The 72,089-nt window shown below is 36.4% G+C and overlaps 1 protein-coding gene and 1 long non-coding RNA gene across 2 annotated transcripts; one reads left to right on the forward strand and one right to left on the reverse strand.

The window, feature by feature from the left end:
* The first annotated feature begins 18,795 nt into the window (after positions 1-18,795).
* LOC142229564 (uncharacterized) lies at positions 18,796-24,806 on the forward strand. Its single transcript, XM_075300133.1, has 4 exons — positions 18,796-21,165; positions 21,229-23,431; positions 23,578-23,859; positions 24,070-24,806. The coding sequence occupies exons 1-4, from the start codon at positions 18,796-18,798 to the stop codon at positions 24,804-24,806; spliced, it is 5,592 nt and encodes a 1,863-aa protein (XP_075156248.1).
* A 22,819-nt stretch (positions 24,807-47,625) lies between these two features.
* Positions 47,626-48,513, reverse strand: LOC142240691 (uncharacterized). Its single transcript, XR_012723355.1, has 3 exons — positions 48,202-48,513; positions 48,027-48,137; positions 47,626-47,961 (listed from the first exon to the last, which is right to left on the reverse strand). It is a non-coding gene; the product is annotated as an uncharacterized LOC142240691 (long non-coding RNA).
* Positions 48,514-72,089: the final 23,576 nt, after the last annotated feature.

A 72,089-nucleotide genomic window follows, 5' to 3' on the forward strand; every position in this document is an offset into this window, starting at 1 on the left:
AGGTAAAATGTAAAAAAAAATATAAAATTTAATAATTTCTTCTACAATGTTTGTATTACAGAAAAAGGTGCTATGAACTAAAAAACTCGTGGAAGTTAGAAAAATGTGAGGGAATATACTACAATTAGGCAAAAAAAAATTTTGGAGCACAATCTTCTTTGGGAGAAAATTCTTCTAAGCATATAATATTTTTGGGTTCAAAATGTTTCCAAACATATTATATGTTCACATAATAACATATAGTTTTTTGGAAGACAACATTATTGAATTTGGATGGAAAAATACATAATGTTTGCAACTTAGACTACCCAAACATATTATATGCTTTCAAACTTATTATATATTGGAAGAAATCAAATATATAAATGTTTGGGCAATACCCAAAAATGTATATGCATGGAGCAAAATGTGTTTGGGAGTATATGTTACAGAAGCGATTTTTTTTTTGAGGGTGTAGTTTGCAGCGCCCACGAGCCCATGCAAACATAACATTATTTAACAGAAACATACATTTGTGGGCCACGTAGAGCAGTGGTTAGCATGTCTGTCTTGCATGCAAAGGGACGTGGGTTAAATCCCTGCTCAGACCGAACACCAATTTTTTTTATTTACACATTTATAGAAGACGTGGAGTCGAGTATATAAACATACATAAATAATTTTATAATATACACATACATTTATTTAGGCGTGAACTGTTTTTTACTATCACTTAACGCCATTTTAAATGCATTTAAAGGTACACCCTCAAAAAAAATCGCTTCTCTAACATATGTTCCAAACATATTTTGCAGGAAGCACATATATTATTGGATACTGCCGAAACATTAATATGTTTGTTTTATGTGAACATATTATATGTTTGGAAGCATTTTGAGCCCAAAAATATTATATGCTTGGAAGAATTTTCCCCAAAGAAGACTGTGCTCATTCCCTAACATAATTTTCACTTCCACGAAATTTTTAGTTCTTGGTACCTTTTTCCGTAATACAAATAATGTTGAAGAAATTATTCAATTTTATAATTTTTTTTTTTTAAATTTTACCTTTCGCCTGGACGGAGAATCGAACCGAGGACCATACAGATTGTAAGCCAACACACTATCCACTGGGCTACGTAGCAGTTATAGTCACCAGTAGACAATTATCGTTATAAGTTACATTTATATAGCATAGTTTGCAGCGCCCACGAGCCCATGCAAACATAACATTATTTAAAAGAAACATATAATTATTGGCCACGTGGAGCAGTGGTTAGCATGTCTGCCTTGCATGCAAAGGGTCGTGGGTTCAATTCCTGCTCCGATCGAACCAATGTTTTTTTTTTGTAATTTAGATATTTATACTATATTAAATTTTTATAATGAAACTTCGAAATGTGGGTTATTAAAGATTTACAGTCAGAAACAGTGCTTGATATAAACGAAATGGCTTTTGAATAAAATATTATTATTTTTTTACAAAAATAACAATTTTATAACAAAAAACTGTTTTTGGTATAAAAGTTTGAAATTTTGGAAGAAAATCAAAAACTCTAAAAGAAGTGTATAAACATACATAAATAATTTTATAATGTACACATAAATTTATTTAGGCGTGAACAGTTTTTTACAAGAATTTAATACTATTTTAAATGCCTTTAAAACTTTTCGTGTTTTGTACTCAATTTCACTTTTGCCTTTAAGGCCGTTAAAAATGTGTATCCATAATGCCAAAATGATAAACAAAACACTTGTCCACACATACATAAAATTCTCCTCTTAAGGCGAAAACACATGCTGTTTGTTTCAAATCTCTATGCTCTTGGTTCCGAATGTCTATTCTCTTTACTCCGAATACTCATTCTAATATTCAAATTAAATAATATTTAGACTTAAGCATATCAAATTTTTGGCCTTATCATAAAGCAGTTTTCGGATACAACATACAACTGTTTCACAGAAATTGTAAACATATATATGTTTACTCGAAATTTGTAAATTTATATATGTTTACATTCACACATATTATTTTTATGAAGCATTCATGCCCCAAACATAATATATTTTAACATATTAACATATGTGTCCCAAACATTTAGTGTTAGTTTAGAAACATTACATGTTGACACTTAAATATATTTTGTTTAAAAATTGTGCCCGAAACACATTTTGTTTATATCGGAACATATGAAAAACATATTTTTCTAACAGTGTATATAAGGTTTTTATATACAAAGTTTTTGTATACAAGTTACCTTTACCTTTAAGGCCGGTATTAAGTTGGCATTATCGCTCTAAAATGACCTTTGCCTTTTACTTTTCATTAATAATTCATTTTAAAGGAAATACAATTTTTCAATTGTTTTAGCTGCATTCGAACTTAATGCCCGATTTTATATTTTAAGGTGTCCGTCAACTCCTCTGGGACTACTTATTAATAAAGAGGAACTAAACTTTGTTTTATACATTTTACTGTTTAATTTTTCACTATTTCCTCCTTTTTTCATTTTACTGTCCCAACTCTAAAAAGAGTATAGTGCCCCCTTTCGTTATTTTTATGAAGATCCCTTTGTAATTTTTGTATATTTTCCACCGTTTTTTTTTTAATTTCCTTTGCCTGAATATTTTGACTTACTCCTCGTACGTTCCAATTTTTTTTAACGAACCAAGAAAACAATGTTGCCCATAATGCCAAAATGATAAACAAAACACATACATAAAATGCTGCTCTCAAGGCGAATGTCTATTCTCCTTACTCCGAACACTCATTCTAATATTCAAATTAAATAATATTTAGACTTAAGCATATCAATTTTTTGGCCTTATCATAAAACAGTTTTCCGAAACAACATACAAGCGGTTTCACAGAAATTGCTCTCTTTTGATTCCCTCGCTGTGTTATGTTGATATCTTTCGTCAACCCTCCCGGTTTCCATCTCTATTTCATTCTCTATACTCTCTCTCTCTCTCTCTCTCTGTCGCTCTCTGAATAAAATATCACAACATATATATGTTTACTCGAAATTTGTAAATTTATATATGTTTACATTCACACATATTATTTTTATGAAACATTCATACCCCAAACATATATTCTAACATATTAACATATGTGTCCCAAAGATTTATTGTTAGTTTGGGAACATTACATGTTTGCACTTAGATATATTGTGTTTAAAAATTGTGCCCGAAACACATTTTGTTTATATCGGAACATATGAAAAACATATTTTTCTAACAGTGTACAAACTCCTTTAAATGAGAGACCTTAAGATAGTTTTCTGGAATGCCAATGGCTTATCTCAACACACTTTGGAAATTACAGAATTTCTTCGATTAAACCAAATAGACATTTTATTGATTTCAGAGACTCACTTCACCCAAAAGAGTTATTTCAGTATCCCTGATTACGATTTCTACCACGTGATGCATCCTAGCGGAAAGGCACGCGGAGGTTCTGGAATTCTTATTAGGAAAAAAATAAAGCACTATCCAGGAAACCACTACTGTTCTGAAGAAATACAAGCGACAAATGTCATTGTGGAGGACTGGCAAGGTTCTCTAATCATATCGTCTGTATATAGTCCGCCAAGGCACAATATCAAAAAAGAATTCTACATAAATTTCTTCAAAACACTAGGGGACAAGTTCATAGCATGTGGGGACTATAACGCCAAACATACTAATTGGGGATCTTGTTTAACAACTCCAAAAGGTAGACAATTAAACTGGGCCATTAAAGAACTTCGTCTTCATGTAATCTCACCACACACACCAACTTATTGGCCGACTGATACCCAAAAAATACCAGATCTGATCGATTTTTGTGTATGCAAAGGCATATCTCCTGGCTCACAAAAATGCACTACAAGTCTAGAACTATCTTCGGATCATTCGCCAGTCATTTTAACACTAAATTCTCAGCATATACCCCAAGAAACAATATGTAAGCTTCATAGTAAAAAGACCAATTGGCACTATTTTCGATATTTAATTAAAACCACCTTAAATACAAAAATTAGCTTGAAAACGGAACAGGAAATTATAGAAAGTGTAGAATATTTAACTCGGACCATACAACAAGCTTCGTGGAATTCAACGCCGAAAAATAGTCTTGTGTGTCCTCCAAAATGCTCTAAAGATATATTGGAAAAAATTTCTGAAAAACGAAAGGCCAAAAAACGATGGCAAATAAGTAAATCACCTGAAGATAAAAGGCTGTTAAATAAGGCTACAAAAACGCTGCAAAAACTGTTACAAGATATTCGACACTCAAAAATTGAAAGAGAAATACGAAACCTTGGTCCAGATGCTTCAACTGATTACTCTGTGGAAAATGTCAAAGACATTAAACCAAAATCCAAAAACAAACCACCCAATCAGAAGGGCCGATAACTCATGGACCAAAACCAACCTCGAAAAAGCAAAAGAGTTTGCAAACTATTTACATAGTGTGTTCACACCAAATGCTGATGAAAGTTTGCCAAACCTTATTTATGACTTCCTGAATGAAACCCATCAATTGGATTTACCAATTAAGAAATTCACAAAATCTGAAGTAAAAAAAGTTATTAAAGACTTAAACTTAAAGAAGTCACCTGGTTATGACCTTATTACTCCGAAGATTCTAAAAGAATTACCTAAAGAAGGAATTGACCTCATTACATTTATATTCAATGCGTGTTTGGTACATTGCTTTGTTCCCCCTCAATGGAAAATAGCACAAATTACAATGATTCTTAAACCTGGTAAGCCAGCGGACCAAGCAAAATCTTACAGACCAATAAGTCTCTTGCCTGTACTTTCAAAAGTTCTTGAACGATTATTTCTGCAACGATTAATGCCGCTCATTGACCAAAACGAAATTATTCCACATAATCAGTTTGGATTTAGAAAACGCCATGGCACAATAGAACAAATACATCGTCTTGTTGAAACAATAAACACAGCATTTGAGTCAAAGCAGTACTGTACTGCAGCATTCTTGGATATATCCCAAGCCTTTGATAAAGTTTGGCATGATGGACTTCTTTACAAAATCAAAAAACTTTTACCAATAAACTTTTACTTGTTCATTAAGTCATATATATCAGGACGAAATTTCTTCGTCCAAGAAAATGGTGAAATGAGCCAATTGAAAAACATACGTGCAGGTGTACCTCAAGGAAGCGTACTTGGCCCTTTATTATATGTTCTTTTTACCGCAGACTCCCAGTACCTCAAACAGTTTTGATAGGTACTTTCGCTGATGATACAGCAGTAATGGCTGTAAATAAAACTGTAAATGGAGCTAGTGATATCCTTCAAAACTATTTAAATTCGTTATCATCATGGCTTTTGAAGTGGCGTATAAGATCTAACGAAACAAAATCAATTCAAGTGACTTTCAGTCTCAAGAAAGGTACATGTCCGCCGGTGTACATGAATCAAATCCAAATTCCTCAGCAAAATGAAGCAAAGTATCTAGGAATTTATCTTGACAGAAAGTTGACTTGGAAAAAACATATTGAGACTAAAAGAAAAGCACTAAGCATCCAGTCAAACAGAATGAAATTTCTAATTGGCCGCCAGTCGAAACTTTCTCTAGAGAATAAGCTTCTAATCTACAAATGTATTATAAGGCCTATATGGACGTATGGAATTCAGTTATGGGGGACTGCATCAAACACAAATATAAAACTTTTGCAACAATTTCAATCAAAAACATTGCGACAAATCGCCACTGCTCCAACCTATATAACTAACCAACGACTACACAAGGATCTAAATATTCCAACAATAAAAGAGGAGATTACGGCTCAAATAACAGCATACAAATCCAGAATTGAAGCCCATCCAAATCCATTAGCGTCAATTATAATGACCAACACTGAAACCTTTAGAAGACTCAAACGCAGAGCACCGCAAGATTTAATATAATTATTAATAATTATCAATATTACATAAACTCCACTAAGTCATTAAATGTTTGAAAATTGTTTACAATATGGATTTGCCAATGGGTAAATGCCATTAATTATTTAGAATAATGCCTTAAATAATGTAAATATCTAGATAAGATAAATAGCATTAATAAATAATAATTAAAAAAAAAAAACAGTGTACATATAGAGATTTTTTATTTGTTTATTTCATTTTGTATCATTCAAACACAAACACTCTCTTAAAAATGTACTCTCTTAACTATCTCTTTGATTTCATTATGGTTTGGTAAACTGTTAGGTCTGTTTAGCTGGTCAGCTGTCCCATGACGATGATGATATAAACAAAATGTTGTTTTGAGTGAATTAGGGCGATCTATAATATTAAAGAAGATGATCGGAAGGTAGGGAGGGTAGTGGATATTGTGTTGTACTCAATAAACCTGGAGTACATAGTCTCGGTCGTTGAGCATTGTACAAACCTATTTCTTGTTCCATGAACAAAATAAACATTTTTATTTATTCTTTTATAATTGCTTTATTTGTAAGACCGTCTCTATGCTGTCATACATATATCAGAACTAACTATCACAATCGATCAGCTGTTTCTCCACCGCTCTCTTTGTTATCTTGCGTTTTCTTCGTGACGGGTCTCCACAAGCATTATTATTTACCGGAGTCTTTCATTCCGTCCGTTTGTTTATATATGGATGATATTTCCCCTAAAAACTTGACCAGTTGTTTGTTTGTTTACTTTATTTTACGCTTTTCGTTTATTTTACATAGTGCACCTAATAGAATATTATGTTTGGTGGATAGAGTTTTGGCTAGAAATGAAAAGAACCCATTAGGACGACGAGCGAGCAAGAGCAACGCTAGGGGTGCACAATCTCATTTCTAGGTCTGATACAAAAAGGTATTTCCAAATTTTATTTAAAGCACCATCGAATATATTTCACGCTACACCACCACAAAAATGGCGCCCAGCAACATAGGGCTTGAAACTAAGAATTTTTCAATTTTTCACGAAATATAATTGAATTATTTTTAGGTTTCCCTTTCCTGCAGGAAGCTCTTTAACAAAGCAAAGTCCACAAGAACTCCGGACGATTGGGACACTTACAAGATGAATCTGAGAGCATATAAACGAGAACTGAGAAGGTCTCAACAAAACTCTTGGGATGATTACTGTAGCAGTATTGAGAATACGTCCGAGGCTTCCAGACTACGGAAGGTACTAGCATCCACTAACACCGCTCCAGGTTTCATTAAAACATCGGTGGGAAATTGGACAACGTCCAGTGTGGAGACGTTGGAGGAAATCAGACGGTTGAACCATGTTCTGGTGGTGTAACAAAGGCTCAGCGGTCATTTCCTATCGAGGAAATTGTGTCGGAATCTAGAATAAAATGGGCTTTAAATAGCTTTGGACCATTCAAATCCCCCGGACATGATGGAATTACTCCGGCGGAATTACAAGCAGTGGCTGAAAGAATTATCCCCTGGTTGACGGTGATATATAAACGATGTGTACACTTAGCATATATTCCAGAAAAGTGGAGGGAAACAAAAGTCGTCTTCATACCTAAAGCAGGAAAAGCCTCTCACTCGAGTGCGAAAGATTTCCGACCAATCAGCTTATCCTCATTCCTACTTAAGACCCTGGAGAGGACGATAGACATGTATCTTAGAACTAGCGTGGATTCAAGTTTGCTCTCGAAACGACAGCATGCATACTCGAAGGGCAGGTCTACTGAGACCGCATTGCATGAACTAGTCAACTTTATTGAAAGCTCGCTATCTGTCAAAGAATACACAATCGTGGCGTTTCTAAACATCGAAGGGGCGTTCAATAATGTCCATCCGAGCTCGATATTAAATGGACTGACAACTTTGAATGTTGATCCAGGTATACTTAGGCTGTTAGACGAACTTCTAATAAAGAGACGTATTTAAGCCACACTAGGGCAAGCAAACATACAAAGGTATGTGAACAGAGACACTCCCCAAGGAGGAGTTCTATCACCTCTTCTTTGGAATGTTGCATAAACAACCTTCTGGTTTCCCTAGAAAAAGAAAGAAAAAAAATTCCCATCCACAATCAGAGATATTATACAGAGAACTCTCCGGATGACTGAGAAATGGGCGAAAGATAATGGTCTTGGTGTAAATCCAGCAAAGACAGAACTAGTCATGTACTGCAAAGATCGCAAAACTCCCACGCGTAGGCCAATTTTCTCAGGGGGTACTGAAATTCCCTTTGGTGAGTGTGCAAAATACCTTGGCGTTATTTTGGACAGCAAGCTGAATTTTAGGCTTAATAGTGAAGAGAGGGCGAGAAAAGCCACGGTAGCTTTGTACTCGTGCAAAAAGGCAATAGGGAAAAAGTGGGGACTAAAACCAAAAAATTGTGCATTGGATATACACGGCAGTAGTTAGACCTATAATGCTATATGGTGTTGTAGTCTGGTGGCCGGCACTTCAGAAACCGACTTGTTTAGATAAAGTTCAGCGTATGGCGAGCTTATGTATCTCAGGCGCATTTAGTAAGACAGGAACAGACTCCCTTAATGTCATGCTACATCTATTGCCTTTAGACATTTTGGCCCAGCTGCAACAACGGCTGTGCGGTTGCGCGAGCTATCGCTGTGGTCGGAAAAAATGTACGGTCATAGTTCGGTCCTCAAAGTAATGCCAGATGTGCCTAACGTAGTGGATTACACCCTGGCAAAACCACTTTTCGACAAAAAGTTTGAAACTCTAATTCCCAACAGTGAGGCGTGGTGTACACAGACCCCGGGGAATAAAATATGTATAGATTTCTATACTGATGGCTCCAAATTGAATGGACAAGTGGGGTTCGGAGTATATTCTAAAGATCTGGAAATTCGAATAGCGAAAAGATTACTTAATCACTGTAGTGTTTTTCAGGCTGAAATATGCCCCTGGCTACCTGCAAGCTCATGCTGCGTGAGAAGGCTGTTATGATGGCAAATGTTCGATGGGAGAATTGCAAGGGCTGTAACAACACCAAGCAAATATGGCCCCATTTAAACTTAAACCGCACACTAGATTTGCTAGTGTTCTCGAGACGTCAGATATCACTCCTGATATCTGCTATAACGGATCGCTGCCTGATAGGCGATTTTGCAAAAACTATAGGCGCGAAGTATAATGACTATTGTATGAGCTGTCATGATGTGGAGGAAAAGGAATCAATTAAACATCTCTTGTGTGAGTGTCCTGCATTTTGTGTAAAGCGCAAGCAACTTTTAGGAGCATATAGCTTAAGATTACTGGCGGATCTGGAAAACGATAACTTAAGCAGTCCGATAATGTTTTTGGAACAATCTGGTTGGTTCAACAAAGAAAAATAATCAAGAAGGTTCAGCGGTTAAAACTAGAAGTGCCCATATGTAATAAGTACTTTTAGTGGTATCACAATGGACTGAATAGTCTAAGTGAGCCTGAATCTTAATCGGGCTGCCACTTTAACCTAATCTAACCTAGGGTTTCCCTTACGGTGTGTTGACAAAACATCATCACATTTATTTTTGTTTCTTCATTCATTGGATAGATTTTAGTACTGGGAATTGTTGGCGTATATCTATAAAAATCTTTGCTTGGATCTAGCGATTACAATTCGGTATCGGATTGGTGGACCAGAAGAATTTTTTGTGGAAGTGTATTAACATACCTAGACTAATTTATCTCTCGACTAATATATCTTTCTAGACTAATATATCTTTCGATATTAATTTAAAAAGCTTTGTTCGGATTTATCAGAATAATAATATTTATTTAATATCCCAGCAAAAAAGTGGTGCAAAATTGACGCAGAAGCGATGAATTTAACATGGGCTTGTCATAGGACGGAAGTCCTCCATTTCAACAGCCGTTGTACTGAATTTGCATCACTTCTTTAGATGTGATCCGAATTCAATGTTTTGGATGTAAATTAAAAAATTCTGTGATATTCTGTCAAATAAATAATTTTTATAAATTTTTTATAGTTTTTATAGGATTCTAACGCTTGTCGGAAATGTTTGACCTCAAATATTTTCAAAAATTCACAATTTTTCAGATTGGATTTAGCATTTTTGTCGACAAAATTTAAATGATTTGTATCATTTTATGAATTCTTACTCTGTTCTTAACCTATTTGAATCGAAAAAAGTTAAAATTATCCAGTAAATGTTTGAAAAAAAAAAACAAGATAAAAAATTGAATTAAAAGAACTTCCTGGGTAGTTAAAATAAAGAACATCATTGGGAGTGCATCTTCTGGAAGTGCTTTTAAAGTTGTGCCTTTGGAAGAACTTCCAAATTTTTTTGCTGGGATTCTGACCACAATTCAATTTAGAATACTATCAAAAATCTGTATTTATTGACATTAAATGCGATATAAAAGATCAACGCCGGATTTCTTTTAAGAATATATCAAATTTCAACATTGTTTTGTTTGTTTTTATGATTATAGTGAATTCTATTTAACATGTCCGTAAGACATAGCAATGAAGATTTGTCTAATATAGGCAGCGGAGCAACAACTGTTTGTGCCGTTTGTAAGGAGTTATTAGGTAATGACAGGTCTTTGGCTGTGACTCATTGCAAACATACTTTGCACAGAAATTTTGCTCGAATTTGGCTTAATGACACCCCCACTTGTCGACTTGTAAGACTTCGTGTATGATATCGCAGTTGTCTTTCCCAAACGAGTCAGGAGATGTGTTAATTAATTTGTTATCCCCTGAAAATAACAATAATGATATGGGAATTGAAATTAATAATAAAAATAAGAATACAGGAACTAAACCTAAATCCAAAAGTAATAGAGGAAAGACCACTTTTCGCCGTCCTGTCACACGTTCTATGAATTTTTTGCGGAATTCTGTAGAGAAGGTTATGAGGAATTCTGACGTGAGTCCTCGAGTGACATTTACTGATGATGATAATGAACCAGATCTCAAAAGATTAGCAATAGTTCGACTGTCGATTATGATTACATTGGAAGTATGGTGCAAGGGGAACAGGAGAAAAGTTTTAGAGATATTGCCGCGTCACTTAGTATCGCAATTGAGCGACAGATTAAGGAATGTTTTAGCAATATGAATATTTCGGGACAGGCTCGTCGGTCTAATATTTCGGAGTACGACTGGCCTAGAGAGTACTGGCCCATATGAGTACAAACATTCGAAGTAATTCATCCAATAGGAATAATAATATCAATAGAGATAGAAGAAATACACAGAGAAGTAATAGGATACAAGGTTCAGTTGGTCTTGAGAAAGTAGCGTCGTTGATTCAGAATTGGCATCTTAAATTTGATGGCTCCAAAGAAGGAATTTCAACAAATGAATTTATCTATAGAGTTGAGTCATTGACAATACAGAATCAACAGGGTAATTTTGAACTCTTGAGCGACAACCTGAATGTTTTCTTGATAAGTGGTTTTGGAAATTCCACAGAAGGAATCCTGGGTTCGATTGGAATACTTACATCATAAATTTGATGAAAATTTGCCAGATCTTGATACATGGGAAAGAATAAGGAAAGGAAAATGAATCATTCGAGGATTATCAAACAGCGATCGAAGATCTTTGTGAGAAACTCTCCTCTAATGTAGGTGAACAAGACTTGGTCGAGATTCTTCTAAGAAACTGCAAACCAGGGCTTCGATACAAATTGCTTCATTTGCAGATAAATTCTTTAGCTCGACTTTGTGAGGAAGTGAGTCGTCATGAGACATTATTTTCCGAAACATATATCAAAAAAAAATCGTGTTAGGAATTTTCGAGGTAATATTTCTGCTGTCAAAGATTCCGATAACGAAGATATTTTGGATGACGGTATTGTTTCTGACATCCAGCCAAGGAACGGAAATATTATATGCTGGAATTGCGATTCCAAAGGTCATCGTTACGATGATTGTCTCGAGCAATGGAGGATATTTTGCTATGGTGCGGGGTAAAAGAAGTGTTCAAACCGCGTTGTCGAAAATGCAACCCTTCGGAAAACCGGAAGAGGGATGTGGCCATGTAGCGGTGCAGACGAGAGAAATCTCAAAAGTTTTGCCTGTCACTATTTAAACTTTATTACCGTACCATGAGAGGCTCAAGAATTACTTAGAAGCTAGGAAGCGAATTTTTCACAGTCCCCTCAGACACCATCAAAAAAAGCACCGAAACGTTCGACAAAACGACTACTGCGCAATATAAGCGCAGCCAACGGATCTTCCAATGAAGTCGCCGGAAAATTTTTGCACCAATATAGAATACCGGAATATTTCTAAGGAAATCGATTTTTTATAGTACCATCATTGAAGCAGGATGTATATTAGGCGCAAATTTTTGGAAGACATTCGGCTTATTTGAGACTGTGACTAATATTAATGTTCACACCTGTAACATTCGTATTCAACTATTATTTTCCTACAGGGTAACTTACAATTTAGAAATATTGGCAACGCAATTTTATTCTTTTGTTTCCACTTTCTATCGTGTATTGTTCTTTGCTTTGTTATTGATTTATATGAAAATGTGTCACTCGCTACTCAATGAGCGAGTACAAAATCAAAAAGTAGGTCACTTGCATTTTAACCAACGAACGATTGTTGTTCAACCGTCGAACTGAACAGACGTGTTTTTTAATAGCGGAGTATTTCATCGTAATAAGTACTTATTACGAATTTCACGTGTGGTGGAAATAATAAACCACCATGCAGCGAAATTCAAAGTCATCCACTGGGTTGCTAACTTCAGGGCCCAGTGGACGGGTAACGACTGAAGTTATAAATTTGGGCATCGACCAAGAGTCAGGCCCAATTAGTCGACCTGTAGACGGGTCGACTGGCGGTGACACTTTGGCAAGTCGAACCTTTTCTAAGGTGACGACATCAAAAGGAGGCAATCCCTCTCGAAAGAGATTCAAGGAACGAAGAAATGCTTTGTTTATCCTAAAGAAATTAGGATCAGTCGACCCAAGCACGTTGTCGGCTAAGCAAAGCGATTCCTTAAAATGGGCTCAAGGAATTCTTGAAGCTGGAAAAAGGGAAAGATCACCGGATGAGCTGCCATCCTCTAAACGGGATCAAAGATCGTTTGCCTCAGTTGCAAAAGACAGCCTTGTGATGGCTATTATTAATAAAGGAGCATTGGACGGTATGATTCCAAGGCAAAAATGGGGGGAAATTGAGAACGCGATGTCTGGTGTCTACTCAGAGGTGCGAAAAAAGTTTCCCGGACCAAGTCCTCGACGGCAAGATGCTGTATGGTATCAAGGACGATATAAGTTAATAGCTTTTGCAGACCAGAGGTCTATGGATTGCTTTAAAGCTGCATTGATGCTAATTGGTGAAGTTTGGGAAGGAGCCGCTTTGGAGTTAGTCGATAAAAAAGACATACCGGCTAAACCTAGAGCACATGCATGGATACCGGCAAACCCTCCTGATCCTGAGTCAATACTAGAGAGACTAAAAGAATGTAACCCAGATCTTCCAACCGCCGATTGGAAGGTTGGTCGTTTGGATGAGGTGGATGGACCAAGACGACATGCGGTGTTTATATTAAACATAGAGTCGCTGCCACATCTAGCCCAGACCCAAGGACGCGTAAGTTATGGCGTCCATGACATCCATATGAAGGTATACAAAAGCGATCAGCCAAAGGATTCCGAAACGGACAAGCCTCCGGTAGAGTCAGCAGTGGAAAAATCTCCTAGCGAAGCCGAAGGAGACATAAAACGTGCAGACTATGGCGAAAATCATATGCGGGAAGTTTCTACAGGCTCAAGCCTCACCAAAACTGAACCGCGGATTGTTGCGAGAGTCACCGAGATCTGTGAAGAGGAAGCCCTTGATGACTCAATTGAAGCGGCTGATGTGACGGTGGTTGAAAATTTGGATGGTTCTACGGTTCCTCCAGATAAATCTTCACCATTGTAAGGCCGCTTGTGCTGCCTTAAAAGTTCTCCTGATGAAAGGAGACATAGATATAGTTCTTATTCAAGAACCATACATATATAAGAATAAGATCTGTGAATTAAGCACTCCGGGTTTCAAACTTTTGCATAATACCGGTACCGATATAAATCGAGCATGTATAATTGCTAAAAACGAACTAAACTTGTTTCTGCTTCCTTCATTGAGCAATGCAGACACTGTCGTAGCCAGTCTAGAGATATCCACATGCAAATATTGGGTATCTTCGGTCTACATGGGACATGATAGGGAGATGCCACCCTGTGCCGTTAAGACCTTAGTTGAGGAGTCACTAAAAACAAAGACAAAACTCATTATGGGATGCGATGCAAATGCACATCATAGTATTTGGGGAAGTAGTGATACTAATGCAAGGGGAGAGTCGCTAATAGAGTTTATTTTGCGTACTAACCTGGTAGTTTGCAATAAGGGAGATGCACCAACCTTCGTTACCAGGAACAGACAAGAGGTTTTGGACGTCACGTTGACCTCTCCGGAACTGAATGATAAGATATCGGAGTGGCAAGTTTTGAGGGAACATAGCTTCTCAGATCATCGCTACATCAGTTTCAGATTGGCTGTTCGTACTTCAAAGACCATATTTCCGCCAAATGTTAGGAAAGCTGATTGGAATAGGTATAGGGAATCGTTCAATTCGATGATACCGGAAATGCCGGAGACAAATATGAGCACTGTGCAAGATATCGAACACGCAGTGGAGCGGATTACTAAGGCCTTCAACATTTCACTGAAAGCTGCTTGCCCTAGAGGAAAGCCAAGGGGAAAAAATCGTCCGCCATGGTGGACTACGGAGTTAAGTAATATGAGGAAATCCTGCAGGAAGCTCTTTAACAAAGCAAAGTCCACAAGAGCTCCGGAGGATTGGGACACTTACAAGATGAATCTGAGAGAATATAAACGAGAACTGAGAAGGTCTCAACAAAACTCTTGGGATGATTACTGTAGCAGTATTGAGAATACGTCAGAGGCTTCCAGACTACGGAGGGTACTAGCATCCACTAACACCGCTCCAGGTTTCATTTAAATATCGGAGGGAAATTGGACAACGTCCAGTGAGGAGACGTTGGAGGTACTTTTGGACACACACTTCCCTGGAAATCAGACGGTTGAACCATGTTCCGGCGGTGTAACAGAGGCTCAGCGATCATTTCCTATCGAGGAAATTGTGTCGGAATCTAGAATAAAATGGGCTTTAAATAGCTTTGGACCATTCAAATCCCCCGGACCTGATGGAATTACTCCGGCGGAGTTACAGGCAGTGGCTGAAAGAGTTATCCCCTGGTTGACGGTGATATATAAACGATGTGTAAACTTTGCATATATTCCAGAAAAGTGGAGGGAAACAAAAGTCGTCTTCATACCTAAAGCAGGAAAAGCCTCTCACTCGAGTGCGAAGGATTTCCGACCAATCAGCTTATCCTCATTCCTACTTAAGACCCTGGAGAGGATGATAGACATGTATCTTAGAACTAGCGTGGATTCAAGTTTGCTCTCGAAACGACAGCATGCATACTCGAAGGGCAGGTCTACTGAGACCGGATTGCATGAACTAGTCAGCTTTATTGAAAGCTCACTATCTGTCAAAGAATACACAATCGTGGCGTTTCTAGACATCGAAGGGGCGTTCAATAATGTCCATCCGAGCTCGATATTAAATGGACTGACAACTCTGAATGTTGATCCAGGTATACTTAGGCTGTTAGACGAACTTCTAATAAAGAGACGTATTTCGGCCACACTAGGGCAAGCAAACATACAAAGGTATGTGAACAGAGGCACTCCCCAAGGAGGAGTTCTATCACCTCTTCTTTGGAATGTTGCTATAAACAACCTTCTGGTTTCCCTAGAAAAAGAAAGGATAAAAGTGGTGGCATACGCAGATGATGTGGCGCTAGCAGTCAGGGGAAAATTCCCATCCACAATCAGAGATATTATACAGAGAGCTCTCCGGATGACTGAGAAATGGGCGAAAGATAATGATCTTGGTGTAAATCCAGCAAAGACAGAACTAGTCATGTACTGCAAAGATCGTAAAACTCCCACGGTTAGGCCCATTTCCTTAGGGGGTACTGAAATTCCCTTTGGTGAGTGTGCAAAATACCTTGGCGTTATTTTGGACAGGAAGCTGAATTTTAGGCTTAATATTGAAGAGAGGGCGAGAAAAGCCACGGTAGCTTTGTACTCGTGCAAAAAGGCAATAGGGAAAAAGTGGGGACTAAAACCAAAAATTGTGCATTGGCTATACACTGCAGTAGTTAGACCTATAATGCTATATGGTGTTGTAGTCTGGTGGCCGGCACTTCAGAAACCGACTTGTTTAGATAAAGTTCAGCGTATGGCGAGCTTATGTATCTCAGGCGCATTTAGTAAGACAGGAACAGACTCCCTTAATGTCATGCTACATCTATTGCCTTTAGACATTTTGGCCAAACAGTCAGCTGCAACAACGGCTGTGCGGTTGCGCGAGCTATCGCTGTGGTCGGAAAAAATGTACGGTCATAGTTCGGTCCTCAAAATAATGCCAGATGTGCCTAACGTAGTGGATTATACCCTGGCAAAACCACTTTTCGACAAAAAGTTTGAAACTCTAATTCCCAACAGTGAGGCGTGGTGTACACAGACCCCGGGGAATAAAAGATATATAGATTTCTATACTGATGGCTCCAAATTGAATGGACAAGTGGGGTTCGGAGTATATTCTAAAGATCTGGAAATTCGAATAGCGAAAAGATTACCTAATCACTGTAGTGTTTTTCAGGCTGAAATATTAGCAATAAGAGAGGTGGCGAATTGGCTGAGAAGTAATGTTCCAACAAATATTGGCATTAATATATACTCAGACAGTCAACCTGCAATAAAATCCTTGGACTCTGTGTTCCTCAACTCGAAAACGGCCATCGACTGCCGCAAATCTCTCAATGAGATGGCTGAGCAGTACAATATTCACCTAATATGGGTGCCTGGCCATAGGAACATACCGGGGAACTGCGAAGCGGATGAGTTGGCAAGGCTAGGGACTACCTTACATATTCCAGGGGAACTGGAATTTGTTGGTATGCCCCTAGCTACTTGCAAGCTCATGCTGCGTGAGAAGGCTGTTAGGATGGCAAATGTTCGATGGGAGAATTGCAAGGGTTGTAACGACACCAAGCAAATATGGCCCCATTTCAACTTAAACCGCACACTAGATATGCTAATGTTCTCGAGACGTCAGATATCACTCCTGATATCTGCTATAACGGGTCGCTGCCTGATAGGCGATTTTGCAAAAACTATTGGCGCGAAGTATAATGACTATTGTATGAGCTGTCATGATGCGGAGGAAAAAGAATCAATTAAACACCTCTTGTGTGAGTGTCCTGCATTTTGTGTAAAGCGCAAGCAACTTTTAGGAGCATATAGCTTCAGATTACTGGCGGATCTGGAAAACGTTAACTTAAGCAGTCTGCTAATGTTTTTGGAACAATCTGGTTGGTTCAACAAAGAAAAATAATCAAGAAGGTTCAGCGGTTAAAACTAGAAGTGCCCATATGTAATAGGTACTTTTAGTTAATGTGGTATCACAATGGACTGAATAGTCTAAGTGAGCCTGAATCTTAATCGGTCTGCCACTTTAACCTAACCTAACCTAACCTAACGAACGAAGAGGAGTGGAAACAAAAGCTTAACATTACGCCGCGTGCATAATTAATTTTGTTTCGTTTGTAATAGAAAACAAAATTTGTGAAATAAACCAAAAGAAAAATAAGGTCCACGGAAAATAGACTCCTCCTGTGATTTATTTAAAAAGGAAAATCAATCAACCTTCGTGTTTATTGTGTGGTGTTACCGGTTTGCTACTAGAGAGACGAGTAAGCGCAAAGGCAAAGGTTACTGACCTATAACAATAAAATTGAAAGTGAAATCAACCAACCAAATATACTGGTACGTTCCTGTCACGTTGATATGCACATCAACATATGGTCCTTGAAAGCCGTTTTTTAAATTAAGCCAACCGTTGAAAATTAAAAGGTACGTAAAGTGTATTTGGATTTGATAATTTGGTGTTACGAGAGAGATACTGGCACACGAAAGGTTGAATTTGACTCAATATTGAAAAGTGTCTTGAATCTCTGTATGTCGTGTCGTGTATAATTACATAATTTGTAGATTGCAGAAATATCAAATTGTCCAACATACAGAAGATCGCCGTTACTCGTTACTTTGCCTCTAGAACATTCTAGCAGTCGAAATATTTCTGTCTCACTTCAAGCATAGAGAAATAATTGTTGTGCTTAAAACCGGTACATTTTCTTGATTTTCCTTTGTGCAGTTTTTTCCCTTTGATTTGCGTTGTGCATTTGTCCCTATGATATGGAAAGCTTTTCTTTGCTGAATACCGCACAGTGGGTTGGCAAGATAAATTTGTGAAATCTTCAATTGTGGAAAGAAAATTTTGCGTTTGGTTCTTATTACATATCATTGGATAAAATTCGACAACAAAAAATAGAAAATATTCATCTTGAGCAAATGACACTGGGGTTCAAACCTATTTTGTAAAATTCAAACAAAGTGGTTTTGATTTAGAAAATTCGTCGTCGTTTGCTAAATGCATGCCGTTAAATGATATTGTCTCCCAAATTAATCTAACAACTAATCGAAAAACAAACTAATCATTCGGCTGTTGGTTTTCGTTATTGCTACCATTGGCAACGGACAAATCAATCAAAAGTAATTAGAGTGTAAAAAGGGATTTTCTTGTCCAGATTTCTAATAGGAATTAATAGGCTAACAAGATATACTTCCCTGCAGAACAGTATAAGCTGGTTTGTGAGCAATTTCATTTTATACAATTTGTCAACGGGTATTTTATTGATCAGATAAAATTCAAATTTGTTAACTGAATTGTAGTCACAATGGGATTGCTAGAGGAGCTATTGGTTCATTGCGAAGAAATTATCTCATATGAGAAACAGCTAAGGGAATCCGATGAAAAAATATATAATGAAATGGCTTTAGAAGCGGAGAAGGAGGAAATTCAGAACTTATGGGCAGAATGGAAAAATTTATATAAAAAATGTAGCAATGATACAGATCTCACCAAGGAGAATAAAGTAACAATGAAAAAATGTAAGGCGGATGCCCATAACGGCTATATAAAATGTATGTCTATAATCGGTAGCTGGAAAGATGGGTTAAAGCCAGGTGTCCCGTCAAATCAAAAATCTAATAATTCGATTTCTGTCCCTCCGTGTGATACTCCAGTTTTTCATGGAGATTATCAGTCTTGGCCCAGTTTTAGGGATTTGTTTACGGCAATTTATGTGAACAACAAAAAATTGAGTCCCGTTGAGAAATTATATCATTTGTTTCAAAAGACAAGTGGAGAGGCGAGAGATATAAACAAAAACATCCCTTTAACAGCAGAGAGGTTTGATATTGCATGGGGAAATTTAAAAACACAATATGAAAACAAAAGAATTCTTATAAACTCCCAGCTTCGAACATTATTTAATTTGACTCAGTGTACTCATGAAAATTCCTGCAGTCTGAAAAATTTACAAAGGGAAATAAAAAATTGCATGTCCGTATTAAAAGAGTTCAATATTGATATTAGCTCATGGGACTCCATTTTTGTTTACCAGTGTTGTTCCAAACTACCAAGATTGACTTTGTCCCTTTGGGAACAATCGATTGCTAAAAATAATGAGGTTCCGAAATGGGAAGACTTAGATACATTTTTGACAGAGCGGTTTCACGCACTTGAGAGCGTGTCTGATATTATGGGAAGTAATGAAAGCGGCTCTCGCCAAAGAAACGCAAATAATGAAAAGTCGAGACAATATAAAGTTCATCACACGAAGGTGAATAATCAAAAGTGTTTCTTATGCAAAGCTAATCATAATTTAAAATCTTGTGCCAAATTTCTCCACATGAACTTTAAGGATAGGCTTTCAACTGTAAAGAGAGCTAGTTGCTGTCTTAATTGTTTGAATAAAGGGCACATAGCATCTGCATGTCAAACAAAACACTCTTGCTTAAAATGCAATATGAAACATCACACACTCTTGCATAAGAATAGCACTGTTCAACACGGAGATAGTAATAATGTGAATGAGACTAATACTGTGGCTCAGATGCAACAAACTCAAAATATACAGTCCACTGATACTTCCTCGAGTTCAGAAAATGTAAGGGCGTTTCACACTTCCGTTGCAAATAGGACTATGTTAGCCACAGCATGGGTAAAAATAGTAAAAGATCACCAATCATTTAGTGTTCGAGCACTAATTGACCCTTGTTCGGATGACAGTTTTATATCTGCCAAAATTCAAAAACTTCTCAGACTACCTACTAAACCGATATCAGCGGAAATAACAGGTTTAGGAAATCAGGAACTGACAAAATGTACGCGAATAGCCACATTTACTCTAAGTTCTATGGAGGAGTCAAAGTTCTCTGTAGAAATGGATGCGTTAGTTGTCTCGGACGTTACGGGAAATGTCCCAACCCACACCTTTGAAAATATTTGTATTTCTCAACTACCAAAGTTGAAATTTGCTGACCCCGGTTTTTTCAAAAGTGGTCCTATTGATGTCCTCATTGGAGGAAATTTGTATCCATTAATTCTACTTAAAGGTGTAGAAAATGGAATTCTCGGTTCGCTTGTGGCCCAGGAAACCTTGTTTGGCTGGATGCTAACTGGCCCAACTAGCAGTAGGACATCGGGGAGAATTGTTCGCGTCTCTCACTGCACAAGAGTTTGTATCAACGAGTTGATGGCTAAATTTTGGGAGATTGAAGAAATCCCAAAGACGAAAATTTTGTCTGAAGATGATAAAAGATGTGAAGAAATTTACAAACGAACAACAATTAGAATGCCAGATGGAAGATACATAGTAGATTTGCCCTTTCGATTAGATCCACCTTTGAATGCAACTGGTAATTCCTCCAGATATGTAGCTCTATGCCAGTTTCTCAGAAATGAAAAAACGCTTTCCCGAAAGCCAGAATTTAAGTCAATGTATGATGAAGTCATTACGGAATATTTGACCCTTGGTCATATGAAAAGAATTGAGGCCCCATCTAAAGAAATGAAGGAATATTATTATCTTCCACATCATGGCATTTTCAAGCCAGAAAGATCAACGACAAAGTTAAGGGTTGTATTTAATGCCTCTTGTCCTTCGTTTGGTGGGAAAAGTTTAAATGACTACTTAATGGTTAGGCCTGTGCTTCAGAAGGATATCGTGACACTTTTACTGAATTGGCGATTGTACAAATTTGTATTTAATGCCGATATAACCAAGATGTATATGTGATTTTCATGCTGTATATGTGATTTTCAGCTCAATACTGTCACATTTGGTGTTAATTGTGCACCATATCTGGCGCTGCGCACTCTTTTGCAGCTAGCAGATGACGAAAGTAGACGTTTTCCAATTGGTTCCAAAATCTTGAAAGAATGCATGTATGTTGATGATGCATTAGTCGGATCACATTCAATCGCTGAGGCTATAACAGCTAGGGAGCAATTGGTTCAAATTTTAGAATCAGGAGGGTTTGAGATTCGAAAATGGACTTCCAACTGTAAGACGATTCTTGAAAATTTACCTCGGGAACACCTTTTGAATTCTGAGTTTCTGGATTTTGACGAAAAGAGTGTGGCTAAGACTTTGGGTATCACATGGGATGCCGTTTCTGACTCATTCTATTTTGTGTCTGAAAAACTGGAGGAAAAACCATTTTTCACTAAGCGTGAAGTTTTATCAATAATAGCTAGGTTATTTGACCCGTTAGGATGGTTGGCTCCAGTTGTGATAACAGCCAAAGTGCTAATGCAGCAACTTTGGCTAGATGAAATTGAGTGGGATGATCATCTTAAACCTTTGACTTTGATAAAATGGAAGACATTTGTCAAAAAATATAAGGATATTGACACAATTCGTATACCCCGATGGATTAAATATTCTCCTGCATGTAAAATTGAATTGCATGGATTTTGTGACTCGTCTGAAATGGCATACGCTGCCGTATTGTTTGCTAGAGTTGAGATTGATGGTAAAATTTTCTCCAATTTGTTGGTATCTAAAACAAGAGTAGCTCCAATCAAGAAACTCTCTTTACCTAGACTTGAGTTGTGTGGAGCTTTATTATTGTCGGAACTAATACATTGCATATTGCCTCAGTTAAAACTCCCAAAATGTTCTTTGTTCTTGTGGTCTGACTCAACAATCGTATTGGCGTGGTTAAAGAAACCATCTTATACTTGGGTGACGTTCGTTGCAAACCGGGTAGCAAAAATACACGATAGAGTTGGAAACTGTTGGAGGCACATTTCAACTCATGAAAACCCTGCTGATCTAGCAACGCGGGGGATGGCTCCTTTAGAATTAAAGGAAAATCGTCTATGGTGGTATGGCCCTGAGTGGCTGCAACAAGATTCCTCTTTCTGGCCCTCAAATTCAATAATTCCTGACACGAACATTGAGTCCAAATCTATAAAAGTTCATTTAGCTAGATCAGCTGAAAATGAGGACATAATTTGCCGGTTTTCTTGCTTGTCTCGGGCTATACATGTGATTGGATACATACTTCGCTTTATGGCAATGACTCATCCGAAATTAAAGCAAATTAAAACATTCACAAGCCCAAAACTTTCCAGTAAAGAACTAGTTGAAACCCGTTTTCGTTTGATAATTTTATCTCAAAAAATGTATTTTCCGGAGGAGTATGATTGTCTCATTAATAAAAGATCCCTACATTCAAAAAGCTCTCTTCTCAGTTTAAGCCCATTTTTGGACACAAACCATGTTATGCGTGCTAATGGACGTCTTGGCTCCACTCTATCTTTGTCTTATAACGAAAGACACCCTGTGATACTTTCGCAGAAAAGCCATTTTGCAAAGTTATATATTGATTTCATACATAAATTGACCTTACACGGCGGTATACGATTAATGCTTGCCACTGTCCGTTTAGAGTGTTGGATCGTTAAAGCAAAAAACTTAATAAAAACTCACGTTCACAACTGCCAAGAATGTGTCGTTGCTCGTAAGAATATGCAAAAGCAAGTTATGGCTACGTTGCCTCCAGAAAGGACAACATTGACTCGTCCGTTTACGAATACCGGCGTCGACTATGCTGGCCCATTCGATATTAAGACATATTCAGGTCGAGGATGTCGTATCACAAAGGGTTACATATGCCTTTTTGTTTGTTTTTGTACACGAGCTATACATTTAGAAGCGGTAAGCGAGTTATCTACCCCCGCGTTTTTGGCTGCACTGACTCGGTTTGTATCCCGTCGCGGTTGTCCCAACATAATATATTCCGATAACGTTAGGAACTTTGTTGGTGCTGCTAGAGAGATAAGAGAGAGCCTTTCTAAAACGCTAACAGAGGTTAAGGATGCAGTTTTGACTCGATACTCTTTCCAGAAAATAGAATGGCATTTTATCCCAGCTTCTGCCCCTCATATGGGAGGGTTGTGGGAGGCTGGGGTCAAAAGTTGTAAGACGCATTTGAAAAAAGTTGCTGGACAAGTAAAATGTACGTTTGAAGAATTTAGTACAATTTTGTCCGCAATTGAATCTTGTCTAAATTCCCGGCCATTAACTCCATTGTCCGAAAATATTGATGACCTTGGCGTCTTGACCCCGGACATTTCTTGATCGGGTCCTCTTTGCTAACTCCAGCTGAACCAGAAATAGTTCCATCAACCACAGCTTTATTAAATCGATGGCATAGACTTAAAGTCATTCAACAAGAATTCTGTCGGCGTTGGAAGTCCGACTACTTAAAGGAATTACATAAAAGATGTAAATGGAAGCAACCTCACGACGATTTGAGGGAAAATGATCTTGTCATATTACGACATGAAACGGGTGGTCAAAATGATTGGCGCATGGGTCGTGTCATTAAGATACACCGTGGAGTCGATAACCATGTGCGAGTCGTAGATTTGAAAACTCAATTTGGTAACATTACACGACCTGTTCACAAGTTAGTATTATTACCTCGATCTCTTTGATATCACTATTTGCCTTTAACTCGTGAGTATTTGTCTCTCAACATCAATTGATATCACTATTTGCCTTTGACTCGTCGGTATTTGTCTCTCAACATCAATTATTATGTCCCTGTATTCGAACCTGCATTATTTGATGTATATATCTATATCTTCGCAGGAATGGATTATCAGGAAGAATTTTGTTGCCCCTTGTGCACCTCTCGTCACTCATTTCGTAAATGTAGGCGTTTCTTAGTCATGCACCCCTCGGAGAAAAGGACTACTATCAACCGGTATAAAGCGTGTGAAAATTGTTTGGGTTTGTCGCACCAAAAAAGCCGTTGTCCTAGTGCCTATCGCTGCAAGAATTGTGGTGAACGCCATCACACCCTCCTACATCCGCTTGACACCACACAATTTGAGTGGCTCACAATGACTGCCTTAGCTCAACTGCGACGCATAACTGTAAAGGAAAAGTACCAGCCAGTTCTTGTCGAACTTGATCCAAATCGTCCTAGCATGGCATATCGTTCAAGCGAATGTTGTCCATTAAACCTACCAGAACACCAGGGGTATGTGAAGTTCCAGTTTACAGATGCCATTTACCAAACCCGAACATTGACAACTTGTATCGAAGATTTTGATGGCAATGTACCATGGTCACCACCGAGACCAGGAGGGAATCCCCGTCCGTTACAAAAAAGGTATGCCAATGTCGATATGGCTAATCCATTTTTTGCTCAATGTGTTGGTGCATCCATAGTCTTGGGTGAAGATGTATCGTCCAAAATCTATTTGGGTTTGCCCCATGAACAAGAAGGACTTCCATACGCTCAAAACACAATTTTTGGGTGGGCATTCTTTGGCCCTCTACCGCTGATAAAGAAGTGGCACAAGCTCCGACGAGATGACTAATTCCATTTGTTACGCTTTTGAAAATTACGCACATTATGCCTTTGTGTTTACTTACTATTATTCCTTTTGTACTTGAACATATTGCATTGTATTAGGTTTATATACAACATTTTAATTTTACCTTTATTCACCTTTTTCTTTCTTTAGCTACTTACTAATTGCCCTTACGAAATATCAACTTGAATTCCTATCTGATTGTATCCAATTAAATTTCTCGAAGGGCACGTGGTAAATAGTTTTCATTATCCCATTTAAAATTTACTTGTTAAGTTAAAAAAAATATATATTGGAATTGATTTCATTAAAATTTGCATAATTATGCAAGGGGTGGCGGTATGTTCACACCTGTAACATTCGTATTCAACTATTATTTTCCTACAGGGTAACTTACAATTTAGAAATATTGGCAACGCAATGTTATTCTTTTGTTTCCACTTTCTATCATGTATTGTTCTTTGCTTTGTTATTGATTTATATGAAAATGTGTCACTCGCTACTCAATGAGCGAGTACAAAATCAAAAAGTAGGTCACTAGCATTTTAACCAACGAACGAAGAGGAGTGGAAACAAAAGCTTAACATTACGCCGCGTGCATAATTAATTTTGTTTAGTTTGTAATAGAAAACAAAATTTGTGAAATAAACCAAAAGAAAAATAAAGTCCACGGAAAATAGACTCCTCCTGTGATTTATTTAAAAAGGAAAATCAATCAACCTTCGTGTTTATTGTGTGGTGTTACCGGTTTGCTACTAGAGAGACGAGTAAGCGCAAAGGCAAAGGTTACTGACCTATAACAATAAAATTGAAAGTGAAATCAACCAACCAAATATACTGGTACGTTCCTGTCACGTTGATATGCACATCAACAATTAATGATCAGATCATTATATCGGAACTGGATATAGGTAAAAAAACGACTTAGGCGATCCACAAATGATACATCAACTTACAACAGAACAAATGGAAAGACTTTACAGAGATATAGCTACATTTCCGTCGTACGAAAAAGATGGACTTGGAAAACCCAGTCTTATAATGCACACCATCGATGTGGGCGAAACTAGGCCAATAAAGCAAAGGCATTGGCCAGTTTCACCCGCAGTCGAGAAATTAATGTTCGAGGAAATTGACCATATGTTGGACTTAGGGGTCATTGAAGAGTCAACGAGCACTTGGAGCAGCGTGGTGAAGAGAAAAGGCTATGATTGGACTCACGTGAGATAAATAAACATACCTTAAAAAAAAGCCTACCCTTAACCCCATATAGACGGGATATTGAGTAGACTTCCTCCAGCTAAATTCATAACCGGACTAGACATGAAACACGCATTCTGGCAAATACAATTGGATGAGAAATCTCGCCAGATCACTACATTCACAATCCCGAATAGGCCTCTGTATCAATATACAGTTATGCCATTCGGATTGTGCAATGCGCCACAGACTCTATGACGACTAATGGATCATGTTATACCGCCTCATTTGCCAACTCGAGTTTCGTTTATTTAGACGATTTACTCGTTTTGTCCGAGGACTTCGATTCTCACCTTATTTTGTTGCGGGAGGTGGAATTGAGTTTGTGTAAAGCAAATCTCACCATAAATATTTCTAAATCTAAATTTTGTATGACCGAAATTAAATACTTGGGATTTATTGTCGGGAATGGGGAATTAAGGACAGATCCTGAGAAGATAACGGCAATTTTCGACTTTCCTGTACCTTCCTCTGTGAAACAGCTAAGGAGTTTCCTAGGACTCTCAGGTTTGTACAGGAGGTTTATTGACAACTTTGCTTCCATATCTTTTAACCTGACGGAATTATTGAAGGCCAAAAAGACATTCGCTTGGAATGAAGCGGCTCAGTCGACATTTGAAAAGTTAAAGTCAATGCAGACTTCTGCACCCGTTTTGTCCACACCCGATTTCAAGGAGAGATTCATATTGCAGTGTGACGCAAGCTCAACTGGTTCGCGCATATATATTTAGGGCCAAGATTTCTGTGTTATAACAGATCACGCGAGCTTAAAATTGCTAATGCGACAACGTGATCCTTCTGGTCGGTTAGCGAGTTGGGCACATAATCTCAGAGGATTTAGATTTACCATACAGCTCCGAAAAGGGTCCGACAACGTCGTGGCGGACCCTTTTTTTTGTGGTCCGATTATAGATTTGACATCCGATGAGTTTAACTCAAAGGAATATGATCAACTTAAGCAAAGGGTGCTGCAAGAGGATTCTAAATACCCTGATTTGAAAATTGTTGATAACTTTCTATATAAGAAGACTCAATTTTCGCGGAGTGCAAGAAAAGAATTGCTGGAGGCTATGGTTCCCGGAAGGCTTGGTTCCAGATGTGCATCATCGAGCTCATAATCCTCCTTCTGCCGGTCATTGTGGAATCGCTAAAACTGTTGAAAACTGAAAGAAGATAAAATGGCTTCGCAAATACGGAATTACATTTCTAGGTGTGAGACGTGTAGGTGTACGACACGGGGACATATCGGACTGCTGATAATTGTTTACCATTGTACCAAATTTATGTTCTTGCAGCTTTTACGGAAATTTACATCAGAACTAATATGTGACTATATTCGTAATTATATTTTTACTGTTATTGGTGTGCATGAAACGGTTTAGACGAATAATGGCAATCAATTCCGATCTGAAGTTTTTGACAAGATTTGGGGTATTGCATATTTGCACTGCAATATACTCTCCCCAATCAAACTCGTCGGAACGAGTCAACAGATCAGTCTTGACCTCCATTAGAGCCTATATTGGAAATGATCATAAACATTGGGATGATAATCTTCCTGAAATCTGTGCAGCTCTTCGCTCAACAGTACATAGAAATACACTATACTCCGCATACAGTTTGGTTTTTGGGCAAGAGATGATCCTTAATGGTAAGGATTACGAGATGTTGCATAAGCTAGGACTATTTTCTGAGGATACGCGAATGAAATATCCCGATTATCTCCAATTCATGAGGGAAAATGCAAAACAAAAGATTTCTGATTCCCAAAAGGAAAATGCATTCAAGTATAATTTGCGTAGTCTATTCAATATAAAGAGGGTGAAACCGTCTTGTCTCGGAATTTCGTTCAAAGCAATGCTGCAAAGAATTTTAGTTCTAAACTTGCCCTGACATTTCGAAAAAGCATTGTTAAGCGGAAAATAGGCAATTCATACTATGAGCTGATGGATGATACGGGTAAAGACCTTGGTGTATATCATGCCAAAGATCTTCAGAAGTTGATAAAATAAGACAAATTCCTTTTTCCAGCTAAGTCTTCTTCTGATAGGCCATCGAATACTTATCTGTTTTGGAGTGGAAATTTTCGGAATATTTTTGGATATAAATATTTAAAAAAAAGAAGAAATGAATAAATTAATGATAATAGTAATAAATAAAAATAGTTAAATTATTCGGTATAACAAATTAAGTTTTTGAATATAACGGATTTTTAGCAGAACCAACAGCGATTTGAGATATCTGGCATCTTATCGTACTACCGTACTAGATATTGATTCGCCGATTACATATTAGGATTTATTGATTATTGTTAATCGGTTGCATACTACTGAACCTAGCAGTTTTGTTGTTGTTTACGGGTACCTCATTGATAAACGTTTAGGTGGTTAAAACAAGTTTTTTGGCAAAGTTTGGCGTCATTTGCGATTTTGAAGGCGATAGACATATCAGAAATAGATCGAAAAAATATAAACTGTGTACAGTAAAACAACGTGCTTCTAGTAAAATCCAAAAAAATAATTAATTCACCATACAAATACACGAAGTAATTCATTTATACTTTTATAAATCCGCTAGAAGTTTTTTGGGTGAGTTCACAGAAATTACGAAATTTACACAGTTTTGCTAAAATAAATGAAATTATAGGAGTTGGGCTAATTTATCGCAAGGGCCACGTATACCATGTGAATTGGTCATGTATACCAGCCTCCCCAAATATTCTAAAAAGTTTTTCGTTACTACAAATACAACCAAATAAATTTGGAATACTTTCTTTGGATTGGAAAAGTGGAAAAAGCACCTGCGAAATCATAGCCCCTTATCAATCTTCAATTTCTGTCAATAGCGCCAATTTCACTTTATAGTTTAGGCAAAGTAGCCTAACCTAAGCCAGTTAACCATGGTTAGGTTAGGTTAGGTTAAAGTGGCAGCCCGATTAAATTTCAGGCTCACTTAGACTATTCAGTACCTTTAGGTACTTTTAGTTAAATGTGATACCACATTTAACTAAAAGTACCTATTACATATGGGCACTTCTAGTCTTAACCACTGAACCTTCCTTATTATTAACTTTTGTGGAACCAACCAGATTGCTCCAAAAACATTAACAAACTGCTCAAGTTAACGTTTTCCAGGTCAGCCAGTAATCTAAAGCTATATGCCCCTAAAATTCGCTTACGCCTAACACAAAAAGCAGGACACTCACACAAGAGGTGTTTAATTGATTCCTTTTCCTCCACATCATGACAGCTTACACAATAGTCATTATACTTCGCACCTATAGTTTTAGCAAATTCGCCTATCAGGCAGCGACCCGTTATAGCAGATATCAGGAGTGCTATCTGACGCCTTGAGAACACTAGCATATCTAGTGTGCGGTTTAAGTTTAAATGGGGCCATATTTGTTTGGTGTCGTTACAACCCTCGCAATTTTCCCATCATAACAGCCTTCTCACGCAGTAGGAGCTTGCAGGTAGCCAGAGGCATACCAACAGATTCTAGTTCCCCTGGAATATGTAAGGTAGTTCCTAACCTTGCTAACACATCTGCTTCGCAGTTCCCCGGAATGTTCCTATGGCCAGGCCATATTAGGTGAATATTGTACTGCTCAGCCATCTCGTTGAGAGATTTGCGGCAGTCTATGGCCGTTTTTGAGTTAAGGAACACAGAGTCCAAGGATTTTATTACAGGTTGACTGTCTGAGTATATATTAATGCCAATATTTGTTGGAACATTACTTCTCAGCCTAAAAAACACTACAGTGATTAGGTAATCTTTTCGCTATTCGAATTTCCAGATCTTTAGAATATACTCCGAACCCCACTTGTCCATTCAATTTGGAGCCATCAGTATAGAAATCTGTATAACGTCTATTCCCAGGGGTTTGTGTGCTCCACGCCGCACTGTTGGGAATTAGAGTTTCAAACTTTTTGTCGAAAAGTGGTTTTGATAGGGTGTAATCCACTACGTTAGGCACATCTGGCATTACTTTGAGGACCGAACTATGACCGCACATTTTTTCCAACCACAGCGATAGCTCGCGCAACCACACAGCCGTTGTTGCAGCTGACTGTTGGGCCAAAATGTCTAAAGGCAATAGATGTAGCATGACATTAAGGGAGTCTGTTCCTGTCTTACTAAATGCGCCTGAGATACATAAGCTCGCCATACGCTGAACTTTATCTAAACAAGTCGGTTTCTGAAGTGCCGGCCACCAGACTACAACACCATATAGCATTATAGGTCTAACTACTGCAGTGTATAGCCAATGCACAATTTTTGGTTTTAGTCCCCACTTTTTCCCTATTGCCTTTTTGCACGAGTACAAAGCTACCGTGGCTTTTCTCGCCCTCTCTTCAATATTAAGCCTAAAATTCAGCTTCCTGTCCAAAATAACGCCAAGGTATTTTGCACACTCACCAAAGGGAATTTCAGTACCCCCTAAGGAAATGGGCCTAACCGTGGGAGTTTTACGATCTTTGCAGTACATGACTAGTTCTGTCTTTGCTGGATTTACACCAAGATCATTATCTTTCGCCCATTTCTCAGTCATCCGGAGAGCTCTCTGTATAATATCTCTGATTGTGGATGGGAATTTTCCCCTGACTGCTAGCGCCACATCATCTGCGTATGCCACCACTTTTATCCTTTCTTTTTCTAGGGAAACCAGAAGGTTGTTTATAACAACATTCCAAAGAAGAGGTGATAGAACTCCTCCTTGGGGAGTGCCTCTGTTCACATACCTTTGTATGTTTGCTTGCCCTAGTGTGGCCGAAATACGTCTCTTTATTAGAAGTTCGTCTAACAGCCTAAGTATACCTGGATCAACATTCAGAGTTGTCAGTCCATTTAATATCGAGCTCGGATGGACATTATTGAACGCCCCTTCGATGTCTAGAAACGCCACGATTGTGTATTCTTTGACAGATAGTGAGCTTTCAATAAAGCTGACTAGTTCATGCAATGCGGTCTCAGTAGACCTGCCCTTCGAGTATGCATGCTGTCGTTTCGAGAGCAAACTTGAATCCACGCTAGTTCTAAGATACATGTCTATCATCCTCTCCAGGGTCTTAAGTAGGAATGAGGATAAGCTGATTGGTCGGAAATCCTTCGCACTCGAGTGAGAGGCTTTTCCTGCTTTAGGTATGAAGACGACTTTTGTTTCCCTCCACTTTTCTGGAATATATGCTAAGTTTACACATCGTTTATATATCACCGTCAACCAGGGGATAACTCTTTCAGCCACTGCCTGTAACTCCGCCGGAGTAATTCCATCAGGTCCGGGGGATTTGAATGGTCCAAAGCTATTTAAAGCCCATTTTATTCTAGATTCCGACACAATTTCCTCGATAGGAAATGATCGCTGAGCCTCTGTTACACCGCCGGAACATGGTTCAACCGTCTGATTTCCAGGGAAGTGTGTGTCCAAAAGTACCTCCAACGTCTCCTCACTGGACGTTGTCCAATTTCCCTCCGATATTTAAATGAAACCTGGAGCGGTGTTAGTGGATGCTAGTACCCTCCGTAGTCTGGAAGCCTCTGACGTATTCTCAATACTGCTACAGTAATCATCCCAAGAGTTTTGTTGAGACCTTCTCAGTTCTCGTTTATATTCTCTCAGATTCATCTTGTAAGTGTCCCAATCCTCCGGAGCTCTTGTGGACTTTGCTTTGTTAAAGAGCTTCCTGCAGGATTTCCTCATATTACTTAACTCCGTAGTCCACCATGGCGGCCGATTTTTTCCCCTTGGCTTTCCTCTAGGGCAAGCAGCTTTCAGTGAAATGTTGAAGGCCTTAGTAATCCGCTCCACTGCGTGTTCGATATCTTGCACAGTGCTCATATTTGTCTCCGGCATTTCCGGTATCATCGAATTGAACGATTCCCTATACCTATTCCAATCAGCTTTCCTAACATTTGGCGGAAATATGGTCTTTGAAGTACGAACAGCCAATCTGAAACTGATGTAGCGATGATCTGAAAAGCTATGTTCCCTCAAAACTTGCCACTCAGATATCTTATCATTCAGTTCCGGAGAGGTCAACGTTACGTCCAAAACCTCTTGTCTGTTCCTGGTGACGAAGGTTGGTGCATCTCCCTTATTGCAAACTACCAGGTTAGTACGCAAAATAAACTCTATTAGCGACTCTCCCCTTGCATTAGTATCACTACTTCCCCAAATACTATGATGTGCATTTGCATCGCATCCCATAATGAGTTTTGTCTTTGTTTTTAGTGACTCCTCAACTAAGGTCTTAACGGCACAGGGTGGCATCTCCCTATCATGTCCCATGTAGACCGAAGATACCCAATATTTGCATGTGGATATCTCTAGACTGGCTACGACAGTGTCTGCATTGCTCAATGAAGGAAGCAGAAACAAGTTTAGTTCGTTTTTAGCAATTATACATGCTCGATTTATATCGGTACCGGTATTATGCAAAAGTTTGAAACCCGGAGTGCTTAATTCACAGATCTTATTCTTATATATGTATGGTTCTTGAATAAGAACTATATCTATGTCTCCTTTCATCAGGAGAACTTTTAAGGCAGCACAAGCGGCCTTACAATGGTGAAGATTTATCTGGAGGAACCGTAGAACCATCCAAATTTTCAACCACCGTCACATCAGCCGCTTCAATTGAGTCATCAAGGGCTTCCTCTTCACAGATCTCGGTGACTCTCGCAACAATCCGCGGTTCAGTTTTGGTGAGGCTTGAGCCTGTAGAAACTTCCCGCATATGATTTTCGCCATAGTCTGCACGTTTTATGTCTCCTTCGGCTTCGCTAGGAGATTTTTCCACTGCTGACTCTACCGGAGGCTTGTCCGTTTCGGAATCCTTTGGCTGATCGCTTTTGTATACCTTCATATGGATGTCATGAACGCCATAACTTACGCGTCCTTGGGTCTGGGCTAGATGTGGCAGCGACTCTATGTTTAATATAAACACCGCATGTCGTCTTGGTCCATCCACCTCATCCAAACGACCAACCTTCCAATCGGCGGTTGGAAGATCTGGGTTACATTCTTTTAGTCTCTCTAGTATTGACTCAGGATCAGGAGGGTTTGCCGGTATCCATGCATGTGCTCTAGGTTTAGCCGGTATGTCTTTTTTATCGACTAACTCCAAAGCGGCTCCTTCCCAAACTTCACCAATTAGCATCAATGCAGCTTTAAAGCAATCCATAGACCTCTGGTCTGCAAAAGCTATTAACTTATATCGTCCTTGATACCATACAGCATCTTGCCGTCGAGGACTTGGTCCGGGAAACTTTTTTCGCACCTCTGAGTAGACACCAGACATCGCGTTCTCAATTTCCCCCCATTTTTGCCTTGGAATCATACCGTCCAATGCTCCTTTATTAATAATAGCCATCACAAGGCTGTCTTTTGCAACTGAGGCAAACGATCTTTGATCCCGTTTAGAGGATGGCAGCTCATCCGGTGATCTTTCCCTTTTTCCAGCTTCAAGAATTCCTTGAGCCCATTTTAAGGAATCGCTTTGCTTAGCCGACAACGTGCTTGGGTCGACTGATCCTAATTTCTTTAGGATAAACAAAGCATTTCTTCGTTCCTTGAATCTCTTTCGAGAGGGATTGCCTCCTTTTGATGTCGTCACCTTAGAAAAGGTTCGACTTGCCAAAGTGTCACCGCCAGTCGACCCGTCTACAGGTCGACTAATTGGGCCTGACTCTTGGTCGATGCCCAAATTTATAACTTCAGTCGTTACCCGTCCACTGGGCCCTGAAGTTAGCAACCCAGTGGATGACTTTGAATTTCGCTGCATGGTGGTTTATTATTTCCACCACACGTGAAATTCGTAATAAGTACTTATTACGATGAAATACTCCGCTATTAGAAAACACGTCCGTTCAGTTCGACGGTGATGGTGGTTTCACCTTAACCATACTTTAAAGGAAAATTAATATTGGAGTTTTTAATTCGGAGCCGTGAAAGCTAACCTAAATTTAGAGCATGGGATATAAAATTAATTAGAATTAAGTACATCAATTAAAAAACATATCCGCTCTTACTACAAAATTGACTTATATTGATGAATATTTTATATCAAATTTGTGAACGGTTTACATCATATTAATGAATCGGTTACATCATATTGATGAATGGATTACGTCAAATTTAGGAAAAGCATTAATCGCTGTGACAATCGCGTTTGTAGCGACGACGAAGGAGAATCATACTTTTGAAGAATTTCATCATCGCATGGATGAAAGAGAATAATCGCAGATACGAAAAATATAATCGCATAGATGAAATACTTTCATCACTTGGAAGTAATACACACAAAGAAAATTTCATTAAAATTGAGCCAACGAAAATTTTTCATTGATATAACGAAACATTTTCATTAAGACAATGAAAATGTTCGTTAATAGTACGAAACGTTTCGTTGACTAACAGAAAATTCGTTATAATAACGAAAATTTTCGTTATATCAATGAATTTGTTTCATTGGCTCAATTTTAATGACACATTTCATTAATATAACGAAACTTTTTCCACCAGTGTATAGTGATCTATGGGATGTCAATATGTTCACCACAGCGGTGAATGACAATTCATCGCCATGACGAAAAATTCGTCACCGGGACGTAAAAATTCGTTGTCATGACGTACATTTTCCTCTCAGTGTATACATATAGAGATTTTTTGTTTATTTCGTTTTGTATCATTCAAACACAATAAATATCATAGCTCTCTTAAAAATGTACTCTCTTAACTATCTTTTTGATTTCATTATGGTTTGGTAAACTGTTAGAAGGTCTGTTTAGGTGGTCAGCTGTGCCATGACAATGATGATATAAGCAATATGTTGTTTTGAGTGAATTAGGACGATCTATGATATTAAAGAAGATGATCGGAAGGTAGGGAGGGTAGTGGATATTGTGTTGTACTCAATAAACCTGGAGTACATAGTCTCGGTCGTTGAGCATTATTATTTAGTTTACCGGTGTCTTTCATTCCGTCCGTTTGTTTATATATGGATGATTTTTCGCCTAAAAACTTGACCAGTTGTTTGTTTTTTTTTTTTTTTTTTTTTAATTTATTTTACGCTTTTCGTTTGTTTTACATAGTGCATCTAATAGAATATTATGTTTGGTGGATAGAGTTTTGGCTAGAAATGAAAAGAGCCCATTAGGACGACGAGCTAGCAAGAGCAACGCTAGGGGTGCACAATCTCATTTCTAGGTCTGAGACAAAAAGGTATTTTCAAATTTTATTTAAAGCACCATAGAATATATTAATTTGGATATATTTCCCGCTACACCACCACAGGTAATATCAAAGATGCAGGCATTATGCGACATATATACGGTTGGCATTTGTTGTTTTCCGTTCTCTTGTATTTTTATTCTCTCTATGTGTATCTCAGGTAGGCTTGCCAGATGGCCGGGATTCGCCTGGAATTTCGTCTCCAGGAAGTGTCCCGAATCTTTCACAAAATTATCCAAAAATCCCGGATTTTAAATTACTCAAGGTATATGTTTTAATTCCATTTCTTAGTATAGAAAACGATTTGAAATTAAATCGATTTCAAAAATACTTTTGGTTTAGGATTTTCATACTGTACATTTGTCTGTCAGATTTTGTACCATTGCATTCAAGCTCATCACTATGAGGAACAAATCAAATCACTGTCTTTCGAATCATCAGCTGTCACTTGAGCAGTATATGTAAGAAATATACGCAAATATCTAATTTTATTTCAAATTCACGTTTTTCTGCGAAATGTCCACTTTTCAAAGTTCGATTTTATCCCAATCACTGCCATAGACTCTTTAGTGATACTATAACAATCCCCATCTCTGATGCGAAATATACCTACCCAAAACATGTCCATGGCGATATCCAAATTCCCAGTATCGAAAGGCACTACAAAAGAAGCAGCGATTGTCCTCTCAGACCTTAATTTTGTTTGTAAGGTAATTTTAGTGTTACAAAAACAAAAAAGTCAGTCGCCTTATTGATACTTTGTCAGTCAAATTGAATTAAATTTATAATTATAAGTTTATAATTTATTGGATATATAAATAGAGAAAATCTGGAAATGTATCGATGTATGCTTCGAAATATGAGGAAATGTGTTACGGTACGCAAGAATAATTGAAGAAATTCTTACCAACAATTATGAAGACCATTTATTTCGATACTTTTTTGTCATAAATTTAAAACAAATTAAATATTTCAAAATTTTTGATATAAAATAATTTTATTTTGAGTTTTATTTTATTTGTCACAATTGTCAATTAAACATTGGCGAAGGTTAGGTTAGGTTAGGTTATGTGGCAGCCCGATGTATCAAGCTCACTTAGACTGTTCAGTCCATTGTGATACCACAGTGGTGAACTTCTCTCTTATCACTGAGTGCTGCCCGATTCCATGTTAAGCTCAATGACAAGGGACCTCCTTTTTATAGCCGAGTCCGAACGGCGTTCCACATTCCAGTGAAACCACTTAGAGAAGCTTTGAAACCCTCAGAAATGTCACCAGCATTACTGACGTTGGATAATCCACCGCTGAAAAACTTTTTGGTGTTCGGTCGTAGCTTGAATCGAACCCACGACCTTGTGTATGCAAGGCGGGCATGCTAACCATTGCACCACGGTGGCTCCCACAAACATTGGCGAAGCTAGCAACATCCTCGTAAGGGACAAAAGCTAAAATGTGTGCTCATTGTGGAGATACCTCAAAAAGAGAAAAAATAAATTCTTGTAGATGGGAAGAAACCAGACTATTCAATTTAATGATATATAATCATAGTTTGAAGAAATACTGCATGGAATTTGGTAGTGAGAGCTGGCATACCCATAAATCCCCTTTACTATAGCTACGCCTATTCTATTATGCAAATACCGACGAAATAATTGTAATCACCTGATAGCAGGAAACTACTTGCTATGAGGTTTCCGTTAAAAAAAATCATCGCAGCCATCTTGGAAGAAAGTTTCAGAGGCTCCGACATATTTGGGAAAGTCTACAGACAATAACGACCACGTCATGGCGTTTATGCAAATTTACCAAGTGATAAAATATGGGCAACTATTTTGGAAAATTGTGATTGTTTTGGCTTGTCCCGACAAATCCCGAAATGTACGGCGCAATGTCCCGGATTTCTGCAACCAAAATCTGGCAACCCTAATCTCAGGTGCATTCTGTAAGACAAGATTCCCTTAATGTCATGCTGCATCTATTACCTTTAGACATATTAGCCTAACGCACGGTCACAGTTCGGTCCTCAAAGTAATGGCAGATGTGCCAAGCGTAGTGGATTACTCTCTGGCGAAAACGCTTTTGGACAAAAAGTTTGAAACTCTAATTCCCAACAGTACGGCGTGGAGCACACAAACCCCTGGGAATAAACGTTATACAGATTTCTACACCAATGGCTCCAAAGAATGGACAAGTGGGTTTCGGAGTATATTCTAAAGACCTGGAACTTCGAATAGCGAAACGATTACCTAATCACTGTAGTGTTTTTCAGGCTGAAATATTAGCTATAAAAGAGGTGCCAAATTGACTGAGAATTAATGTTCCAACAATTGTTGGCATTAATATATACTCAGATAGACAACCTGCAATAAAATCCCTGGACTCCGCGGTCCTTACCTCGAAAACGGCCATCAACTGCCACAAATATCTCAATGAGATGACAGAGCAGTACAATATTCACCTAATATGGGTGTCTGGCCACAGGAACACACAAGGGCACAGCGAAGCGGATGGGTTAGCAAGGCTAGGTTAGGTTAGGTTAGGTTAAAGTGGCAGCCCGATTAAGATTCGGGCTCACTTAGACTATTCAGTCCATTGTGATACCACATTAACTAAAAGTACCTATTACATATGGGCACTTATAGTTTTAACCGTTGAACCTTCTCGATTATTTTCTTCTGTTGAACCAACCAGATTGTTCCAAAAACATTAGCAGACTGCTTAAGTTAACGTTTTCCAGGTCCGCTAGTAATCTGAAGCTATATGCCCCTAAAATTTGCTTACGCCTTACACAAAATGCAGGACACTCACACAAGAGGTGTTTTATTGATTCCTTTTCCTCCGCATCATGACAGCTCATACAATAGTCATTATACTTCGCACCAATAGTTTTTGCAAAATCGCCTATCAGGCAGCGACCCGTTATAGCAGATATCAGGAGTGATATCTGGCGTCTCGAGAACACTAGCATATCTAGTGTGCGGTTTAAGTTTAAATGGGGCCATATTTGCTTGGTGTCGTTACAACCCTTACAATTCTCCCATCGAACATTTGCCATCATGACAGCCTTCTCACGCAGTAAGAGCTTGCAGGTAGTCAGAGGCATACCAACAGATTCTAGTTCCCCTGGAATATGTAAGGTAGTTCCTAGCCTTGCTAGCTCATCTGCTTCGCAGTTCCCCGGTATGTTCCTGTGGCCAGGCACCCATATTAGGTGAATATTGTGCTGCTCAGTCATCTCATTGAGAGATTTGCGGCAGTCGATGGCCGTTTTCGAGTTGAGGAACACAGAGTCCAAGGATTTTATTGCAGGTTGACTGTCTGAGTATATATTAATGCCAATATTGCTTGGAGCATTACTTCTCAGCCAATTCACCACTTCTCTTATTGCTAATATTTCAGCCTGAAAAGCACTACAGTGATCAGGTAATCTTTTCGCTATTCGAAGTTCTAGATCTTTAGAATATACTCCGAAACCCACTTGGCCATCCAATTTGGAGCCATCAGTGTAGAAATCTATATACCTTTTATTCCCCGGGGTCCGTGTACACCACGCCTCACTGTTGGGAATTAGAGTCTCAAACTTGTTGTCGAAAAGTGGACTCGCCAAAGTGTAATCCACTACGTTAGGCACATCTGGCATTATTTTGAGGACCGAACTGTGACCGTAACTTTTTTCCGACCACAGCGATAGCTCGCGCAACCGCACAGCCGTTGTTGCAGCTGACTGTTTGGCCAAAATGTCTAAAGGCAATAGATGCAGTATGACATTAAGGGAGTTTGTTCCTGTCTTGCTGAATGCACCTGAGATACACAAGCACGCCATACGCTGAACTTTGTCTAAACTTGTCGGCTGGTAAAGTGCCGGCCACCAGACTACAACACCATATAGCATTATAGGTCTAACCACTGCCGTGTATAGCCAATGTACAATTTTTGGTTTTAGTCCCCACTTTTTCCCTATTGCCTTTTTGCACGAGTATAAAGCTACCGTTGCTTTCCTCGCCCTTTCTTCAATATTAAGCTTAAAGTTCAGCTTCCTGTCCAAAATAATGCCAAGGTATTTTGCACACTCCCTAAAGGGAATTTCAATACCCCCTAAGGAAATGGGCCTAACCGTGGGAGTTTTGCGATCTTTGAAGTACATGACTATTTCTGTCTTTGCAGGATTAACCCCAAGACCATTATCTTTCGCCCATTTTTCAGTCATCCGGAGGGCTCTCTGTATAATATCTCTTACTGTTGATGGGAAGTTTCCCCTGACTGCTATCGCCACATCATCTGCGTATGCCACCACTTGTATCCTTTCTTTTTCTAGGGAAACCAGAAGGTCGTTTATAGCAACATTCCAAAGAAGAGGTGATAGAACTCCTCCTTGGGGAGTGCCTCTGTTCACATACCTTTGTATGTTTGCTTGTCCTAGTGTGGCTGAAATGCGTCTCTTCCTTAGAAGTTCGTCTAACAGCCTAAGTATACCTGGATCAAAATTCAGAGTTGTCAGTCCATTTAATATCGAGCTCGGATGGACGTTATTGAACGCCCCTTCGATGTCTAGAAATGCCACGATTGTGTATTCTTTGACAGATAGTGAGCTTTCAATAAAGCTGACTAGTTCATGTAATGCGGTCTCAGTAGACCTGCCCTTCGAGTATGCATGCTGTCGTTTCGAGAGCAAACTTGAATCGACGCTAGTTCTAAGATAAATATCTATCATCCTCTCCAGAGTCTTAAGTAGGAATGATGATAAGCTGATTGGTCGGAAATCCTTCGCATTCGATTGAGAGGCTTTTCCCGCTTTAGGTATGAAAACGACTTTTGATTCTCTCCACTTTCGTGGAATATATGCTAAGTTGATACATCCTATATATATCGCCGACAACCAGGGGATAATTCTGTCAGCCACCGCTTTTAACTCCACCGGAGTAATTCCATCAGGTCCGGGGGATTTGAATGATCCAAAGCTATTTAACCCCCATTTTATTCTGGATTCTGATACAATTTCCTCGATAGGAAACGACCGCTGAGCCACTGTGGAACCGCCAGTGCATGGTTCAACCGTCTGATTTCCGGGAAAATGTGTGTCCAATAGTACCTCCAGCGTCTCCTCACTGGAGGTTGTCCAATTGCCCTCCGATGTTTTAATGAAACCTGGAGCGGAGCTCGTGGATGCTAGCACCTTCCGTAGTCTGGAAGCCTCGGACGTATTCTCAATGCTGCTGCAGTAATCATTCCAAGAGTTATGCTGAGCCTTTCTCAGTTCTCGCTTGTATCCTCTCAGATTCTTCTTGTAAGCGTCCCAATCCACAGGAGCTCTGGTGGACTTTGCTTTGTTAAAGAGCTTCCTGCACGATTTCCTCATATTACCTAACTCCGTAGACCACCATGGTGGTCTATTTTTCCCCCTTGGCTTCCCTTTAGGGCATGCAGCTTTCAGTGAAATGTTGAAGGCCTTAGTAATCCTCTCCACTGCGTGTTCGATAACTTGCACAGTGCTCATATTTGTCTCTGGTATTTCCGGTATCATCATATTGAACGATTCCCTATACCTATTCCAGTCAGCTTTCCTAACATTTAGCGGAAATATGGTCTTGGTGGTATGAACATCAAATTTGAAACTGATGTAGCGATGATCTGAGAAGCTGTGTTCACTTAAAACATGCCACTCAGATATCATTTCATTCAGTTCTTGTTTTTAGTGACAAAGGTTGGGGCATCTCCCTTGTTGCAAACTACCAGATTAGTACGCAAAATAAACTCTATTAGCGACTCTCCCCTTGCATTAGTATCCCTACTTCCCCATATACTATGATGCGCATTCGCATCGCATCCCATAATGAGTTTCGTCTTTGTTTTCAGTGACTCCTCAACTAAGGTCTTAACGGCACATGGAGGCATCTCCCTGTCATGTCCCATATAGACCGAAGATACCCAATATTTGCATTTGGCTATTTCTAAATTGGCAACGACAGTGCATTGCACATTGAAGGAAGCAGAAACAAGTTAAGCTCGTTTTTAGCAATTATACAGGCTCGAATTACATCATTACCAGTATACTGCAATAGTTTGAACCCCGGAGTACTTAATTCACATATTTTGTTTCTATAAACATATGGTTCTTGAATAAGAACTGTGTCTATGTCCCCTTTCATCAAGAGAACTTTTAAGGCAGCACATGCAGCCTTACAATGATGAAGATTTATCTGAAGGATCCGTAGGACCATCGAGATTTTCAACAACCGTCACATCAGCCGCTTCAATCGAGTCATCAAGAATGTCCTCTTCAGAGATATCGGTGACTCTCGCAATAACCACAGGTTCAACTTTGGTGAGCTCTGAGGCAGTAGAAGCCTCCTCACGCATACGGTATCTATCCATGTCTTCAACTTTGGTATCTCCCTCGACTTCGCAAGAGGATCCGCTTACTTCTGATTCAGACAGAGGCTTGTCCACTTCTGAATCCTTTAGCTGATCGTTTTTATACACCTTCATTTGGATATAATGAAAGCCATAACATACACGGCCCTGAGACTTTGCTAGATGTGGCAAAGACTGAGTGTTCAATATAAACACTGCATGCCGTCTTGGCCCATCCACTTCAACCAAACGGCCAACCTTCCAATCAGCTGTTGGAAGATCTGGATTGCATTGTTTTTGTCTATTTAAAATAGATTCAGGGTCGGGAGGGTTTGCAGGTATCCACGCATGTGCTCTTGGTCTAGCCGGTATGTCTTTCTTCTCGACTAACTCTAGAGCAGCTCCTTCCCAAACTTCACCAATTAGTATCAGAGCAGCTTTAAAACATTCTATAGACCTCTGGTCCTCAAATGCGACTAGCTTAAATTGTCCTTGATACCAACCAGCCTCTTGGTGTCGAGGATCTGGGCCGGGAAACTTTTCCAGCACCTGTGAGTAGACGCCAGACAAAGCATTCTCAATTTCCCCCCATTTTTGCTTTGGAACCATACCGTCCAATGCTCCTTTATTTATGATAGCCATCACAAGACTGTCTTTAGCAACTGAGGCAAACGATCGTTGATCCCTTTTGGAGGATGGCAGCTCATCCGGTGATCGTTCCCTTTTTCCAGCCTCAAGAATTCCTTGAGCCCATTTTAAGGAATCGCTTTGTTTAGCCGACAACGTGCTTGGGTCGACTGATCCTAATTTCTTTAGGATAAACAAAGCATTTCTGCGTTCTTTGAATCTCTTTCGTGAGGGATTACAAGGCAAGGCTAGGAACTACCTTATATATTCCATGGGAACTAGTATCTGTTGGTATGCCTCTGGCTACCTGTAAGCTCTTACTGCGTGAGAAGGCTATAACGGTAGCGAATGTCCAATGAGAATTGCAAGGGTTGCAACGACACTAAGCAAATATGGCTCCATCTAAACTTAAACCGCACACTAGATATTGTCTTCAAGATGTCATTCCTGATATCTGCTATAACGGGTCGCTGCATGATAGGCGAGTTTGCAAAAACTATTGGAGCAAAGTATAATGACTACTGCATGAGTTGTCATGATGCGGCCTGGAAAATATTAATATATGCAGTCTGCTACTGTTTTTGGAACAATCAACAAAAGAAAATAATCGAGTAGTTTCAGCGGTTTAAAACTAGAAGTGCCCATATGTAATAGGTACTTTTAGTTAATACGGTATCACAATGGACTGAATAGTTTACGTGAGCCTGACGATAAATCGGGCTGCCACTTTGAAAAAAGGTTTTTGATAGTCGGCTATTGCCTAAACAGATTTGGCAAAGGAAAAGAGATATGCTTGCAAATTTGTTTAGGCGATAGCCGACTATCATAAACTTTTTTCGGGGGGTTCAAGTGTACGTTAAGGTAGTAAGTAATGTATCAATAGAGTGTATTAAACTAAACTAACTTCGCAACATTCAGAATTATTTTGCTTTAGACAAAGCTTGACGTTTGAACCTAATTCCGAAATTACGTTTTATTTTAATCTATTGATTTCAAAAATTCTTTCTAAATTGGAAATCGAATATGGGTGAGAGAGAGAAAAAAACACACAGAGTAAAAAAACACATTATAACTTATTATAAAGTCGTCAAATTTTAACTACGTTACTTTGAAAATGGCTTCCTGAGAAATACTCCAAATGCCTAAAAGAGATGAAAAATTCGACATTACATACTCCTATATAAAATTTTTATTATGAAACCTCAAAATGTGTCCCATTAACAACTTAGTCAGAAAAGAACAGTGCTTGATATAAACGAATAGGACTGTGTTCTTGGATCAACATTTTTTTATTGAAAAAAATAAAAATTTTGTAACAAAAAAATTTATTTGGTCATATTTTGAAATTTTCGTAGAAATTCAAAAAACTCTAACAAAAGGAAAAGTTTTCGGTACACGTTTTCCAAATGTTTTTTTTTTCGTGTACAACTTGAAATGTACCGTCAATTAAATAATGTCTTTCGTCGACTGGAATCAGATTAGCAGTTGTCTCTAAATAAAGTAAACAATATTAGAAATACTTTTCAGAAATGGCAGCTTTGCTTGAATTTACTTATATTTTTGGGCAATCCATATCTGTTCCAAATGTGTTCGATATTAAAATCTTCCACTATTTCTACACCAAGAAAAAAGTGCCTTCGAAACTAAAGAAAAAATGTAAAGGAAATTTTCCTATATTTCTTTTATCTACCAGTAATCGATACCTGTCATCGATGTAATCGATATGTTTGCGCGTTCGTTGTTTTTTAGTTGGAATCGCGTTGTTATGGTATACGGAGAGATTGTTAAAAAATAATACAGTAAAATAATATAATAAATAACAAATAAAATCTTTGTTATTTTAAATTAGTGAGAACATTTTTGGTTTTTTTCAAAATTATTGAACATAAATAACAAGCAATAATTCTATCAATGTTCGTTATGGTGTACACACTGGTAGAAAAATGTTTCGTAGTAAAGGGTGATTCTTTTGAGGTTAGGATTTTCATGCATTAGTATTTGACAGATCACGTGGGATTTCAGACATGGTGTCAAAGAGAAAGATGCTCAGTATGCTTTGACATTTCATCATGAATAGACTTACTAACGAGCAACGCTTGCAAATCATTGAATTTTATTACCAAAATCAGTGTTCGGTTCGAAATGTGTTTCGCGCTTTACGTCCGATTTATGGTCTACATAATCGACCAAGTGAGCTAACAATTAATGTGATTGTGACCAAGTTTCGCACTCAGTTTACTTTATTGGACATTAAACCAACCACACGAATGCGTACAGTGCGTACAGAAGAGAATATTGCGTCTGTTTCTGAGAGTGTTGCTGAAGACCGTGAAATGTCGATTCGTCGCCGTTCGCAGCAATTGGGTTTGTGTTATTCGACCACATGGAAGATTTTACGCAAAGATCTTGGTGTAAAACCGTATAAAATACAGCTCGTGCAAGAACTGAAGCCGAACGATCTGCCACAACGTCGAATTTTCAGTGAATGGGCCCTAGAAAAGTTGGCAGAAAATCCGCTTTTTTATCGACAAATTTTGTTCAGCGATGAGGCTCATTTCTGGTTGAATGGCTACGTAAATAAGCAAAATTGCCGCATTTGGAGTGAATAGCAACCAGAAGCCGTTCAAGAACTGCCCATGCATCCCGAAAAATGCACTGTTTGGTGTGGTTTGTACGCTGGTGGAATCATTGGACCGTATTTTTTCAAAGATGCTGTTGGACGCAACGTTACGGTGAATGGCGATCGCTATCGTTCGATGCTAACAAACTTTTTGTTGCCAAAAATGGAAGAACTGAACTTGGTTGACATGTGGTTTCAACAAGATGGCGCTACATGCCACACAGCTCGCGATTCTATGGCCATTTTGAGGGAAAACTTCGGAGAACAATTCATCTCAAGAAATGGACCGGTAAGTTGGCCACCAAGATCTTGCGATTTGACGCCTTTAGACTATTTTTTGTGGGGCTACGTCAAGTCTAAAGTCTACAGAAATAAGCCAGCAACTATTCCAGCTTTGGAAGACAACATTTCCGAAGAAATTCGGGCTATTCCGGCCGAAATGCTCGAAAAAGTTGCCCAAAATTGGACTTTCCGAATGGACCACCTAAGACGCAGCCGCGGTCAACATTTAAATGAAATTATCTTCAAAAAGTAAATGTCATGGACCAATCTAACGTTTCAAATAAAGAACCGATGAGATTTTGCAAATTTTATGCGTTTTTTTTTTTTAAAAAGTTATCAAGCTCTTAACAAATCACCCTTTATTAACGAACGGGCTTCGTTGATTATTTTTCGTTAATATTACGAAATTTTTCGTTATAAGAACGAAAGTGATCGTTAATACAACGAAATCAGTCGTTAAAAGACAATTTTGTGTTTTGGTTGTTCGTTATATTAATAAAACACGTTTCGTTAATATTACGAATATTAACTTTGTCATTTTTTCAAGAATTAGTATAAAAAATTTTTCCAAAATGAAATTATTATAATCATTCGCACATAGAGGGTAACTTTTGGAAACTTTTAGCGCTTAAAACAGTCGTTTTATATACTCCGAAACTGGAATTAAAAAATTCATTTATAAAACGAAAGCGATCGTTAATATAATGATATGGATCGTTAAAAAATAAATTTTAAATTGGTAATTTCGTTATATTAATGAAATACGTTCATTAATAATACGAATGGGAGTTTGAGTATTTCTGCCTCTCCTTACTCTTTGTCTCTAAAACGTCGCTCCATACTCTCTCTCTAATACGTCTGTAGCGCAGTATTGCCAGGTTAGGGGGTTTCCCCCAAATTTAGGGGGTTTTTTCACGTTTAGAGGGATTTTTAGGGGTAGGTTAGGTTAGGTTAGGTTATGTGGCAGCCCGATGTATCAGGCTCACTTAGACTATTCAGTCCATTGTGATACCACAGTGATGAACTTCTCTCTTATCACTGAGTGCTGCCCGATTCCATGTTAAGCTCAATGACAAGGGACCTCCTTTTTATAGCCGAGTCCGAACGGCGTTCCACATTCCAGTGAAACCACTTAGAGAAGCTTTGAAAACCTCAGAAATGTCACCAGCATTACTGAGGGGTAAAATTTATTTGGGGGGTTTTTTGGGGGTAAAAAATTATTTCAGACCTTATAAAGTGGAGCAATTCTCAAGCAAATTCGGAACAATTCTAGCATGAGTTATGAGAAAAAAGATGCGGAAATTCAACAAGAAGATCCTAAATGCAAACAAGTATCCAATAGCATTATTTTCGTTATCTTTTTTAAATTCTTCTGTTGAAAGGGCATTTTTAATATTTGACGAAATTAAAAACAATCGTATTTTAACTTAGCAGCTGAAAGCTTTTTAAGAGTAAGCCCGCTTTTTAAATTGATATACATATTGTATTATTACATCCATAAAAAAAATAATTTCCTCAGGGATGAAATTTTAAACAAACGAAAATCTCTTTTGTTTTAACGTATTTTCTTAAATAGCAAATTTTATTTTTTATTTACTTCAAACGAAAACAAATTTTAGCATCAAAAGAAAATTTAGTTTTTCTAAAATTTCGTTTCTCAGGAAAGAACTCTTCTTTCAGGATATATATTTGTGTTAAATTTAATTTTTAAAGTGTATCACTACAGGATTTTTTTCAGGTACTCTGAAATTTTTTGGGGGTTTTTGAAAAAAGCTTAGACCAATTTAGGGGTTTTTTTTCTTAAGATTTGGGGGGAAGAATCAAAAATCACCTGGCAACACTGCTGTAGCGTCTATGTAATTTGTACATACACATTTAAGCATGGCAATAAGTACAGGTTTGCGTGTGCGTATTGAAAAACAAACGGTAAAAAGTTCAACAGAAAACTTGTCTGATGGGCAAACACTAACAACATTTCCCAATAAACACAAACGTTTGAAAAATGCTAAATTTCAACAATTTTTCAAATGATTAGGGTAATATTCAAGTTGAGAAATTGTTGAGAAAATCGCGTTCTCAACAAAAAACAGACATTACCCTCAACAGTGAAATTCAACACATTAGCAATAATATCTCAAGTGTTATCCTCAAATTGAAATGCATCGCTACTCAAAAATTTGTCAAACAATTTTCGATGCGAGTCAAATGCAAAATTAACATCGTTGCAAATACTTTTCAACCTAAATTTGTATGAATGATATCCTCACTTCAAATTGAAAGTCAAAGCCAAAATTCTATGAATTTTCTATAATTTATTCATTTTCATCAAAATAAAATATATAATAATACACTACAATACCAATTGATAAATAAAAATCTTAAACAACAAACAACAAAACTTTAAATATCTTAAACATTATTAGTAAACACTTTTGCATTGATAATTCGATTTCCTTCCTTTTGGTGTCATAAAACAGCATTAATATTTATTAACATGCGGGCAATTTGAAAATAGGAACGTACTGGACCGCGTGTTAGAATTGATTTCCAGCAGAAGGAATTCACAAAATATCCATTTTAAACTGATAATAGCATATGAATTAAACTGACGATGTGATGCACATTTTCATCCAGAAGTTGTTGATTTCAACAATTTGTTGTTTTTAACAACTCTAATTGGTTGCACTTGTAATGTTTCTGGAAACTTTTTCTTATCGATAAGCCACTCATTTTTCATTGGTCAGCTTCTTAATGTTTGCAAGAATGTAGCATCCAAAGATTTTAGTTTACTGCAAAGAGATTTAAATTTAGTGTCTTCTCTAAAGTGTTGATTTAATTTTTCATATTGACGTACCAATTATTATAAACTATTTGAAGCAGTTCCAGTTAATTGTCCACCATTTTTTCATCGGCCAGCTTAATGCTTTAATGTTTTCAAGAACGTAGAATCCATAATTTTAGTTTTCTGCAAAGAGATATACATTTAATGACTTCCTTAAAGTTTTATTTCATTTTTTATTTTCACTTACCTATTTTTATAAACTATTTGGTTATTTGTCCAAAATTTTCCATTTTTTAATTTCTTGCAATTGACCACGAACTTCGTTGCACAAATAAGTATTGAAAACCACATGGTTTTTTCGTTGCATTTTAGGGTAGTGTTTTGTCAAAGTTTTCTCATATTATCTTCAACACCTTTTCAAAGATTTCGTCAACATTTTGGCAAATTGGAAGTAATTCGCAAACAATTTGAAGATGTATTGAAGATGAGCTATTTCAAGTCAAGTTGAATTTATGTTGAAAATTATATTTACCCTCAAACTGAAAAGTTGTTGCATTTGAAAAACGCTCATCCTGTGTTTATTGGGTTACGTTCTTTTCGCTGAAGAGTGCACAGGCTCAGCGTTGCCACTACGAAATTTTATTTTGGACCAAAACTTTTCCAAAATCGGACCAAAATTCCCTCCAGCGGACCAAATTTCCAATTTTGAAGAAACAGGCTTTAAAAAATATTTTATTGTTGTACTTAGTGCTTTTATTAAAAAAGTATAGTAAATCAGAAAGGACTGATATGATTTAGTGGTTGACACCAAAACATCGACTTTTCAATTTTTTTTTAAATTTGAAAAAAATTACTTTTTGAAAAGGTTGAATTTTAAAGTCAATTGTAGTTGACATCAACGCGAATTTTTATTCGATTTTCTGTGATTGAAATGGTATCTAATACCACACTGAAAACAAACTCACGGCTCCAAAGATTTTGTCTTTAAAAAAAGTGAACTCTCTATTTCACTAAAGCCAATTTAACATTAGTTAAATTAACTAAAAAACAGGACAAAATTATACACAAGTTAAGCATTAAGATTTACTAAATTCGCATTTCTCACAACATAGTTAATTATTTATTATTATTTCTTTAAATTTGTAAATTTTACTATAAATGCGTCCATCGTGAACTTCCTATGTCACTAAAGACATTCTTGCAATTTTGAACTCCAATCTTTTCCTTCAAACTACAAAATTTTCTTTAACAAATGAAAAAAATAATTATGTCTAATAAATATTCTTGAATTTGTCGAAAAATATTTACTTATTTTTGTGATATTGGCGTGATGCCAGCGTTTGTAATACCGTTTAGTTAAAATTTTCTAAAAATTTAAAAAAATTTCTAAAATCAACCAAAAGTTTTCTTCCTGGTGGGTTCACTGTTTTTTCAGAAGCAGAGATTTGAAGTGAGGACACATTTACGTCACAATGCTCTTTTACTGCAATTGAAAATTATTTTGTTTCAAGTAAAAAAACGACTTTAAAAAATGTGTGTGAAAACATCTCCTATTTGAAACGCTTTTAGTTTTACAGTCAAACTGCAAAACGTCAACAATATTAAAGACGATATCATTAATTTTGAAGATTTTTTCAGAAATATTAAATCCATTTTGACTTAAGTAAAACGAAATTTTCTTTCATGTTAGGATACTTAACTATAAGGACTTCATTGAAAAGTTTATAGACAAGGAAAAAAACTTTATTTCAGAGAAATAATCAAAATTCGTATTTTAAGCACATGAAATCTTTGCCTTCACGACAGTGCACATATACTAATGAATATGTGATAGAAATTTTAAATACTAGAAACAATTTATAAATTTTACCAAATTTATGAAAATGGACCAAAATGGGCCAAATTTCGTTTGGTCCGACCATCGGACCAAATTTAAAAATTAGAAATCTTTTGGACCAATTTTGGTCCGATCGGACCAAAACGGCAACGCTGCACAGGCTCATTACAGTTTCATTGTGAATAATAAACATAGATAGGTGAGGTGAGTTAAATTGGTGTTTTTTTTTGTGTGTATTCGCAAGAAATTTAGTGTACATTTTTAATCTTTAGTGAAAATGCCCCGGGGAAGTGAACTTTCAGATGAAGAAGGCGGAACAATTACCGTAATACACCTTGGTTGCAGAAAAATTGGATAAATGGACACGGCGATACTATTATCATTTTTGATCTTAGAAATAAGAGCCTTTTTTCTTAAGTGAAAGTCACAATATATGTTTATTAAATTACTTAATTTATCAGTGAATATTATTTCCTAAATGACTATACTCAAATGCACTAATTGGTTCGGTTTCATTAATATAACGTTTGTGATCATTTATACAACGTACGCCTTTCATTCATACAATGAAAAAACTGGGTTCATACAACGAATGATTTTCATTCATACAACGTATAAGCTGCATCCATACAATGAATAAATTTCATTCATACAACGAATAATATTCGTTAATACAACGAAAAGGCTACGTAACAGCAACGTAATTATTCGTTAATACTACGAAATGTATTCCATAAAGGGTTTCGTAAATATAACGAAATTCTATGTTGGCTGACTTTTAATGAAGAATTTCGTTAATACAACGTAGAAATTCATCGTATTAACGAAACTTTTTCTACCAGTGTAGAAAAGAAAATACCAACAGAATAACAACGCCTTCATTCGTCTTCATTTTGGAATCTTCAATTATCAGGTAACATTCATACAGTGACGCTAAACTTTTATGAAAAAATTGGTTTATGATTTATTATATTTCTAGGTATTGAAATTGTAAAAGGAGGATAAAATCGTTACGCAGCATCTTTTTAAAAGTGAAAGGAACAAGAAGAAGAAAAGCATTACGTTTTACAGTTGGTAACATTACATGGAAATTGGAAATAGTGGAATAATAAACTATTATTTCAAGGCTAGTCGATGCTGTTGATTGTTAATAAATATATTTAATAAAGGGTGATACGGTCAAAATTTGGTCAAGGGAAAACGCGTGTAAATCGGTGAAATCGTTTATTTAAAAAATCGAATTAAATTTCTTTTTCAAGTTCAATTAGTATAAAATTCAGGAAAAATATTCAGTTAGGCTTTCGCTTTTCCAAATCCGAACTGCCGGGCCTCACGCTTGACACCTGCGATCAGATTTTGTACAGCCACCTTGTCCACCTTCTTCGCCGCAGAAAGCCAGTTTGCCTTGAACTGCTGCTCGTCCTTAGCAGTTTTTTTGGTCTTCTTTAGGTTCCGCTTGACAATAGCCCAGTATTTCTCAATTGGGCGGAGCTCTGGCGTGTTGGGAGGGTTCTTGTCCTTGGGAACCACCTGCACGTTGTTGGCGGCGTACCACTCCATGGCCTTTTTACCGTAATGGCAAGATGCCAAATCCGGCCAAAACAGTACGGAACAACCGTGTTTCTTCAGGAAAGGCAGAAGACGTTTATTCAAACACTCTTTCACGTAAATTTCTTGGTTGACAGTCCCGGAAGCTATGAAAATGCTGCTTTTCAAGCCACAGGTACAGATGGCTTGCCAAACCAGATATTTCTTTGCGAACTTTGACAGTTTTATGTGCTTGAAAATATCTGCTACCTTTCCCCTTCCTTTTGCCGTATAAAACTCCTGTCCCGGAAGCTGCTTGTAGTCGGCTTTGACGTAGGTTTCGTCGTCCATTACCACGCAGTCAAACTTCGTCAGCATCGTCGTGTACAGCCTCCGGGATCGCGCTTTGGCCGTCGTATTTTGTTTATCATCGCGATTTGGAGTCACTACCTTCTTGTAAGTCGATAGTCCGGCTCGTTTTTTGGCTCGATGCACGGTTGTAGACGATACACCCAGCTTATTTGCGGCATCTCGGAGAGAGAGGTTAGGGTTTCGCTAGAAACTACCGGCAACTCTCTTTGTCGTCTCAGCGGCTTCCGGTTTTCGATTTCCCCCCGATCCAGACTTCCTGGCTGTCGACAAACGTTCCCCAAACGCTTTAATTACATTTGTAACGGTTGAGTTGGCATCATTTAACTATTTTGCCAGCTTTGAGTGCGAGTAGCTCGGATTTTCGCGATGCGCGAGCAAAATTTTGATACGCTGCTCTTCTTGCTTGGACGGCATTTTGACAACTGAAGAGTGAATTCCAAAATCAAAATAGGAGCAACATTCTACACACACACACCTTCAAAATGAGGGGTGTTCAGGTTTTTTAAATGCAAAATTGAAAGAAATACGTCAAGTTTATATTGACCAAATTTTGACCGTATCACCCTTTATATTAATAAAACAAGTCTTTTATTGAAGAAAAAACTGCCTATATAAATAAATAAAACTGTATTTAAAAACTAAGGTAAGCAGTTCTAATTTTGAAGTAAAAGGTTTACCACAAATATGTAAGATTTTTGCAAATAAATGAAAAAAGTTCAATAAAATCATTCCATATATGAATTCAATTCAGTTAAATTTTTTCATTCTGTACTATGTTAAATATAGGAAAATGTTAACTAATATATGGAATGCATTCTACCTAATTTCTACGAAAATCACACCGTTCAAACAAATAAAAATGTATTTGGCGCTATACGAAGTTCAACTTTCTTCACAATGAGTTCATTTTAACTTAAAGAAGTGGTCACTTTTTTGTGGGTGTACGGTCGAGGTTGGGGATTTCACGAAAACTTCTTGTGTCAGGCCTCTAGTCACTTTTGAATCTTGTCGAATGTAATATTTGAATTTTCAAGGCTAAAAATCTATGTAGTCAAAAAAAAATATATTAATACTTATTTCGAAAGATCGCCTCACTGCTGAACACTTGTATGCAAATACAGCTCAATGCATTTGGATACCCAATAACTCCGACAGTATCCACAACGTCTGATTTCAGTGTTTTCTTTTTCGGAATGATTATTGTTTTTTTTTATATTTCTTGGAAAAACACAATATTTGTATTTTATATTTCTTGGAAAACACAATCTTTGCAGGCAATCTTTGATGTAGAATGTGTAGAACATTTTTTATACTTTTTATACCCTGCGCCACACTGTGGAACAGGGTATTATAAGTTAGTGTATATGTTTGCAACACCCAGAAGGAGACAACATAGACACATGGTGTCTTTGGCAAAAATGCTCAGGGTGGGCTTCTAAGTCGATATAGCCATGTCCGTGAACACATTTTTGTAAATAAAGTCTAGGTCGCAGTTTTAATCCAATCGACTTCAAATTTGGCACAAGTATGTGTTTTGGTCAGAATAGAACCCTATTGATTTTAGAAGAAATCGGTTCAGATTTAGATATAGCTCCTATATATATATATATATATTTCACCCGATATGGACTTATATGGCCCCAGAAGCCAGAGTTTTACCCTAATTTGTTTAAAATTTTGCACAAGAAGAACAATTAGTACTATAGTCAAGTGTGCCAAATTTTATTGAAATCGGTTCAGATTTAGATATAGCTCCCATATATATCGGTCGCCCGATTTACACTCATATGACCACAGTGGCCAATCTTTTACTCCGGTTTAATTGAAATTTTGCACAGGGAGTAGAATTAGCATTGTAGCTATGCGTGCCAAATTTGGTTGAAATCGGTTCAGATTTAGATATAGCTCCCATAAAATGTTTTTCTGATTTCGACAAAAATGGTCAAAATACCAACATTTGCCTTGTAAAATCGTCACTGCTTAGTCGAAAAGTTGTAAAAATGCCCCAATTTTCCTAAACTTCTAATACATATATATCGAGCGATAAATCATAAATAAACTTTTGCGAAGTTTCCTTAAAATTGCTTCAGATATAAATATTTCCCATATTTTTTTACTAACATTGTGTTCCACCCTAGTGCATTAGCCGACTTAAATTTTGAGTCTATGGTATCGAAAATTTAGATCTACAAAGTGGTGCAGGGTATAATATAGTCGGCCCCGCCCGACTTTAGACTTTCCTTACTTGTTTGGTCTTTATTTTTGGCAAATATTTGGTTTTCTTCTTTGGTATAAAGCAATTTTGGGCATTTTTTCATCAGAGTGCGCTGGTTGTTTTTGGTCCAAAGTGTGCTCTCGCAGCACTCGATTTGCACAGAGCTATTTTATATCCACACTGACCTAATATGGATGATAATGTAACTTAAATTTTAGGACTCGAAATTTACGCAATGTTAAGGACAAAATTCTTTAAAATAATGACATTTTAATTAAAAGAAAATTTATAATCTTTGCTTCAAAAATTTGTTTCATTAAATTTAGGACACAAATCTTGAAATTTTTTAAATTTAAGATAAAAATGCTTTAAATTAGGCTAAGACTTATTTAAAGGATTTGCATCTTTGGTTTAATGTTTTTTAGCACAGTTTTTACTTTGAAGTACTTGGTATAATTTGGATTTTGAAACTGGAATTTGTTTGTACATGAATACCTTTATTAATACACTGTTAGGAAGATATGTTTTTCATATGTGTCGATATAAACAAAATGTGTTTCGAGCACAATTTTTAAACACAATATATTTACGTGCAAACATAAAATGTTCCCAAACTAACACTAAATGTGTGGAACACATATGTTAGTATGTTAGAATATATTATGTTTGGGACATGCATGTTTCATAAAAATTATATGTGTGAATGTAAACATATATAATTTTACAAATTTCGAGTAAACATATATATATATATATATATATATATATATATATATATATATATATATATATATATATATATATATATATATATATATATATATATATATATATATATATATATATATATATATATATATATATATATATATATATATATATATATATATATATATATATATATATATATATATATATATATATATATATATATATATATATATGTATATATATATTATATATATATATATATATATAAATATATGTTGTGATATTTTATTCAGAGAGCGACAAATAGAGATAGAAACCGAGAGGGTTCACGATAGATACAAAATTAACACAGCGAGAGAATCAAAAGAGAGCAATTTCTGTGAAACCGCTTATAAAGGGTGATTTGTTAAGAGCTTGATAACTTTTAAAAAAAAAAAAAAGCATAAAATTTGCAAAATCTCATCGGTTCTTTATTTGAAACGTTAGATTGGTCCATGACATTTACTTTTTGAAGATAATTTCATTTAAATGTTGACCGCGGCTGCGTCTTAGGTGGTCCATTCGGAGAGTCCAATTTTGGGCAACTTTTTCGAGCATTTCGGCCGTAATAGCCCGAATTTCTTCGGAAATGTTGTCTTCCAAAGCTGGAATAGTTGCTGGCTTATTTCTGTGATTACTTGAAGGTTTTCCCTCCCATAAATGGTTTTTGTACCATTTCCACGGAATTCGTGTTCACTGTACAACTGAATACGGTATCTACGGGAAACTGCGTTGTTAAAGGATTTAATGCCAATTGATACGCACGCTGCTAAAATGACAAGCTTATAAACACTTAAGGGTTTCAGCCTCTACATCCTGATATTCGACAGAAATCTTTTATTCCTGTTATTTCAAACAACAATTGCGCCTTTTCGTAACAAAATCGAATTAGTAACAGATCGTGTATTTTAATCAGCATGTGAAAAATGATCGTCGAAGGGAGGAAGGACATTTACATTTTACCCGATTTGTCTTCCTCTACTTGAATGTGATAAACCATGAGATGACATTAATCATGGAAAACAATTATTGAGATTTTTTGTTAATAAATCTTTTGGTTGTTAGATCTCATTTTTGCCTGATAAGCTAATTTGAAATTATGTGTTGTGCAATAGATTAAACGAAGTGGTTTCTAAAAACTCCCAACTTCGGGGTTCTTAATTATTAAATTGAACGTAATAACTTGCATGTGTAATTTACTTACAAGTCACCTCAATTAGCGAAGATTTTATCGAGTGCCTACCACTTCAATTAATTCAAAAGTTAAATGAGGTATTGTGACCAAATCAAAATTCGATTACATGGGCTAATGGATCAACACATTGATAGCAGACCTAATAGAATTATGCTCATATAAAAAAACTCAATAACAGGCATTCTAAATATACCACCTTAACGTGTACTTAATATATTACAGGGTTATATGCACTCGAAAAAAAGTTTACTTGGATCCAACGATTTTGACCTTCCTTTAAGCATTTTGGTATTGATTCCGAACCAAAGATGCGGCTTTTTTAAAATAAAGACATTTTTAGGGACCTCCCTGGCTTTAAATCTAGGATCGATAAAATTAAAATTGGATACAGATTTCATTCATCGAATTTTTATTCGCTGTTTGCGATGTACACCATAAAAAAAATCGCCTCTCTAACATATGTTCCAAACATATTTTGCAGGAAGCATATATATTATTGAATACTGCCGAAACATTAATATGTTTGTTTAATGTGAACATATTATATGTTTGGAAGCATTTTGAGCCCAAAAATATTATATGCTTAGAAGAATTTTCCCCAAATAAGATTCTACTCATTCCCTAACATAATTTTCACTTCCACGAAATTTTTTAGTTCTTGGCACCTTTTTCTGTAATACAAATAGTGTTGAAGAAATTATTCAATTTTATAATTTTTTTAAATTTTACCTTTCGCCTGGACGGAGAATCGAACCGAGGACCATACAGTTTGTAAACCAACACACTACCACTGAGCTACGTAGCTGTTATAGTCACCAGTAGACAATTATCGTTATAAGTTACATTTATATAGCATAGTTTGCGAGCCCATGCAAATATAACATTATTTAACAGAAACATACATGTGTTGGCAACGTGGAGCAGTGGTTAGCATGTCTGCCGTATATGCAAAGGGTCGTGGGTTCAATTCCTGCTACGACCAAACACCAATTGTTTTTTTTTTTTAATTTACACATTTCTATTTATACTATTGTCCATGTTCCCAAATCCACTTCCAGGTGAATATGAATCAATTACACGATTTTCGTGTCCTACAATCCACTTTCACCGGAATTTTCTGAATCAATTCACTTGCAAAAGTCTTGGTGAAAGTTGAATTATGTCCAAGATGGTGTATTTCCGGTTAAAAAGTACTCGCGTAAAAAATTTGAAATGTTTTATATTTAATACATGAGTTTTATTAAACTGCGTCATTTTTAATTAAAAAATAATAAATTGTAATAAGTCTATTGATTCCACTTATTTTGATTTCCGCCTTAGTGACTTTTTGGGTGATTTGTTCAACCCAGCTGGTTACAGAAAAGTTCAAAACAGACGTGGAATTAAGAACACCAAAATTTTCACCTTCGTGGATTTGACGTGAATAGTGGAATTGAAGTGGATATCCGAACATGGATGTATAAATTTTTATAATAAATCTTCGAAATGTGGGTTATTAAAGATTTACAGTCAGAAACAGTGCTTGATATAAACGAAATGGACCGAGCTTTTGGATAAAATATTATTTTTTATTGCAAAAATAACAATTTTGTAATAAAAAACTGTTTTTGGTATAAAAGTTTGAAAATTTGGAAGGTATTCAAAAAACTCTAATAAAAGAAGAACGAGTCGAGTATAAACATACATAAATAATTTTATAATATACACATAAATTTATTTAGGCGTGAACAGTTTTTTACTAGCATTTTAACACCATTTTAAATGCATTTAAAACTTATCATGTTTTGTACTTAATTTCATTTTTAACTTTAAGGCCGGTATTAAGGTGGCATTGTCGCTCTTAAATGACCCTGTTTTGCCTTTTACTTTTCTTTAATAATTCATTCTAAAGAAAATAAACTTTTTCAAATGTTTTAGCTGCAAAACTCGAACTTAATGCCCGCTTTTATATTTGAAGGTGTCCGTCAACTCCTCTTAGACTACTTATTAATAAAGAGGAACTAAACCTTGTTCTTATATATTTTACTGTTTAATTTTTCACTATTTCCTCCTTTTTCATTTTTCTGTCCCAACTCTAAAAAGAGTATAATGCCCTTTCGTTATTTTTATGAATATCCCTTTGTAATTTGTGTATATTTTCCACCGTTTTTTTAAATATCCTTTGCCTGAATATTTTGACTTACTCCTCGTACGTTGCGGTTTCTTTTAACGAACCAAGAAAAATAGTGTACCCATAACGCCAAAATGATAAACAAAACACATGTCCACACATACGTAAAATGCTGCTTTCAAGACGAAAACACTTGCTGTTTTTTTTTTTCAAATGTCTATTCTCTTGGTTCCGAATCTCTATTCTCTTTATTCCGAATACTCATCCTAATATTCAAATTAAATAATATTTAGACTTAAGCATATAAAATTTTTGGCCTTATCATAAAGCAGTTTCCGAAACAACATAAAGGGTGATTCTTTTGAGGTTAGGATTTTCATGCATTAGTATTTGACAGATCACGTGGGATTTCAGACATGGTGTCAAAGAGAAAGATGCTCAGTATGCTTTGACATTTCATCATGAATAGACTTACTAACGAGCCACAACGTCGAATTTTCAGTGAATGGGCCCTAGAAAAGTTGGCAGAAAATCCGCTTTTTTATCGACAAATTTTGTTCAGCGATGAGGCTCATTTCTGGTTGAATGGCTACGTAAATAAGCAAAATTGCCGCATTTGGAGTGAAGAGCAACCAGAAGCCGTTCAAGAACTGCCCATGCATCCCGAAAAATGCACTGTTTGGTGTGGTTTGTACGCTGGTGGAATCATTGGACCGTATTTTTTCAAAGATGCTGTTGGACGCAACGTTACGGTGAATGGCGATCGCTATCGTTCGATGCTAACAAACTTTTTGTTGCCAAAAATGGAAGAACTGAACTTGGTTGACATGTGGTTTCAACAAGATGGCGCTACATGCCACACAGCTCGCGATTCTATGGCCATTTTGAGGGAAAACTTCGGAGAACAATTCATCTCAAGAAATGGACCGGTAAGTTGGCCACCAAGATCATGCGATTTGACGCCTTTAGACTATTTTTTTGTGGGGCTACGTCAAGTTTAAAGTCTACAGAAATAAGCCAGCAACTATTCCAGCTTTGGAAGACAACATTTCCGAAGAAATTCGGGCTATTCCGGCCGAAATGCTCGAAAAAGTTGCCCAAAATTGGACTCTCCGAATGGACCACCTAAGACGCAGCCGCGGTCAACATTTAAATGAAATTATTTTCAAAAAGTAAATGTCATGGACCAATCTAACGTTTCAAATAAAGAACCGATGAGATTTTGCAAATTTTATGCTTTTTTTTTTAAAAAAAGTTATCAAGCTCTTAACAAATCACCCTTTATAAGCGGTTTCACAGAAATTGCTCTCTTTTGATTCTCTCGCTGTGTTAATTTTATATCTATCGTGAACCCTCTCGGTTTCTATCTCTATTTGTCGCTCTCTGAATAAAATATCACAACATATATTTATATATATATATATATATATATATATATATATATATATATATATATATATATATATATATATATATATATATATATATATATATATATATATATATATATATATATATATATATATATATATATATATATATATATATATATATATATATATATATATATATATATATATATATATATATATATATATATATATATATATATATATATATATATATATATATATATATAAATATATGTTGTGATATTTTATTCAGAGAGCGACAAATAGAGATAGAAACCGAGAGGGTTCACGATAGATATAAAATTAACACAGCGAGAGAATCAAAAGAGAGCAATTTCTGTGAAACCGCTTATAAAGGGTGATTTGTTAAGAGCTTGATAACTTTTTTAAAAAAAAAAAGCATAAAATTTGCAAAATCTCATCGGTTCTTTATTTGAAACGTTAGATTGGTCCATGACATTTACTTTTTGAAAATAATTTCATTTAAATGTTGACCGCGGCTGCGTCTTAGGTGGTCCATTCGGAGAGTCCAATTTTGGGCAACTTTTTCGAGCATTTCGGCCGGAATAGCCCGAATTTCTTCGGAAATGTTGTCTTCCAAAGCTGGAATAGTTGCTGGCTTATTTCTGTAGACTTTAAACTTGACGTAGCCCCACAAAAAAATAGTCTAAAGGCGTCAAATCGCATGATCTTGGTGGCCAACTTACCGGTCCATTTCTTGAGATGAATTGTTCTCCGAAGTTTTCCCTCAAAATGGCCATAGAATCGCGAGCTGTGTGGCATGTAGCGCCATCTTGTTGAAACCACATGTCAACCAAGTTCAGTTCTTCCATTTTTGGCAACAAAAAGTTTGTTAGCATCGAACGATAGCGATCGCCATTCACCGTAACGTTGCGTCCAACAGCATCTTTGAAAAAATACGGTCCAATGATTCCACCAGCGTACAAACCACACCAAACAGTGCATTTTTCGGGATGCATGGGCAGTTCTTGAACGGCTTCTGGTTGCTCTTCACTCCAAATGCGGCAATTTTGCTTATTTACGTAGCCATTCAACCAGAAATGAGCCTCATCGCTGAACAAAATTTGTCGATAAAAAAGCGGATTTTCTGCCAACTTTTCTAGGGCCCATTCACTGAAAATTCGACGTTGTGGCTCGTTAGTAAGTCTATTCATGATGAAATGTCAAAGCATACTGAGCATCTTTCTCTTTGACACCATGTCTGAAATCCCACGTGATCTGTCAAATACTAATGCATGAAAATCCTAACCTCAAAAGAATCACCCTTTATGTTGTTTCGGAAACTGCTTTATGATAAGGCCAAAAATTTTATATGCTTAAGTCTAAATATTATTTAATTTGAATATTAGGATGAGTATTCGGAATAAAGAGAATAGAGATTCGGAACCAAGAGAATAGACATTTGAAAAAAAAAAAACAGCAAGTGTTTTCGTCTTGAAAGCAGCATTTTACGTATGTGTGGACATGTGTTTTGTTTATCATTTTGGCGTTATGGGTACACTATTTTTCTTGGTTCGTTAAAAGAAACCGCAACGTACGAGGAGTAAGTCAAAATATTCAGGCAAAGGATATTTAAAAAAAACGGTGGAAAATATACACAAATTACAAAGGGATATTCATAAAAATAACGAAAGGGCATTATACTCTTTTTAGAGTTGGGACAGAAAAATGAAAAAGGAGGAAATAGTGAAAAATTAAACAGTAAAATATATAAGAACAAGGTTTAGTTCATCTTTATTAATAAGTAGTCTAAGAGGAGTTGACGGACACCTTCAAATATAAAAGCGGGCATTAAGTTCGAGTTTTGCAGCTAAAACATTTGAAAAAGTTTATTTTCTTTAGAATGAATTATTAAAGAAAAGTAAAAGGCAAAACAGGGTCATTTAAGAGCGACAATGCCACCTTAATACCGGCCGTAAAGTTAAAAATGAAATTAAGTACAAAACATGATAAGTTTTAAATGCATTTAAAATGGTGTTAAAATGCTAGTAAAAAACTGTTCACGCCTAAATAAATTTATGTGTATATTATAAAATTATTTATGTATGTTTATACTCGACTCGTTCTTCTTTTATTAGAGTTTTTGAATTCCTTCCAAATTTTCAAACTTTTATACCAAAAACAGTTTTTTATTACAAAATTGTTATTTTTGCAATAAAAAATAATATTTTATCCAAAAGCTCGGTCCATTTCGTTTATATCAAGCACTGTTTCTGACTGTAAATCTTTAATAACCCACATTTCGAAGATTTATTATAAAAATTTATACATCCATGTTCGGATATCCACTTCAATTCCACTATTCACGTCAAATCCACGAAGGTGAAAATTTGGTGTTCTTAATTCCACGTTCTGTTTTGAACTTTTCTGTAACCAGCTGGGTTGAACAAATCACCCAAAAAGTCACTAAGGCGGAAATCAAAATAAGTGGAATCAATAGACTTATTACAATTTATTATTTTTTTAATTAAAAATGACGCAGTTTTAATAAAACTCATGTATTAAATATAAAACATTTCAAATTTTTTACGCGAGTACTTTTTAACCGGAAATACACCCATCTTGGACATAATTCAACTTTCACCAAGACTTTTGCAAGTGAATTGATTTCAGGAAAATTCCGGTGAAAGTGGATTGTAGGACACGAAAATCGTGTAATTGATTCATATTCACCTGGAAGTGGATTTGGGAACATGGACAATAGTATAAATAGAAATGTGTAAATTAAAAAAAAAAAAACAATTGGTGTTTGGTCGTAGCAGGAATTGAACCCACGACCCTTTGCATATACGGCAGACATGCTAACCACTGCTCCACGGTGCCAACACATGTATGTTTCTGTTAAATAATGTTATATTTGCATGGGCTCGCAAACTATGCTATATAAATGTAACTTATAACGATAATTGTCTACTGGTGACTATAACAGCTACGTAGCTCAGTGGTAGTGTGTTGGTTTACAAACTGTATGGTCCTCGGTTCGATTCTCCGTCCAGGCGAAAGGTAAAATTTAAAAAAATTATAAAATTGAATAATTTCTTCAACACTATTTGTATTACAGAAAAAGGTGCCAAGAACTAAAAAATTTCGTGGAAGTGAAAATTATGTTAGGGAATGAGTAGAATCTTATTTGGGGAAAATTCTTCTAAGCGTATAATATTTTTGGGCTCAAAATGCTTCCAAACATATAATATGTTCACATTAAACAAACATATTAATGTTTCGGCAGTATTCAATAATATATATGCTTCCTGCAAAATATGTTTGGAACATATGTTAGAGAGGCGATTTTTTTTATGGTGTACATCGCAAACAGCGAATAAAAATTCGATGAATGAAATCTGTATCCAATTTTAATTTTATCGATCCTAGATTTAAAGCCAGGGAGGTCCCTAAAAATGTCTTTATTTTAAAAAAGCCGCATCTTTGGTTCGGAATCAATACCAAAATCCTTAAAGGAAGGTCAAAATCGTTGGATCCAAGTAAACTTTTTTTCGAGTGCATATAACCCTGTAATATATTAAGTACACGTTAAGGTGGTATATTTAGAATGCCTGTTATTGAGTTTTATATGAGCATAATTCTATTAGGTCTGCTATCAATGTGTTGATCCATTAGCCCATGTAATCGAATTTTGATTTGGTCACAATACCTCATTTAACTTTTGAATTAATTGAAGTGGTAGGCACTCGATAAAATCTTCGCTAATTGAGGTGACTTGTAAGTAAATTACACATGCAAGTTATTACGTTCAATTTAATAATTAAGAACCCCGAAGTTGGGAGTTTTTAGAAACCACTTCGTTTAATCTATTGCACAACACATAATTTCAAATTAGCTTATCAGGCAAAAATGAGATCTAACAACCAAAAGATTTATTAACAAAAAATCTCAATAATTGTTTTCCTTGATTAATGTCATCTCATGGTTTATCACATTCAAGTAGAGGAAGACAAATCGGGTAAAAGGTAAATGTCCTTCCTCCCTTCGACGATCATTTTTCACATGCTGATTAAAATACACGATCTGTTACTAATTCGATTTTGTTACGAAAAGGCGCAATTGTTGTTTGAAATAACAGGAATAAAAGATTTCTGTCGAATATCAGGATGTAGAGGCTGAAACCCTTAAGTGTTTATAAGCTTGTCATTTTAGCAGCGTGCGTATCAATTGGCATTAAATCCTTTAACAACGCAGTTTCCCGTAGAAACCGTATTCAGTTGTACAGTGAACACGAATTCCGTGGAAATGGTACAAAAACCATTTATGGGAGGGAAAACCTTCAAGTAATCACAAAATAGTGTTTCTTAGAAAATGGTATTTTTCATAATGGCTTAAAGAATTGGCGTATACCTGTTGTAAACCATAACAGGTGACATCAAACATTGCTATTGTTGTTTTTATTTTAATTCTCGTAAGCACATGCACACACACACATGCATACAAATCTCATTCGAATATAGCGCGAATTGAGACGCCTTAAAGTGTTTTCTTGTAGTTGTATAGCACGCACCATACCTGCCTATCTCACGCAACGTTAGGTTTTGCGTACACTCACATTCGATACTGAAATGATATACAATCTCATACGTCGTTGTTGTTGGTAAATGAAACACCAAAGAGGGTACCATTCAGTGTACCCCCTGCCAAGTATAGTGTGTGAATTAGGCAAAAATGCTGTTAGTATGAAGGAACTGCACATCGATGGAATCTATAAGTGACGATAGTGGAAAGACGAAAAAGAAGAAGTCCCTAGTTCTCTATAACAATAACCATTGAAGGAATGGACAAACATATAATCGGATACGCTGAGTTTTTGCGCAGATAATGTTAGTAGTACTACCTTACACATATATACCTTTATCATTGATTGCAAGGATTGCAAATGTGAGAGAGTGAGAATGTGTGTATGTTCGTCCGCATTCCTTCTTTTATCAAATTTTAAAACGAAATTTAGTCAGACATTAGAGTCTTAGATTGGAAGCAGCAGAGAGATGGAACAAATGTATGCGAAATAGAAAGACTTGGAAGATATTACCAATAGACATACAGACACAAGGCCATAGATGTGAGTGGACAAGACTGTGTAGTAAGATGTACTTTTAGTAAACGGCAGCGATACCTATCTACAAAAAGATACAGAAGAGTTTGTCCACGTACAAATACAACTAAAACAAGAGGACAAAATCCACAAGACAGAGAAAACAGCAGGAAGAAAGAAGATAAAGTCCGTATGCAAAGCGAACAGGCTATTCATGCACGCGCACATGCCGACTTGAGTGACCACCGCGTCGCAATAGGACATTAGTGCAACTCCCTCCATTTTGCAAAGAGTAAAGAATGTAAATAATTACAAAGACTGAGGATGTATGATGATGCTAAGCCGAAGCCGGACGGATAGGTTGGCATGAGAATAATAACAAAAACATTACACCAAGTCGACTATGGTAAAAACAAGAATGTGAAGTAGCTAGGGGTTTGGAGATGTGAAATGTTAAATATTAGAAATGTACGCTCGACAGTCATAAAACTGAAAAATCGCTAAGGCAAGGATGGACGATTTCTGAAACTTAAACTCACAAAGCACAAATACATACAGAAATGATGAGAAGACGACGCTTACTGAAACCATAACCTAACAAAATGAATTCGAACAGGACATAAACTACTACACACATTCTGCCGACATCATCGGCTTCACCTTAGCAGCAACATCCAAGCTTCCCTTTGCACATCTACATACTGTCCGAAGAAAAATAATAACATTAGAATGGGAAGATTGCTCACTTGTCCACGACCCACTATGCCACCAAGCACCGAAGTCTACTCCATTCTGCTTTCAGACCTGATCAAGTAATGTTTTGCATCTTACTTTTCACAACTTAGAAGCACACATTCACATATACCCATACTGCCGGCAAACCGTCATTGCCATCTATGTTGAACTGACCAAAGTACAAATTTGCTGTGGGCATTGGTGGCGGTGGTGTTGATGGCTGTAGCGTGGAGTATATTCCATCTCTGTTTAACCTAACGTAAAGAATGTACGTCTACTTACGCACAAACGCTCATTCAGTCCGTTTTGTATGCGTATGTGTGCGAATGGTGGCCACTAAGATCTAGGACACACATGATGGCTGCTGCTACAAAATCTTGGTTGTCGTGGACATCGTTTGCTGCCATCCCAACGATCTGTTCTCCACCTACTCCAAACATATCGACCATAAGACTCATGCCCAAGACAACGACCAAACGTAAATTTACATACAAAAGTTAGTCAAATCATCCCACACCAAAATGCTAGTGGTCATCATCGTCGTCAAACGGAATAGGGCATATAATCCTCACACTTGGAATATTACCCAAAATAAAGGATGTATTCGCGTACACCGAATGACGACGGTCGGACCCATGCAACTTCATCCATTCGAAACAAAAACCAACCCCTCACCCCCCTTCCAGAGCCTTTCATATTAACATACATACAAACTACGTCCACGTCAGCTTCAGGATTCTTGTAGAATATCTGAAACCAACACTGAGGATTGCCGTGCTTCGTTTGCATACCCCATTAGGAAATTTTACACAAAGGATGTTGGTTTCGATTTTATCCATACACGGATGACGGTAGTGGGGGTAGTGTCGGCTTGCTGAGGTAGTAGTCTATGCTGGCCAGAACGTAAAGAAATTTTACAAGGATTAGTTTTTGTTGTCGCTGTCGTTGCTGAGGAAAACCAGGGATATTCTTGGACATAGTGAAGAAAGTCTACTAGTTCGTCTCATATTTAGCTTGGACTGGCTTTGGCATGGTTATTTTGAATGCATGCTTCCCTCCTGCCTGAATAGTAGTGGTCAGTCTGTGAGTTGAATGATGTTTGTATGTTTCTTTCTATGTACGTATGTATGCACGGATGTATGGACACAGAATCAAATCAGCACTCGTATGTCTGTTGTATAATTATACACACACACACACATATATATATATATATATATATATATACACTTAAATGAATTCATAGATACATATTTAGGAACGAATTTTCGTATGTTTACTTATAAAAAATTATCCTTTCTTTACTTCGGGCCATTTTAAAACATTATAAGTTTTACACATTTTGTTTACATGTGAAGGGTGATGTTAGGGAATCCTGAAAATATATTAATGACCACAATAAAGAATTTCGCTTAATACGAAAGGGTTTATGGGGATGGTAAGAGTGGTCACATCTCCTGGTCGACCAGGGTCGGCCATCCCACAGAACATTATACAAACAGATGGATGTCCCATTGGGCTTTAAAACCACAATATAGTTTTACATAAGGCATGTACATACATGCAAGCTAACCAAATTTAATATACACACTCTCACTATGTTTAAATTCTTCCATTTAGAATAAACATAATTCAAAAACCCATGGACATGTACTTTTATCTCCTGGGTGGGACATATTTAGAATATAAAATGCTGAAAATTGTAACCATTTCTAGTTTTATAGTTCACCGTTTAGTCCCTAAAAGCATTTTCTAGAATTAACAATCTACTGATGTAAGAGCTATATATAACTACATGTGCAATCAAAAGCCTTTTCAAAAACGTTACACTATCGACGAATTCATCCAAGGTCTTAGAATCTTGTTGGAATCTGTAGAACTATCCGAACTTTATGGATTATGCGATTGAATATTCCAAGGGAATGTAGCTCGTATCCATAAGTAAACACGACCACTCAATTCGCCCAAGCACACATATACAGTGCACCCGCTGTAACGTGAATATCGCATAACGTGATCCCGCTTTTTCTAACACTAACTAGTCCGTAACGCTGAGAAACATGAAATTTTACGTTAAAGGCAGATTTACAATGCCAAATACAATTTCAAATACACCTACGGAATTTTTTAGAGGTCTAGTTTGGCCTTTTTCGTGAATTTTAATTATTAATTTAAATTGCTTTATAATTCCATACCCACTGGTATTTTTCCGATCTCTTTGAAGTTAAATTAAGTTTTTGATATTACTAATAACAAAAATAAAAGACTCTCACGCTAGAACATGTAAAACTCCCGAATATGGCGATGTTTTGTTCTGAAATACGCTGAAGTTCGCTAACGTGAACATTTTCGCTAACGTGAACTCTCTTGGTTTTAATTAGTTCACGTTACTGCGAGTGCACTATATGAGGTTTTGTAAAGAAATCGTCAACGTTGATTTTTTACGATTTTGATGAGAAATGTTTATATTCCTTATACATACCTACATGTTTTATATTCCATTCGTTTTTATTTTATGTCGAAATTTAGTCCCGTTACTGAGTTAATTTTGAAGATATGTTCATAAATAACCTCCCTTCTTGAGATAGCATTTTAACTTAATTTCCGGGTCAAAAGCAAATAGGTTGTTTATTTTTAACACAAACCACAAAATATCATACAATTGACAGTGCCTACCCACATTTAGATAACATTAATAAGCGAACAAAAAATTGAAAATTCCTCTCTCATTACCTGGTAATTTTGTAGGTAATCCTAATCAAAAAGAAATAAACACTTATGTTATAAATTGGAATCCCCTCGGATTACAATTACATATGTATGTCATAGAAGGAAAGTACCCTTTCCCAGACATACCTTCGGCCATAATAATATGTAATCACTTATTTGTAGATATATCAAAGAAGATATAAAAAACAAAAACTTTAATACGCAACTTAATTGAATGCTTAAAGGTGAGTACTACTTTCGGTGTCCGCGTTGAAAACTACCTTATTCTCTCTATTACGTTTTTGAGTCAATTTAGAAATATGAAATGTTTTGCAATCAATGACCTGGATCCCATGAAAATACAATCGTCGTCATATATATCTTTGTACTTCTAATTTGATTTTGTACTCCTAATTTAAAACGAACGTACACTCTTAGAAAAATATGTTTTTCATATGTTCCGATATAAACAAAATGTGTTTCGGGCACAATTTTAAAACACAATATATTTAAATGCAAACATGTAATGTTCCTAAACTAACACTAAATGTTTGGGACATCTATGTTAATATGTTAGAATATATTATGTTTGGGGCATGAATGTTTCATAAAAATCATATGTGTGAATGCAAACATGTATAAATTTACAAATTTCGACTAAACATACATATGTTGTGATATTTTATTCAAAGCGACAGAGAGAGTATAGAGAAAGAAATAGAGATGGAAACCGGGAGAGTTGACAAAAGATATCAACATAACACACACGCAAAGAAAAAAAAAACGTTTGGAAAACGTGTACCGAAAACGTTTTTCTTTTGTTAGAGTTTTTAGAATTGCTTCAAAAATTTTAAACTTTTATCACCAAAAAAATTCGTTTGTTACAAAGTTTTTATTTTTTCAATAAAAAAAGTTATTTTTGAAACAACAACAGAGTCCATTTCGTTTATATCAAACACTGTTCTTTTCTGACTTTTGGTCTTTAATAAAACACATTTTACAGTTCAAAATTTAATATAGTACAATGTAATGTTGAAAATTTTTTCGGAATCTTCCGAACATATGTGGAATGTATGTAAAAAAAAAACTTTGGTCGAAGCAGGGGTCGAACCAACGACCCTTGGCATGAAAGTTGGACGTAGCAACCACTGCTCCACGGTGCCAAACTAAATGTTTGTTTCTGTTAAATAAACTTTGTTTATTCGGTTCGTGGGCGCCGCAAGCTATGCTATATAAATATAACTTATATGGATAATTATCTATTGATGACCATAACAGGTACATAGCTCAGTGGTTAGTGTGTTGGCTTACAAACTGCATGGTCCGCGGTTCGATTCTCCGTCCAGGCGAAAGGTAAAAAAATTTAAAAATTTATAAATTCGTATAATTTCTTCTACATTGTTGGTATTACAGGAAAAGGTGTTAAGAACTAAAAAACTCGTGGATATGAGAAAGATGTGAGGGAAAATGCAATTAGCAAGAAAATTTTTTTTTAGTTAGTCTTTATGAAATTGTTGTTACATCCTGGAAAAGAATAAATGTTTATCACAAAAATTATATACTTTTCTTCCAAATACACTTCCTTACAGCGAAAAGCAAATAAGAAACGAACTTTGTTTGTCTAAAATTTCGTTTGGGAGGAAAGAATTATTTTTTTGCGTGCAGCGAAAGAATCAAAAGAGAACAATTTCTATGAAACCGCTTGTATGTTGTTTCGGAAAACTGGTTTATGATAACGCCAAAAATTTGATATGCTTAAGTCTAAATATTATTTAATTTGAATAAAGAGAATAGACATTCGGAACCAAGAGAATAGACATTTAAAAAAAACAGCATGTGTTTTCGTCGTGAGAGCAGCATTTTATGTATGTGTGGACATGTATTTTGTTTATCATTTTGACATTATGGGCACAATTTTTTTCTTGGTTCGTTAAAAGGAATCAGGGGTCTTCATAAAAATAACAAAAGGGCACTATACTCTTTTTACAGTTGGAACAGTAAAATGAAATAAGGAGGAAATAGTGAAAAATTATACAGTAAAATGTATAAAAACAAAGTTTAGTTCCTCTTTATTAATAAGTAGTCCACGAGGAGTTGACGGACACCTTCAAATATAAAAGCGAGCATTAATTTCGAGTTTTGCAGCTAAAACAATTTAAAACGTTTATTTTCTTTAAAATGAATTATTAAAGAAAAATAAAAGGCATTTTAGAACGATGGTGTTAAATGCTAGTAAAAAAACTGTTCACGCCTAAATAAATTTATGTTTATATTATAAAATTATATATGTATGTTTATACTCGACTCCACATTCTTCTTTTGTTAGAGTTTTTGAATTCCTTCCAAATTTTAAAGTTTTGTACCAAAAACAGGTTTTTGTTACAAAATTGTTATTTTTGCAATAAAAAAATAATATGTTATCCAAATATCAGTCAATTTCGTTTATATCAAGCACTGTTACTGACTATAAATCTTTAATAACCCACATTTCGAAGTTTCATTATAAAAATTTAATATAGTATAAATATAAATGCGTAAATTAAAAAAAAAAAAACAATGGTGTTCGGTCGCAGGGAGCAGGGATTGAACCCACGACCCTTTGCATGCAAGGCAGACATGCTAACCACTGCTCCACGTGGCAAACAAATATATGTTTCTGTTAAATAATATTATGTTTGCATGGGCTCGTGGGCGCTGCAAACTATGCTATATAAATGTAACTTATAACGATATTTATCTGCTGGTGACTATAACAGCTACTTAGCCCAGTGGATAGTGTGTTGGCGTACAAACTGTATGGTCCTCGGTTCGATTCTCCGTGCAGGCGAAAGGTAAAATTTAAATGATTTATAAAAGTGAATAATTTCTTCAACATTATTTGTATTACAGAAAAAGGTGCCAAGAACTAAAATATTTCGTGGAAGTGAGAATTACGAGTATGTTAGGGAATGAGCACAATCGTCTTTGGGAAAAATTCTTCCAAGCATATAATATTTTTGGGCTCAAAATGCTTCCAAACATAATATGTTCACATAAAACAAATATGTTAATGTTTCGGCAGTATCCAATAATATATGTGCTTCCTGCAAAATATGTTTGGAACATATGTTAAAGAGGCGATTTTTTTTTTGAGGGTGTAGTACCCACCTTAAAATAGAAATAAATGTGAGTTGTTTAAAGAAGTTGGATTTGTGAATACGTTATATAAAAAGCATTTATTTTATATAACAGCAAAAAAATTTGGAAGTTCTTCCAAAGGCACAAAGGAAGATGCACTCCCAATGGTGTTCTTTATTTTAACTACCCAGGAAGTTCTTTTAATTCAATTTTTTATAACGTGATTTTTTCATACTTGTAATGGGTAATTTTAACTTTTTTTGTTTCAAATAGGTTAAAAACAGAGTAAAAATTCAGTACAAATCATTTAAATTTTGTCGAAAAAATGCTAAATTCAATCTAAAAAAATGGTGAATTTTTGAAAATATTTGAGGTCAAACGTTTCCGACAAGCGTTAGAATCCATTAAAAATTATAAAAAATTATAAAAATTATTTATTTGACAAAATATCACAGAATTTGTTTAATTTACATCCAAAACATTGAATTCGGATCTCACCTAAAGAAGAGAATTCAGTGCAACGGCTGTTGAAATAGAGTACTTCCGTCCTGTGACAAGCCCGTGTTAAATTCATCGCCTCTGCGTCAATTTTGAACCACTTCTGCACGCAGAGAAGAAACATGATTGTCACAATCATATTCGAAGAGCAAAATAATATGATAGCAGCTATTTTTGCGGCGACCATGTAACATTTTAACCTGCAACCATGTTGTCTCAGTGAACATGGTTCTAAGAAAAATACAATTGTCCTCATCTAAAATGTTATTATATTAATAAAAAGAATTTTGTTTCCATTAAAAGGCAATGGTCACGATCTAAAATGTTATGTTATTCGTCAAAAATGTTTTTCTTCTAGTTAAAAGAACATGGCCACAACCTAAAATGTTTTGATTTTTATGAAAAAAACTTTTTTCGTCGTCGAAAAAATGACGCCACTTGAGAAAGCAAACACAAAATCAACTTTATTTATTTGTTTTTATTTATTTATAAACTATTTCATTGTTTATTTGTATTTATAATGTCGTGCAAGCAAACATCACATACACACTATAGTTTGGTTCAATTTCAACAATAAGTAATCATTCCATATTTAC

The sequence above is a fragment of the Haematobia irritans genome, chromosome 1, assembly GCF_050003625.1.
Source record: "Haematobia irritans isolate KBUSLIRL chromosome 1, ASM5000362v1, whole genome shotgun sequence".
NCBI lineage: Eukaryota > Metazoa > Arthropoda > Insecta > Diptera > Muscidae > Haematobia > Haematobia irritans.

What these genes read in the sequence shown, in the direction of transcription:
- LOC142229564 (XM_075300133.1), top strand. Translation starts at nt 18,796, where the DNA reads ATGGGATTGCTAGAGGAGCTATTGGTTCATTGCGAAGAAATTATCTCA. An exon ending in ATTGGCGATTGTACAAATTT is followed by an intron (nt 21,166 to 21,228) that starts GTATTTAATGCC and finishes TGTGATTTTCAG; the next exon opens with CTCAATACTGTCACATTTGG. An exon ending in AGATTTGAAAACTCAATTTG is followed by an intron (nt 23,860 to 24,069) that starts GTAACATTACAC and finishes ATATCTTCGCAG; the next exon opens with GAATGGATTATCAGGAAGAA.